The sequence below is a fragment of the Dreissena polymorpha genome, chromosome 12 (assembly GCF_020536995.1).
Source record: "Dreissena polymorpha isolate Duluth1 chromosome 12, UMN_Dpol_1.0, whole genome shotgun sequence".
Classification (NCBI taxonomy): Eukaryota; Metazoa; Mollusca; class Bivalvia; order Myida; family Dreissenidae; genus Dreissena; species Dreissena polymorpha.
The window spans coordinates 76,190,079-76,251,026 of record NC_068366.1 but is presented as its reverse complement, the minus strand read 5'-3'; the positions used below and the strand labels follow the sequence as shown (position 1 = coordinate 76,251,026).

Sequence of the window (60,948 nt, the reverse complement as noted above, 5' to 3'; positions counted from 1 at the left end):
CTAAGCCCAAAAAGTGCGTCAATGTCGAGATATTAAGAATATACAAACATACATGTTGGATAAATTTAGTATTAAGATCTTCACATATTCGTCTATTATACATTTATGAATATAATCACATTTTGATTTCTTATTTTCATTTTACTCGGCGCATTTAAACTAAAACTCTAGACAATTGTTAAATTAAATGCGTAAGTACGCCTTAGCGTATCTGTTGCTCTGTATCAAAACAATCCAAAGCACAGTTATGTTGAATAATTTTTAATCCGATCGTTGGTTTCTGAAAAGAAGCGTTCATTAACATTCATGTCATATATCGACAACTTCCATACTCACATGGACACTTTTTTTAATACTTTTTGTGTTGTTTTTTAATTAGGAATTTGATACATGGTCGCAGAAGGTATATTGTTGAGCTTGTTTTGAAGGCCGATGATCAAACTCTTAGAAGCTTATCAAACATTTCTGTATTAAATTATGTTGAGAAATTTCAGAGGGTCAATCTAGGGCCATTTCTTTGTAATATTTTGAAATTCAGCAATTGTTCCTGAATTCTGCTTTTTAAATTATTGAATTGCCATATCATTAGATATTACCTTGAATCCAGGAAATGTGGAAATAAATCACAACATGAATGTGTTGGTATTGTCACGTTTGGTATATATCCGCTAGGGGCTTCAGAAAATAATGTATTTTACAATGTTGACTAGGAACGCCGTGAAGTCCCGATGCCGACAAAAGCTCCCTCGAGCGCTTACAAGAAGATAAAATGCTGGTACGTGTACTGTTTATCTTACAAGGACTGTCACATCATCCCTTAAAGCACAATCAGGCATCTATCTGATCTATAAGAATGTGTCATTAAATATGATAAAGAACTTGATCGACGTGTTGCTTTAATAATTTCAGTCAGATAGCATCGTCAAAACCAGGTGAAATTAAATTGCAGAATCTCTTCACTAATTTACACACCGACGAGGAACTGAAAAAATAATACTAATTTGAGTGGTTATAAATGTGTTGAATGAACCGAACATGGTGTAGTTCTACACCCAGTCTTCGGGGAATACAAAAATATGTTCAGATTCCCTTGCCAAATGTATAACATATGTGAATAAGATAACAAATATATGAATCTTTTTATGGATTACAGGTAATATAAAGTTAACAATCCAAATATTTAAAGAATTCAACGTCTGAAGATTCATTTTTCTAGAATAGATCTATTGTAAATTTCGACATTTTATTTCCAAAAATAACCATTCGTCCGTTGAAGATTTGTGCAACTGTACTATGATATATTTTACATAACTTGATTCTCTTCTTTGCAGATTTACTTGTAAATGATCAGAATTCAGTTCGACTTTTAACTCTCCTCGGAATATTTATCGGTAATCCATGTATATCATACTGTGCAGTACGTATGACGTTATATGAACACACGCTTTCCAGAATGATATGTTCATGGTGCCTTTATATTTTCTTTCAGTGAACGACTTAATAAGTAACAATACGACATGATCTTAATATTCTAGACGCATCAAGGCGTTAAAATAAATACATTTTATTACCGATCAATAATACACATTTATATCCAAAACAATATTCTCGAATAATTACATGTGCCGATACATTTGTGATAGCAACCAACCGCAGACTCGGGCAGTCACATTGCATGTCATTAACAATGCTACGACAAAACAAACACATGGAATTCAAAAGACAAAGATTTTAAGACATAATATCCCATACATAGATGTTCAGTACCTCACTTATAACAACGGTAACCAAAATGTTTCATATAAACATTGTGGATTAATTTGTTTTACAAATTACAGGTTTTACGTAGAATACTTAAAACCTGTGATATGCAATGCGTTAAAAATATCTTTTTAAGTGATTTTCAATCTAGTGCTTCAACGGTTTGTAAACATGGAATAAACAGCAGAAAAATGACAATACTGCTCACAGGGATGATTTACGCATATAGAAATTACATTAAAATGGCAGAACTTAGTTTTTCTGAAAAAAAGAGACAACATTTTTAAAAATACATATCAAGCCTCCAAAATTACACAGAAATATACAAACTCAAAATGCCACTTTTATGATCTCATATGAAATATATGAACATGATTGACTATTTTTTTAACAATTTAATTTGCATTAAGAACATCTCTCTTGCTAGCGCATTTGAACAAGATGAAACTTAATTTTACACATACTTTATGCTTTGATTTGTTTTTGCTTTACTCCAGTCTCCTTGGTATAATACATTGGGAGTTGTGACAACAACTAAATTATTGAAGAATTAATACCAAGCAAAACATGTTAAACAGAAAATAGCATAATATCATGCATTAGAAATGCACAGAATAAATGAAGTTAAATTTTGATCCATAGAACACAATTAAATTAAAAAGTAAACGCATTAAACGCAACAGGTGAAGAACTAAAGTGGAATGCAAAATTAAAAAGCTCTTGTGCTGAAATAAATATGCACTTCTGCATGTCAAAACAGAAAAAAAATATTTAAGAAAAAATCCCACCATAAACACCACCTATTTAGCAAAATAGAAAGAAAGTTTGCATTTGACAGCAGAAACATCTATTTAGGCAAAATAGATACACATAATTAAACCCTACAATACTAAAAATTGCAGGATTAAAAGATTGTCAGGCATCCACTTTGCCAAAACAATTTACACCCACTGGTAGCCAGGCATTTCAAAGGTATTAACTTTAACTAAAAATGTGTCGATAACACACAAGGTTGCCTCAACATTTCACTTCATACGGATAACAGATCTTAAGTCGAAACAAAAAACTAACCTGGACATTTCAGGAATGCTCGTTTTCGCATATAGCATGACAATTATTTTCATTAGTTAAGTGAGGACTAGCCTGTTTATATGTACTACTGTTAAGTTTAATCAAATACAAAAGCGGTAAACTTGAGAACAGATCATCTACATGACTATCACAATATTTAGCGTGTTTTACTTTGTTCGACTATCTACACACTCCATCACTTTAAAAGAAAAACAAGGGACAAAATTGTCACAAAACCAGGTTTTCATTGTGAAAAAAAAATCTGATAAAGGGAGAAAACTCAAACTGAACTTTTGAAATGACCAAAAAAAATTAACCCCCTTTGTAAGTTTTTTTTTTTTTTTAAATCTATTTTTAGTCGTGGCGACCTTGACATTGGAGATATTGACGTGATTCTTTCGTGGGACACACCGTCCCATGATGGTGAACAAATGTGCCAAATGATTTTAAAATCTCACAATGAATGACATAGTTATGGCCAGGACAAGCTCATTTATGGCCATTTTTGACCTTTGAACTCAAAGTGTGACCTTGACCTTGGAGATATCGACGTAATTATTTCGCGCGACACACCGTCCAATGATGGTGAACAAATGTGCCAAATGATTTTAAAATCTGACGATGAACGACATAGTTATGGCTCGGACAAGCTCATTTATGGCCATTTTTGACCTTTGAACTCAAAGTGTGACCTTGACCTTGGAGATATCGACGTAATTATTTCGCGCGACACACCGTCCAATGATGGTGAACAAATGTGCCAAATGATTTTAAAATCTGACAATGAACGACATAGTTATGGCCCGGACAAGCTTATTCCGCCAGCCCGCCCGCCAGCCAGCCAGCCAGCCAGCCCGCCCGCATTCGCCAATCTAATAACCAGTTTTTTCCTTCGGAAAACCTGGTTAACAAAGTATCTACAAGGCTATGTGAATATAAATAAGTTATTAACATATATAAGGGTGTGCTTATGGCAACTGTGATGACATTAGTGCATTGAGTACAAAATTACAAATGCAGTCATTGTGCTTTAAAAAAAAAATTTTAATTTATATTATGTTTGTTTATTAAGAAATGTCATTTGCCTATTCGTTAAATTATAACCATAATAATAATAATAACAATATTTCTGAAACAATCATGAGATATGATTTAAACAGTAACAAGCAAAGACTATACAATCATAAGCAATGATTTCAACACTAACTATCTTAGAAGTAGAGTCACAGCTCTCCAATCTGAACCATCTTAGCTACAATCAGCCTCGCATTGAACAAAATGCACTTCCAAGACACAGTACACTAAGACTGCTGCATACAATCTGGGTAGCTATAGAGATATACTGGTGATTACCATAGCAATAAGCTGGTGGTTTAGTTACCATAGCAATATGCTGGTAACGCAACCAAATTGGTGATAGAAATTATTACCCACTTATATATTACATTGAATACTTCTAATTAAGAAAAAAATGTCACCCACATCATAAATGTCAAATTCCAACACATTTCTATCACAGGAAAGCCATCAATCTATCTTGATAGCACTGTAGATTTTCCTTATGAACCAGTAGGCAGCAAAGAAGCCAATGGTGCCTGTTAGAATCCAGAAGGTGGTCACCATTAGTAGGGTGTAGCCGAAGTAAAGCAGTGTTGATACAAATGCTGTGATTTCCAGCTGCAAATGACAAGCGCAAATGTCAGTAACCTAGTTAGGAAAGTTAACACTGTTTTTGAACAAATAATGAAATCTTGTATGGACTTCTTTCAGGATTCTCATAGATTAAAATAAGGTAATAGGTTGGTACCAATTGTATTAAGTTTCAAAAACTGAAGAACTAGTAAGATGATTTCACAAATGAAAATTTGCTAAGACTACTGAATACCATTTTGACAAAGAATATAGAATAGTCTATAGAGCTACACTATTGTAATCATTTGGCACCAACTTAAATTGTTGAATTCAGTTTCAAGAACTGAAGACTAGTATTATGATTTTACAAAGGTAACATCGCCAAAACTATGGAATACCTTTGTGACAAAGTAGAATATAGAATAGGCAAAGATGTAGACAGCCGAACCTCCCGACACGAGGAAAGATCTCCACCACCAATGGTAGTCCTGAAATAAACACAGACAAACTAAGCCAACAGGGATACTTATAGAGACTAGCATATTTTATCTTAACATTATATTATTATTTTAAATTGATAGCCTTTGGAGAAAGCATCTCCCCCCCCCTCGCAGACCACGTTTTTAAGAATCAGAACCATTTTTAAACTTGGAAAAAAGCTATTATAAGAACAAGACTATTGCCAAGCAATATATGTCCCCTACAGGCTCCACCATTGTCAGATTTTTTTTTTTTATTTGTTGCCATAGCAAACAGAATTTTTGACGTATGAAGAAAAATGAAATGACATGCATAATGTCCATATTGCCATCTATCCATATTTCAAGTTTAATGAAAAAATATGAAGAAATTAAAAAGTTATCGTAGGATTCAGAAAAGTGTGCAGGATCAACCATTTTCAGCAGTTTTTCTAGTCTATTTGTTGCCATAGCAACCAGAATTCTCGACGTAGGAACAAAGTGAAATGACGTGCATAATCTGCATATTGCCATCTATCCATGTTTGAAGTTTCATGAAAAATATGAAGAACTATTAAGGTTATCGCAGGATCCAGAAAAGTGTGACAGACTGACGAACACACAGAGGGCAAACCATAAGTTCCCTTCTGGTAGGGAACAATAAATAATAATAAATAAGCTTTTCCTTAAATTCAACTTAGTGACCTAGTTTTTTACTGTACATTTCGTTATTTTTCGAATTCTGTTGAGATATTACTGGGAAAAATATTCTGACCCAGTTTCATGAAAATTGAGAAATTTAGCCTCTATATTCCCCATGTAAATGTTGAAGACGGACAGTGAACAACAAACGACAGACACAAAATTATTTAAAAAGCTTCTCATATGCATGTTGTGCTCAGGCAAGCTTCAAAAGGTGTTATTAACACTGTGCCTGGTGCCATTAACACAGTGGAAGATGTAGCTTACCTCTCCACACAGTTGGAAGTAGACCATGACAACAGATATCTGGGACACTGAGATGATGAGGATGATAAACACAAGGAAGAGGAAGCCAAACAGGTAGTAGAACTGATTCTCCCAGATGGCCTAGAAAATACATCAATGGAAATACTGACACACATAGGATAGTGTGAACAAATACTGTAAATGTATGGAAATGCGTCGGTATGAAATTTTGTGGTTTAATAAAAAAACAACTAATTCGTTGACACGTAATTTCATGGATTTCAAATAAAAAACAACTAATTCGTTGACACGTAATTTCGTGAATTTAAAGTTTTCGGGGAAGACTGACCGTCAAAATAATAAATTTAATTAAATTATATAAACACACTACTTGTTATTAGTACTAAGTAATCATTTACATCGTAGTTTTTATTATACTAAGTAATCATAAACATCTTAGTTCAAACATATATAATTTACGTCAAATTGGTGGAAAATAACAACATTCGCAATTCGGTAATATTTTAATTAGTCAAGATGAAGTGTAACGTGACCTACTGAAGTGAAGTTACTATTACAAAAAAAACAAATATCTTGGATAACAGACAACAAAATAAAATGTCGGAAATGACATTCGGATATGACCTATTTTGGATTAAAAATGTATAAATAATCGTTGGTACTTGAATTCGTGGTTCAGCGGACCAACAAAATCCACGAAAATTCGTACCACACGAAATTTAATGGTTTTACAGTACATCAATGAAAACACTGAAAGCTATATGAAAACTTGAAATTAAGTATGTAAACCAATGAAAACACTTATAGCTATATGACAGCCTGAACACATACATCTATGAAAACACTGAAAGGTAAATGGAAACCAGAAAAAACAATCGATGAAAACACTGAAATGTGTTTAACAGCAACAAAAAATACATTTCAACAATAGGAATGTATAAAATTGTTAAGTTTGTTTAACTTTATGATACCAAGATCATGATGGATCCGCTTAAGCATAGTGTGCAAATAAGGCCACAACAAATGTATCCGTTGGTCAACAGAATTAGGACCAGCACAATTGGTGCAAGCGAATGCAATTTTTTAAATAAATTATTTAGTTTTCAAGTAAATCAGAGGTTGGCTAAAAACGCATAAGAAAAAGAAAGAAATAGGTCCATGGTGCACGGATTCTCCAGCAAACTTCCATTAAATATAATAGATTCCATTGTGAAATAAAAAATATATAATTGTAATAGAGTTAACTTACCGTAAAAATGAAGAATAATTCGATGAACATGGCTCCAAAGGGCAAAATACCAGCCATAAGTATACTGAAACAAAAAGAAAGGAAACATAAATAAACCACTGCGGTAATTTTAACAGTATTAGTCAAATTGGGAAAAATAGCATAATTTTCTGCATTATAAAGACATATTTCACTTTCTTCAAAGATGTACAAACTCTATATGCAGCTTAAACAATAAGATGATTTTTATTATTTACATGTTAAATGTCAAAAAAAAAATGAAAGGTAATTTCTCTCAGATTTTACTACATGTACCAGCTGGGGCACGTGGCAGACGTGGCTGGTGAGATAGAAGACACTGCTTACATACCTCAGGAAAGTGTTCATGTACCAGGCTTGTTCAGGCACCTGTCGTGGTATCTGATTGGTCCTCACTGGGTGCTGATACGCCTGAAGGGGAAGAGAGAAATGGCTAGTTAGACATAAGCCGAGTTTTTGGAAACTGGGCAGAATGCATGCGTGAAAAGTCAACCCGGATTAGCCTATGAAGTCCTCACAGGCTAATATTAGAAGACACTTTCTGCATAATGTAGATTTTTGGTTTTAAGAGACTCTGTCCTTGATTAACCTGTATGGACTGCACAGCATTTAGCCCAGTTTTCTGTCCTTGATTAATCTGTGTGGACTGCACAGCATTTAGCCCAGTTTTCTGTCCTTGATTAACCTGTGTGGACTGCACAGCATTTAGCCCAGTTTTCTGTCCTTGATTAACCTGTGTGGACTGCACAGCATTTAGCCCAGTTTTCCCAGAATGGGGCTCTTATAAAAAGCATCAAGCCAGTGTTGCACTAATCTCTGTAACCAAAACATACTAGTTTCTGGTACTTACCTAAAACGCAGCAAACATTTAGATGTGGAGCAGATTTTTGATAAAAATTTATTTTGTGCTTTTTGATTTTATTTTTCATGATACAAAAACAAATTATGTCAAAATGTTGAAGCTACAGCCTGCAAAACAGTCTGTTATCTACAAGCATAACACTCTCATTGCTTGCCTCCTTTCTAAACACATGGCAGCCGCACTATTTGATTGAAATCTACATTAGAACCTGACAGTCACACTGATTGCTGTTTTTTGTTACATACATAATCGCCACTAACCCTAGTGATTTCTATAATTAAACATGACCCTCACACAATACTTGCCTGTTTTCTGAAGCCGAAGTAATAGCCAAGGAATACGAGAGGCAGAGAGATTCCAAACCACATACAGAGAAGGGCCAGCATGGTGGTGAAGGGGACAGCCCCTGATGAGTGCTTGCCCCAGATGAAGAAGTTGAGCACGAAGCAGGAGCCAAATATGAACGCTGGGTACAGGGTTGCAGTCTGAAATAATTGTTGTTGTTTTTTTAAAGTAAAAATTTCAATAAAATGAAAGGAAACAGTCCTTGCCTAAGTATGCTCCTAAAAACTGTGTGTTTTCTTTTTAAACAGACAAAAAAATAAACTCTACATTTGATGAAAACATGGTCATTGGAGATAAATTCTACTAAAATTTTATTGGTGTGACATCGTATGGTGCTGACTCTTTCGTTCTGCCATGTCCTTAAAAAGTCTGTTAAAAATAGGCAGTAAATGAAAATGCTCAAACTATATATGCACACATGTTTAATAAAATAATATTCCTAACCTTGGTATTCCATAGAATACACAGTGCAGAATGTAATTAGTAAGTATTGTCACTAGTATGGATGATATCATGTGGCTATCACTCACCTGAAATGCAGACTTCTTCCATTGGGTCCCCTTCATTGTCTTGTAGATTCTCGCAGCATAATAACCAGCAATCAGACTGAAAGGCAAGAGAAACCAGCTTCATGCTTGTATATTTTTTTTTACTGACTGTCTACCCTGTTTAAGCAGCCAGCAAAGGGAAGTGGTCAAAGTGACCGCTAACACAGGTGACTGCTTAAGTCAGGCCGCACATTGTAACCCTTTCCTACTTAGATACGTATTTTTACGCATTTGTGGTCCCTTAGAAAATTAAATTTAATTAAATACCTTTCTTACTAGAATCATTTTTAAAGGCTTCATTTCCAACCCTAAAATACTGATGAGCAGCAAACAGCATAAAAACCTGAACAGTCTGCGTGTTACTCGCAGGCTGTTCTGGTTTTATGCTGATTGCAAAAGCCATTTTCACATTGCTTCTTATGGGGGAAAGGTTTATTATGGTTGGTTAGCTGACAGTATCATCCTGATTCAACAAACACTAAGTCACAAAGTCTTTGAATGTCTAACTTAATAAACATGTCAATTGTACATTATACCCGCTTGCAGGGCTTCCTCAAAAATTTCTTTAGCCAAATGCGCCTTGCTATGGCAAAATTCTTCTATTTTTGGCTATTTTAAAAGTCTTAATGAAGAAAAAATTGTAGTTAAATAAAATTTTCTGTAGCCAAATAGGTGAATTTGCAGCAATTGGATAAATTGGCGAATGGCAGAGTAAGCCCTGGGCATGTACATTTAAGTAATAAACTAGCAAATTAAAATGGTCTTTGCACTAACCGACCACTCAACCATTCAACAGACAGACAGGTTCAAAGCAACATACCCTTTCTTTTTGGAAGTGTGTTTGGATGGAGGCAGCGTTAATACAGACCAAAACAAAACTTGCTGCATAACAGCATTGAAGCCCATCGGCTTATTATACAGGTAAAGACTTAGATTACAAGTCTAAGAAATGGTCATAAACCATTTTATGAAGCTTCCTAAGCAAGGTATGACTCATAAGCCAGTTGCAAAGGTCAAAACTTGTCATTTGGGTTTCAAAAAATCAATGAGACTTTCAAACCATTTTGTTATGTACTTACAAGTAATTATTCTCGTACATACCCCATGAACATGAAGAGGAAGACTGCTGCTGTCATCAGGGCCCCCCTGGAGGCAGGGGACAGCATACCCAACATGGCAAACACTGCAACACAAACATCAGGATTTCATTCATAGAAGATGTGGACATGCATTAAGTGTCCGATTGTTGCATATGATTGAACAGTTGGTGTTGTAAAAATATTTGTACACTTTCAAACACCTGGGGCCGACCTTATCATAGATAGTAAAAAAACACATTGCATAGCAGCGGACACACCCACCCACAGGCTTTTGGGAATATTTTCACATAAAAAGTCATCTTATTTCGGAAAAACTATTTAAATCAAACTCCTTAAAACAATTCAAATTATACAAACAAAATTGTATAAATTACAGTTACTTTTTTCACAAGTAATTAAAATAAGGATAAGATATATTAATCATAAGACAATTTTTTTAATAAAATTGAAATATTTTTTTACCATTTGCTTCGGGAATGGGTCCTTTTAACGGACTTGTAGATACGACTGAAATAAGCCTGTGATATCTACTAACAAAGAACGCCCCCCCCACACACACTCACCGATAGTGATGAGGGCCATACAGAAGATCTGGATGCCAGCACCAAGGAGGGATGCAAGCAGCTTGTTGGCCCTGGGGGGTCTAAACACGTCCCCATGAACCAGCTTCCAGCCGGACTCCTCCAGGGTCTCTTCCTGTCAACAGAAATAATGCTTGGAGGGTTTGTGGTTAAGGTGAGAAATGATACTGAGAATGTGTGGTCAGTTCTCTAAAAGTTTGTCATTTTAAATATTCCTCCAATAAATACAAATATGTTTCAACCAAGCATTCAACACTGAAAACTTACCAGGTCATCGTCTCTGTTGTATTTAGCAATGTCCTTCCTCAGTGTCCGCACCATGATCATTGTCAATATACCTGACAGAGAGGAATACACTGAAAACACTGTTTCACAAATTAAGTATTATCCACTTGAAATGAAAATGCACACAAACTTGATACATAATTGTTCTAACTTTTTGTCTGAAACAAGAGCTGTCACCATAGGATGACTTATGCACCCTATAAACGCTTGATAGAAGTTATGAGCTTTTTTCGAAACCTAAACACAGATTTCGAAACCTAAAGTCGGACCCTAAGTTCAAGGTCAAGGTCACAGGGGTCAAAATTTGTGTGCGTATGGAAAGGCCTTGTCCGTATACACATGCATACCAAATATGAAGGTTATATCTCAAGGGACATAGAAGTTATGAGCCTTTTTCAAAACCTAAACGAAGATTTTGAAACCTTAACGCGGACCCTAACTTCAAGGACACAGGGGTAAATATTTTTGTGTGTATGGAAAGGCCTTGTCCATATACACATGCATACCAAATATGAAGGTTATATCTCAAGGGACATAGAAGTTATGAGCATCTTTCGAAACCTAAACACAGATATTGAAACCTAAACGCGGACCCTAAGTTCAAGGTCAAGGTCACAGGGGTAAAAAATTTTGTGCGTATGGAAAGGCCTTGTCCATATTCACATGCATACCAAATATAAAGGTTATATCTCAAGGGACATAGAAGTTATGAGCATTTTTCAAAACCTAAACGCAGATTTCGAAACCTAAACGCGGACCCTAAGTTCAAGGTCAAGGTCACAGGGGTAAAATTTTTTGTGCGTATGGAAAGGCCTTGTCCATATACACATGCATACCAAATATGAAGGTTATATCTCAAGGGACATAAACGTTGTGAGCATTTTTCGAAACCTAAACGCAGATTTCGAAACCTAAACGCGCACCCTAAGTCCAAGGTCAAGGTCACAGGTGTAAAAAATTTGTGCGTATGTTAAGGCCTTGTCCATATACACATGCATACCAAATATGAAGGTTATATCTCAAGGGACATAGAAGTTATGAGCATTTTTCGAAACCTAAACGCAAAGTGTGACCGAAAGACAGACAGACGGACAGACAGACAGTCCAAACACTATATGCCACCTTTTCTTCGAAAAGGGGGGATAAAAAAATACCCCGGAAATATCTCTACTGTAAGCTTTTCCTAAACAGAATGAACAAAATAAAGGACAGTTGGCAAAGTATAATTTTCCTACGCAGAAAATAACAAACAAGAAGCAAGAATAAAACTAAGAAGTTTCATATATGTTAAGACAACAACAAAAATAACATAACTTCATTGACCTAAAGAACATATAACACACATAAACCTCAGTCTGACTACATCTGGTAAGATGATACCTTTAAACGCTCCCACTAACAGTAGCCATGGCATAGTGTATATGGTTTGCTCCCAACTGAAGTAGCATTCTTTAAATATCTCCCCAACACACCAAGTACTAGTTCGATCCAGGAAATGGACTTGAGAGCATGTCAATAAGCCTTAGGCTTTGTATGCCATTTGAGCTCAAATAAATAGGTATAAACTACACGCTCCAACTCACCAGACAAGAAGAACACAACGACCACAGAGTTGACAATGGAGAACCAGTGGATCTGCACGTCGCTCATGGTGAGATACAGGTCCCAGCGCGAGGCCCACTTCATGGGGCTCTCATGCCAGCTCACCTCGTATGTGAACAGCACCTCCTGGTCCTCTAGAACAGGGAACACATTATAGTCATTTGGAAAACAGGACTAAATGCATGTTCATCACCTCTTAGCGTATGGAGACACCACTAATCATGACTTTCTTTAAGAACTTACTTTAAACAAAAATACCATAAAAGCTGAAATTGTTGTACCTGATAACCCTGTGCAGACTGCATGTGAATTAAGCCCACTTTTCCCAAAACAGAGGACAGATTATAGTCAGGAATTTCAATTAAAGCAGAATTTTAATGCAAGCATTTTGCAAATTTCTCACTTTTGACACCTGCACATTATCTGTCTCGGATCAGTTTGATGGAGGTGTTACTGGAAAGCTATATCAATATTAAATTTTATATAACAAAAATTGTGTTAAATCATATGGAAATTTATATTTAGCAACATTTCAAGAAAATTACAAGCACAAACAATATAACTCTGTTCTTCAGTATTTGACCACTGAAAATTATATCTGACCTCTGACAATTTCAAGCACTGGGTCATTTGACTCCTGGTTTTCAAAATCTATTGATATCTCTGTTAAGGCCCTTGAGCAAACAGGACTAAATGCATAACATTCCAGCTAAGCATATGCAGATGACTCTTACCTCTTTTATGGTATTTTCTGTTTCAAGGATTTTTCGTTTGAACATACGTCGACTTATTTTCAAAAGTTAAAGTGTAATATGTCATTCTGGACAATCACTATGGACTTTACAGGCTAATAATATGGGATGACATGTATGTTTGTACACAAGGACAGACAGATAGACAGACCTCCGTAATGATTCCACGATACATATCCCTCTCTAATAACAAAATTCTCAGAAAAGGTACAAGTATACCACAAACTGTATGCTGCATTCGGGCAAAAATGGTATTAATGCATGTGTATACCAGATTAGCTTGCACAGTTCTAACAGGCCAATCAGGGATGAAACTTTCCTCCAAGAGTGGATTTCACTAAGAAAAGAATTCTTCCAAAAATTTCCCGAAAGAGTGGATGTTGCTTATAAAAGACTTCCTTCAAACGAAAAATTCTATAAAAGCAGAAACTGTCTTCCCGGAAAAGTGTGTGCTTATCTGGGATGACACTTTACACATGCATAAGGTCCAGTTTTCCCAGAACAAGGCTCACTGTGTACCTTTTGCCTCGATCATCATGGGCTCAGGGTTGCCTTTGACCAGGTCAGTTTTCCTGGCACACTGTTCATCCTTTAGTTCATAGTCCTTTATTGCTCTGCTTTCTGGCTTCACCTCAAACCCTACCACACGGTAGGTGTTGCTAAAACAATTTTTTTAAATAAAATTCATTTTAATTATTAAATACTTACCTGTTATCTCATTCTTCTCCTTTCCAAGGGGAATTAACTCATCCTGAATTTTAACTGGGAATCCGCCACCTCAATACCGTAATACAGGCCAGGTTAAACATAGTGCAATGCAACCTAGCCAAAAATCGGTAACCAACCCTCAATATTCTTTCAATATATATACAAAAATATTAATCGAATAGCGGGGTGGGAGGTGGGACTTACCGATAACAGGTAAGTATTTAATAATTAAAATGAATTTTATTTTAAAAATTTGTTTTAATGTCATAAATACTGACCTGTTATCTCATGCTGATTTTGCAGCTGTGTTGGGAAGGTTCGTATATATTTTCCCAACACAGTAGAACCCATAAACAGGGTTATCAGCTACTGATAGCAAAACCCTAAACAAGGGTTATCAAGTAATCTTCGTTAAAACGGTATTAATTATGACTTCTCGGACAAAGTAATATGTCTATGTCGTAAAGAAGACACTCCCGTTAGTGAAACCACAACAAGCCCAAACATATACAAATTGTATTGTTGGCACTTCAGAAAACGAAGATAAAAAGATGACAAAGGTGGTCGGATTCCTCCAGAAAATAGCTTAGAGCACGTCAAAAAGTGGGGTGTGATTAATATATGCCCACAAAACAGACAGAGCTCTTAATTCATGCGGTCAGATACTAAAAAGGAATGAATCCTTAGATAGAGATAAGAGTAACTTTCCATAGTCGAGGTCTAACCCCGAGAAATAGAAGCCGCAGACACATCTCCCCCCCCCCTTTTTAGGGAAATGAAGAGTGTCTTTTGAGAACCTCGAATGGACTTCCGATTAACACTGCTGAGATAGAACTTCAAAGCCCTGATTGCACATAGAAGTTTATCCTCATCTTCATGACTACCAGTTTAAGAAAAACTTGGAAACTTGAAGGTAGAAGCCATATAAAGGACTTGATATTAAGCAAGGAATCCTGGCTGACACAACAAAGTGAAGACGACATTAGATCCAACTGGAATTGGTCGTATTCAACAGAAAAAGCATGAATTTCACTTCTCCGTATGGTAAAAGCCATAATAAGAAGGAAAACCGTCTTAAAATTATATTTGAACTGTTAATAAGCCTGATGAAAAAGGTTCATAGGAAGCTCATTAAGCATTCCAACATGTAACAAAGTCAAAACCGCTTAAGAAGGTAAAGGAACGAAAAACAAAGTGTTGACGTTCCATAGTTTGGATCAGTTCCAAAATAGGTAAGACAGCACAGAGTTGCGCTGACTTACACAAAACAAGGTATATGAAAGCATAACCTCTATCCTTTGATGAAGACAAAAACAAATTTCTTATCATCAAGAAAAAGATGAGAAAAACCTCTATGTATCTAGCAGAGTGATTAAGGTAATAACTATGCTTTTGAATACCCAGTCAAAAAAGAATTTCCATAGAACCTTTATACAGTTCTGATGGAATTATCCTTGCACAAGTAACAAGGATTGAAAACTCTAACAAAAAAACGTTCTTCTGTAGAGATAACTAAAAGTAAATAATGGCCAGACATGAAGTGGCACATGTTTGGATCAGTAAAAATATGTCTCTCTGAGATATGATATTTGACCTGTGAAAAAGTTTGCTGAAAATAATTGTACAGGAGACTTAAAAGATCGTAGAACCATAATCCCATGGTTCATTAAGTATATTGCATGAAATTATGGCAAAAACTCAGTTATTGCAAAAACTCACCAAGAAGGCAAGATATTCCAGTTTATGTCAATGGACGAATGTATAACAATCGCACACCCTGCTGGATCGATTTCTGTGAACTGCATTATTGACGTTGTTCAGCATACCAATATATACTGCGATCTACGATCGCATAACGCTAATTACTAGCGTTTGATGATAAACAACATTCTTCGATATACTATGCATCAATTTTTGTACGCCATGCAAATTCACTGCCGCGCATGCGCAATTACATTATTTGAACCAAACGGAAAAATAATTCGACAGAAAGAACTGCAGGACAAAACGTCCAACAGGGAGTTGAGACGACCTGGTATGAGTAAGACGATAGAGAAAATGTGTTGTTCTTGCAAAGAACGAATAAGTTCCTGATTTCCAGATACAAGGAGTGATAATATGATCACCTCCGTGTCTGTAAGTAAACCACGACGGATGTGTGATAGTTGAAACCATCACAAAGGAATCGTGAATTTTTTTGTGTTGTAAATGAAAAGCTAAAAAGAATTTTCGCTTTTCAAGATGTAGATGTGCAGGTGATATTCATTAGGATACCACATAATTGAGAAAATCAAGATACGTTGTTCTATGTGATCGTCCATAACCTTCTCTGCTCACATCTGTATAAGATGTAAGGAAGGTTGTGGTAGAATAAACTATATTCTTGCCAAGGTAATCTTCTAGTCTTGACACCACTGAATAGTGGTAAATAATGACAAAAAGATGGAAATCTGTGTCATTGAATAATCCAGAGATTAATACAATTAACTTAAAAATAAAGCTGAAACGGACGTAAGAAAAGACGTCTCAGCAGAAAGACCGGTGACCGGACCGGTAAATACCGACCGGTGACCGGAACCATTTGTCAAGGATGGGTGGGCAAAGAATTCACGGCAAGCCGAACTTTCCCACTCCAAACACACTTGGAAATTGGTAGAATAGGACAGTGTTTAACACTTATAAGTTTATGACCTATCTACAGAATATAGCCTCAGGTCGTGAAGTCATCGATTTGCGAAGTACGGAAATATGATTGACAGTGGTACCTTCGGAATCGGAGGTGTGATGGCAGAAAAAGGTGAAAACCCTAAAAGTAACCTTAAGGGGGTCCACGCTTGCCGGTAGAATGCATGGAAGTCTTAAATTCTGACTTGATTAATCCATTTACTTCAAGACTCCTAACCGGGACGAATTCCGTAAGGAATACGACCAGTTATAGGAAGACGGCCTGTTATGGCCAGAAGTGTAATAGAAGAATAACTTTAAGATGAGGTCCCTCCAGATCCTAGCATCTAAGATCCGAGTTCAATAGCTCCGAAGCCATCTACAAGACTGTAGCCGCTATGCGGTCAATCTGATAGGCAATCCTATGTATCAAAACTCTTGTTGATTCCAGTAGCTTGAAAATATGCACTGTCGTAGGAGCAATAGAAAAGCAGAAGTCGATACGAAATGTCGTCTTGCTAATCCTGCTAGCGTCATTAATGTGTCCCAACTGTTCCGTGACACTGACTGCAAAGTCTGTAGCCGACAGGTAAAGGCGGTTAAAACAATTCATCCTTCGGGTCTCGAACATAAATTAATAGAGGTCAAATAGTAATGTTCAACCTCAATGCTAGTCTCCGAGCCCACTTCAGCCGATCTATCTGCAAGACCAGTAGTCTGCATGTAGCCGGTTGAGATAGAAGTAGAAATAACAGATATAGGTATTTCATAATCTTCTAGTGTTAGTAGGTCATAACCAGCACCAGAATGGATGGTCAGGAAAATCAACCATAGACCAAGTCAGCGGAGATGATTTGGTAACCCTCGCCCGTAGAACATAAGTATTGAAAAACACAAAAAGTCATGTAGATTGTTGAATCCATAAAATATAGTATTCAATACAATCATAGCCAGGGGTATACACCTAGGTAATGTAGACGATACCCGTGATACTAAAAATTGACCGATAAAACAAAGTGGAATACCGGTAATTGGTAACTGGTGACCGAACCGGACCAGTCAGAAGAATAGTCCGATGATGATAACGAAGAAGAGGAGGAAAAATAATCCGCTGATGATGAACGACTACTTATCTGACCAGTGACCAGTGATGGGTGATATGACCGATGAATGGTGACCGATGTCCGGTGATCGGGACCGGTATAATATAACTGCGTCAGAATGGAAATATCTGGTGCAGAAGAATGACCATCCACGAAGTCATCTGATAATGTTAACCGGAAAACAACGGTAGATTATCAGTATTAATAGGCATAAGTGTCCTTGTAGTCGTAGTGGAGAAAAGAACAGCTTATCCCGAAGCCTGAAAGTTAATCGAACTAGTGTTCGTATACAAATACGGCTCGGTGACTGCAGCATGTGTGGATGCCATAAGAAAAACCATCATACATGGAATGGAGACATGATATTCCTAAAGGAATAAAATGGAGAACGTCGATATGACCAGTAGGTTCATTAACGCCTACGTGAGAAGTGGGGACATCCATATAACTGCGATGCCGAAATATTGTTCGGCTACGCTGAAAATATTGTCTTCTACAATATTGTCTCCGTGAGCATTGACGTGATCGCTTACGAGCTTATCAACGCCGAGAACTGCTCAATGAAGGAGAGGTATGTTCGATAACTATCCTGTTGTGCTCAATGAAGTCCGATGATGTCTACGTGAAGGTTGACGACGTCCTCGTTTCCTGCGATGTCGAGATCTGGATCGGCTGGGCTGTAGAGATGTGGATCGGCTGCGATGAGACCGAGATCTTCTAGAATACCGTCTCCATGAGTGACGACGTAATCGCTTACGAGAGCCGCGACGATGAAAACTGCTCGACGAAGAAGAGCGTGTCCGATGTCTACTCCTTGATGAAGACTATGTATTCGACGACGAATAGGAGAATAATCAAATGATGAAGACAGAGTTCTTCTTATTGACAGGTGACTGGTGTTATCGGTGGCAGGCTTAACTGATGACTGTTGACCGGTGACCGGACCGATGATCAATGACCGGACCGGGGACATGACCGGTGACCGGACCGGTGATCAATGACCGGACCGGTGACAGGACCTGTGACCGGACCGGTGATCAATGACCGGACCGGTGACATGACCGGTGACCGGACTGGACCGGTGACCGGACCGGCCGGTCAGATGTCGATCAAAGGTCCGTGATCAACGTCCCCGGTGACGTACCGGTCATATCATGACCAGTGTTTTCACCGAATAATGACCGTATGGCGGATGCCAAATGGTCCGGCATTGGTCGATGTCCTTGACCAATGCCATCGGGCAAAGACCGGCTGATGGGTGTCGCCATATGGTCTGATGTTGACCGACTGTCTAAAAGACTTAGCATAGTATGGTCGTTATCGTGCCCGATACCCGGTGACTGATGCTGCAACTATCATCCATGGTCTGCGAAGTCACCGGGTATTTATCCACTCTTGTTTCCGCGACATTCATGTAGTCGAATATATGAAAAACAAGAGCAAAACATATTTTATCCCATTTTCACCGCGACATTGACGGTATAACACGTTGTGGAATATACTTGCTTGTATTCAACACTGTGGAATATACCTGTCGCGTGCACGGACTACTTTTTAAATGACGCCATGCGATATGCGCTAAAATTAGGTCGATATTGTTTGGTTCATTGATCGAATTTTAAGGTCACCCATTAGAAGAAAATGTGCATATTTTGCAGAAAAATATATATATGACATATTCACCAAAAGAAATGTTGAAATTACATATAAAATTACACGATTTTTGTTTTGTTATTTTTTATTTTTACTTTACCACTGAATGATTTTTCATAGAAACAAAGTTGACAAAACTTAAGCTTCAAAATTATTCGACCTTCAACCTTTAAATCTAGTCATATGACATAATTTTTCCCCATCCTTATAATGAATCAGCCGATTGATGGCGTCATAAAATCACATACTTATTGCGTCATTTTCCCCATTTGTTTTGACGATTTATTATAAACGCGACTTATTTCACATGTGTTCTACATGTACTGTATATCGACACATCTGAACTGTCAATTGATCACATTTTCCTTATTTCGTGTAATGTGCATTGTTTATAACCAAAGCATATACTTTTGACATTTAACTTAAATATTAAGAATGTACAACAAGCCATACACATATCGCACAGTTCATGAATAATCTGCTATGTTTGCTTTCCTATTTAATTCACGTTAGGCATAGAACTGTGTAAAGTATAAGATGGTAAAAATAGCACCACACTGGAATTGGGAACGTCCCATTTTGTACACGGGTATTTTCTACTCATTTATCTGTTGTGTACTGGAATGTTTTCCATTCTTTGTGTATTTATATATTAAATTATTTTCTCGTACAATAAGTGTATTTACCATAGATAAATAAAACATTGTGCAAGTTTAAACATAATTATGTTTGTATGCAGAAATCTGCAAATACAACCGAGTTTACCAACGGCTATTATTAGATAAACTGCTCCGGTTCATTTGAACAGAAAAAATGTAGAGTAAATGACGTAGCTTGTGACGAAGAAGAAAGTTTATCGCGTTCATAAACTCATTTGAATAAAGTGATAGAATGGCATAAGGGTCTTTATTTAACTATGCTAAAATAATTATTAATGACCCTAGATGCAAAATCGTCAATTATTGAGTTAAATGGATTATTAGATGGATTTTAAAGGATAACTAAAGGTAAGATACTAGTTCTTACGTGTTTTGATTTTTGTTTGTACTTTTGTCGTTCCCTGTTCTCGGGGAAATGATTTTAACATGGGCGCCATTGATGCATCGGATCACACACGGCATACCCATAACATTATATAAAAAACACGTTCTGCGCGTCCTTAAATTAATCGTCCGAAGTCGGAAAACGTATTGCCCTGTATATTTTGTCAAATAAAGTGTCAGTCGCTGCAATTGTCTGTTTACTCGTCAAAATTGACAAGGTCTTCGATAGCTAAAGAAACTTCAGCGTACAGTTTATTTAGTATTGACAGACCTGTACAAAGTCGCGCCAGTCAAAAATCATAAAAAGCGACATTTAAAGTTATGGTAGCCAGAACTAGGTCGTCGATGGTGTACATGTATGTTGACATCGACAGCATTTTGTCAGGAGCAATCGCCGCTATATTGGAACTTGATCATTTTCTTTCGAAAATAAAATAAATTATAGTAAAGTAAAATCTTCTTTTCGCGGTCGTAATGTGTTAAAATTTGCATACTGCGTAAAATTGAATGTAGGCATATGGTGATATTTTTACTTGTTTTACAGTTTGTGTGTGAATTTTTTAAAGACTATTTTGCGTACCAGAACAAATACATGTATATCACTACGCATGGTTACATTTGTTAGATTTTAAGCGCTTTTATGACTGAATTAAAATTATTGTTAGGGTTATTAGATCTATTTATGTTAAATGTCACGTTGAAAAAATCAAATGGGATAAATAGAATACTAGGATTAGCGTTGAATACAGAGAAGTTTATGTTGCTCGGCTCGAACACCGAAAGCGCTCCCCAAGGCTCGCGCTTCCGGCGTTCTAAGCCTCGCAACATAAACTTCTCTGTATTCAACGCTAACCTAGTATTCTCTATCAACCATAAACTGGTCACAGACCAGATTATCATACGGCACATAAAATCATTATTTGACCATAATGAAAATTATAATAATACTGCCGTAGATCATAAATTAAACAAGGGCTGTTTGTAAAACATGCATGCCCCCCTATATGGGCTATAAGTTGTAGTAGCAGCCATTGTGTGAATACGTTTTTTGTCACTGTGGTGGTGGTGGTGGTGGTGGTGGTGGTGGTGGTGGTGGTGGCGGCGGCGGTGTAGTAGTAGTAGTAGTAGTAGTAGTAGTAGTAGTAGTAGCAGCAGCAGCAGCAGCAGTAGTAGTAGTAGTAGTAGAAGTAGTATGCATTACAAAAATGCAGTTAGCCTAACATTTGGTAAAATTTAAATATATTACAAGAGAGGCAAATGCTGTAACAATAAATTTAAACTTATTGCATTTGTTTCCCCTGTATATAAGAAAGATATAATAGTGTATTACCTCCCCTGTCCTGCTTATATGTATATTAATCAACAAAATTAAACATTAACACAATATTTAATATACAAAATATACAAAAAATCTCATATTCTGATAATATTTTCACTGATCCACTGTATTTTTACTAAAAGGATGATGTTTCATTGGACTGATAATTATAGATTTAGGATTACAGACCAGTTGCTTCAGTAATATTGTTCAGAGTGTGCCCTGTTGGCCGCATATGCATTCTTGAGTTATCATTCAAAAACCATTTTACTATTTCCAGTCACCGTGACCTTGACCTTTGACCTAGTGACCTCAAAATCAATAGGGGTCATCTGCGAGTCATGATCAATGTACCTATGAAGTTTCATGATCCTAGGCCCAAGCGTTGTTGAGTTATCGTATGACAACCACCTGGTGGACGGACCGACCGACCGACTGACCGACAGACAGACCGACATGAGCAAAGCAATATACCCCCTCTTCTTTGAAGGGGGGCATAACAAAAGTTTAATTCAAAACAGATGAAAAATAAAATGACGATCAATAAGATTGTCATACGGAACGTTAAAATCATTATTGCACACAATGGCAAATGATAAACAATCTGTCAATAGAAGAACACGCTTTGCACGATCTCGTAACACATTAGAAGAACATGCTTTGCACATTCTAGCAATTTATTAGAAGAGCACATTTTGCACGTGGTCGTTCACGCCTGAAAACACCCAGCATGGTAGAAATAAACCATTGTTTGATAAAAACAAGCATGGCTTACCTTTTACAAATGAAACAAAATCCATTAAATCCACACAAATTAATCCGAATGAGAAATAAAAAGATAAATAACACAATTTATCTATTCAAAACCCCAATCAACCAAGTGAAATAAATCGAAAAACAATATTTTAATTCAGAGCCGTAAAAGACACGTATACACCTGGTCGATCCGGAAAGAGTATTGAGGGTTGGTTACCGATTTTTGGCTAGGTTGCATTGCACTATGTTTAACCTGGCCTGTATATGTATTACGGTATTGAGGTGGCGGATTCCCAGTTAAAATTCCGTATGAGTTAATTCCCCTTGGAAAGGAGAAGCATGAGATAACAGGTCAGTATTTATGACATTAAAACTGAATAGCACATTATGAATCAGGAATGGTTCCAGGTCACTTTTTGGGAAAGAAAAGTGTTTTTGTTATTTTGCTAACAAATGCTTTAAAATTGAGAATTAAAGTGTTTTCAATGTTATATTGACTAAGGTTCAGCTTATAGAGCTGGATAGGAGATAAACTAAATGTTGATGTCAATTTTTTTTTTGGGGGGGGGGATATCTTCAATTGGGAATTTTAAGGTCACATTTAAGAAATATATTCACTTTTATATATACTTCTATTTGGGATGGGGCAGAAAAAAAACAACACTGTTATACATTGTACCAAATTTATAAAGAAACTCCAGACTCTTTGAAAATGGTAAGACTAGATGGTCTGGCAGATTAAATGATTCTACGCTAAAATTAAGTGAAGGTCAAACAGAGATCTGGTTGTATGGCAGACTTAAAGAATAAACAATAAGGACAAGGTCTGTCTATTGTTGGAAGAAAAGCTGGATATTTTTAGCATAAAGTAAACATAAAGTCAACTTACCCGCCTTCCTCAACGGTGTGATATTTGAGAACAATTGCCAAGTGATTGTTCAGGTAATACTGAAAAAAAAAGTTCATTGGTTCATACACAAGGTCTTAATCATTTAATTAGTTGGCATGCAGTTTATTCTCATCCTTTCTGTGTAATGACTACTATTAACACAAAAATATCTGTCATGAAAAACTCTTGTTAGTATTATTATATTTGATTAAGTTCTTTGTAATACTAGGTCAAAACACACAATTTTATACCACCCCTACACAGTTCCGGCCCCCTGTGCTCTAAACCTGCTGACAAGTCATAACAAGGGACAAAATTGTCACAAAACCAGGTTTTCATTGTGAAAAAAAATCTGATAAAGGGAGACAACTCAAACTGAACTTTTGAAATGAACAAACAAAATTAACCCCCTTTGTAAGTTTGTTTTAAAATAAATATATTTTTAGTCGTGGCGACCTTGACATTGGAGATATTGACGTGATTCTTTCGTGCGACACACCGTCCCATGATGGTGAACAAATGTGCCAAATGATTTTAAAATCTCATAATGAATGACATAGTTATAGCCCAGACAAGCTCATTTATGGCTATTTTTTACCTTTGAACTCAAAGTGTGACCTTGACCTTGGAGATATTGACGTACTTTTTTCGCGCGACACACCGTCTAATGATGGCTAACAAATGTGCCAAATGATTTTAAAATGTCACAATGAACGACAAAGTTATGGCCCGGACAAGCTTGTTCTGCCCGCCCGCCAGCCAGCCAGCCCGCCTGCATTCGCCAATCTAATAACCAGTTTTTTCCTTCGGAAAACCTGGTTAAAAAGTGATGAAGCTTATCAAACTGGTCTCATGGCTCATAGCCTCTCACTATAAATAATATGAGGCTTTGGGGAAACAGGGTTTATTGCATGTGCCCAAAGTGTCGTCCCAGAGCCTGAGCAACATGATCTGGGACCGTTTTCACCAACAATTCTAAGACTTAAGAATAAAGAATGGATTTAGAGTCTAGAAAAATACTTTCAGCGATTGAATAAATACAGGCTACCACAGTGATTATGACAGTAACAAAATGTTCTACACAAAGAATGCTTTATATGGAGGTGATTATTGCCATATTTGACTCAAAGTTAAAGAAATTCTTTAATATTATAATTTAAAGAATTTTCTTTATTTTTAGACCTAAGTCTCAGAATTGTTTGGTGAATACGTGCCCAGGCTAATCAGGGGCAACAATTTCCGCCTACAGTGCATTTTTGCTAACATGAGACTTCCTTTAAACAAAATATACAATAAAATCTTAACCATTTGCATGCTGGGAAATCTGTCGTCTGCTAAAATGTTGTCTGCTAAATTTCTAAAATTAGCATTTTCTTTGATTTTTTTTCAAACAATACTATCAGAATAGCAAACAGTTTGGATCCTGATGAGACGTCATCTGGATTCAAACTGTTTGCAAAGGACTTCAAAATCCGGTTCCAGCGCTCAAAGGGTTAAAGTGTTGTCTCTGATAAGCATTGAACCCCTTTCCCCTAGAGTCAGGCTCATATCAAGAATACTTTGCCATCTTTCTCGAAGCCCAGCTTGTAGCCATGTTCGTACTGTTCTGTGTTTGAATCCAGCATCATAAACTTCGTTGCAGCTGGCAGGTTATCTACTAACCTGGAACAAGAGCATAACTGGCATTAATGGAGTTCTCTAACAAGTTCAACAGGTAAAACAGGCAGTAATTTTTAGTTTAAACCTATTTATTTCAGCTTGATTGCATCATAAGCCTTAGGCTTATTTGAAACGCTCGCTAGTCCATTTCCTGGGACTAGAACCAGTAATTGATGTCTATGGTGGAGATCTAAAGAACGCTTCACAATGGGGATTGCAACCATGACCTCCTGATCGCTAGGGGGGCACCATATCCACTACACCACAGCAAACTTAAAGCAGTAAAATGCAGTACTTTTTGATGGTCTGATATGCATCAAACCCTATTATATGAAAACATCTATTAGCTTTGTATTATTCAGGAAGTATGGTAAGGTAAAGATTTTTTACTGTAAGAATATATTGATTCTTTCATTAATACAAAATATTTAAGCAGATGGTTTTGAGGAACAAATGGACAATTAATATAATGGGATTCTAAGTTTACCCATTCAGATTTTCATTTTCCCATTGTCTTGTTAATTATGAACAGACTTATAAAGTCATCATACACAAAATGGCAGAAGTTCTTACCATTTTATTCCCCAAAACTTATAACATTATTTTTACATATTTATAGTAGCTTAAAAATAATTCATCCTTGAAATTATTCAGTATTAATGTACATCGTTCACACATATACATTTTTCTTTCAAGTTGATGATTTTAGGTGACATGTTCAAGATATTAAACATATCCTTTAAAATTATTACCAATTTTGTAAAGCACTCTCCACTTTAAAAATTGAGGAAAACAGCTGACAGAAGAAAAATCACACCCCAATTGATATTAACAAAAATTAAAATCAAAGCAGCTTACAGATTAACGTAGTAATCGTTCTTGATGAGGTCTACCAGGATTCTAGACTCTTTCTGCGTTAGTTTCTTGGCCGGTTTGTTCCCACACAGGAGTGTACAGGTCTTGTCCACCAGGGTACGAATCTGGAATTATTTTACTCTTACAATTATTCCGATATAAGAGGTTGAAGTTCTTCACATTAAATATAGGGGTGTAATTTTAAAAACACCCCATGGGACTGAATATGCGCTTCCTTACCTATCCAGTCACCAAATCATGAAATGTTAAAAAAAACATTATTATTTTATAGATGAAGTAAAGTTATTAACTGTTATAACGCAATCTTGATGTTCAAATCTGACATTAAAAAGGAAGAAATATTTAACCTCAGTTAAAAGAATTCTTAACAATAAACGGGTCTTCAAAAACATATTGTTTTGAAAGAGGTATTTGATTTACATATCTCCATGCATTCCTGGCAAATAAACAAGAGATGTGTTTGTCAGAAACACAATGCCCCCTATTGCGCCGCTTTGAAATAAAATTTCAATTTATCATTTGTCAGGTTTAGAAATTATCTCCCTTTTAAAGCTTATTACTTCCCTTGGATTGTATTTTTTGACTTTTGTCCTTGAAGGATGACCTTGACCTTTCAACACTCAAAATGTGCAGCTTCATGAGATACAATGTACACATGCATGCCAAATATCAAGTTGCAATCTTCAATATTGCAAAAGTTATGGCCAATGTTAAAGTTTTCGGACGGACGCACAGACTGACAGACAGACAGACGGACAGTTTAACTGATATATGCCACCCTACTGGGGGCATAAAAAAGGACTTAATTACATTATTGACATTTGAATGAAAGGACAATATAAATTTACTAATTGTTTACAAAGTAGTTAATTATGTATTATACCTCATGATTAGGGCTTTGTATGTTATATAAAACTTAAGAACACAATATTTAGTATATACCTGATAAGCAGTTGTCACAATTCTGTCACCACGCAGTACTTCACCTGTCAATTAAATTTTTTGGGAAGTAAAACACACAACTAAACTTCATGCCATACTGTTTTTTTAGCAAGATTTAGGTATCAATAGAAGCTGACCTCATTACACATTTAATTAAACATGGTATTACAGGAATCTCTTGAACGAATAGGTGTTAAAACGTTTTTGTTTTACTATTCTTTTTTCTTCTTTCCTCTTTTTGTAGTGCTTTTTATAAGATCGTAGCAAAAAGTCCCAGGGTATAACACAATTCCAGGGTCTTCCCCAGGCCATTTAAGCGCCCCTTGCCGGGGCGCTTGAATTTCGAAATCAGAGTTCCCGGGGCGCTTGAAATTTTCCGATCAGTGTATTCTTCAGTAAAAGAAAGTGGAGATTGTCCAAAAAAATCAAGGTTTCCCTATCAGTGTATCAATATTCCCTGTTTTAAAAGAGCACTCGGTACCTACTTTCACAAGTAATCGCCATAAACACCACATGGGATAATGGATAATCCACTGATAAGAGAATAGCATGACGCGCGTATCGATTATTCTAGCCACATTACACGGTCATTTAAATGCTGACAAGGATGTATCTGGTAACTTTCCAGTCGTCAAACTGTGAAGTTCATCGTCCAATCGGTTACGCGAATGCTTATGAGGGCGGGGTTAACTATCGACCATTATTTTTGATTGACGTCGGGCATGACGTAATGCGCTTTAACAAATTTTCGTTGAATTAATTACGCACACTTGTAAATGTTTCGTCCGATAATCGATAGTTAGAAGCCTGATGATGGCAACCGGCCGTGATCCTCGTGGACAACGTGAATTTCATGCATATTCCGTCAAAACATTTATTCGACTCGTAAAGTGTGTAAACAAATTATCGTTGAATTTATAACGCAACGGTTAATATTTGTTGAAATCTCAAATGGGAATAATTAAATTTGTAATCCAAAACCCATTACCGTAAGTCGATGTTAACGCGTTTTTAATCCGAAACACACTTCCGAATGTAAATGTTACCGCAACGTTAAATATTTTTGCTTCAAATTAGCAGTGCAAATTTATTTTGTGTCGAATCTTTTTCTCAATTAAAAAGAGCGCGAAAATTATGCAGCATGTACAACGTCGCGTCTATTGCATACAAATGGTGTGTATTGAGCGTTTTAACAAGCACACAACAGGTCAGGGGATTGACGCATATTCAGAGGCAATATTTCATCAAATCTATAAATAGTCACTTAAAAAATGGCAAGGTTTGTGTTAAAGAAATAACTGAAAGCTTTTATCGTAAATATTTACCAGAAAGAGATTGATATAAACGGGATTATCGGGTAATAAATAGAAACTTGAATAATAGTAAGTATACAGTAATAGAGTCGGGTTGAAACGGATGTATTGGGGAATCGTTCGAGTCGGGAGTTTACTATCTGTGCGGAAAAGTTTTAAAACAATTAAACAATATAAAAAAAATATAATTTTTAAATGACTGGGGGATTTTTTTGAAGAGTCATAGCGCACCAAATGACGTCTTTTGACGCTGTTTTTTTAGTTATAACGCACCACAGAACGTGAATTGACACGTTAAATTTTAAAAAAAAATCAACGTCGGGAGGGGACACCCCTCCCGAACCCACCCCCGGGGCGCCTGAACAAATTCCTGGGGAAGGCACTGAATTCTATATAAAGTCTCAAGTTCATTCAGTACAAAAATTTCACTTTGGCAACTATCCCTTTTTAAGTTTTCTTGATTCATTGGAGTATCCACATGCCTTTTAAGCTAAAGCGAAAGTTATATTTAAATAACAATACTAACCGAGGTTTTCTGGTTTGAATTCTGCGCCCCCTTCCGGCTCACAGAACGGTACTCTGTAGTACTCCATGGGCAGCTGAGTCTTCACACTTGTCAGCTTCACACCCTGGAAGCACGCAGTGTTAAAACAGGCATTGAAAATTAACTGGTGCCTACTCGGCACTGGTGACTCACTTGTGAAGAGGTGTTGACTGCTGATTATGTGGTCTGACCCTAAAAGTTGATTCTTAAATATTCTATTGAAACTCAGGTCCCCTGATCAAACAACAATGGCCAGAGATCAGGATAAAGGTGCGCAGTGCGTTCTTTTCCCATTAAAACAAAAAAGTGCGCATCATTTCTGTAATTCGATGCGCACCATTACGCTATGTGAATCGTCCTATTTTATAATAGCACGTGCATAGATCTGCCTTTGAATCTTTTGCAGAGAACAGAGGTTGAATTTAACGGTTAATTGAGCAAGTGTTTACACAAGTTGAGTTCTGATTTGCCGCAATTACTCGGCCATAAGCATTGAAACGACAAATACATTTATCAATGATTTTCCGAGATATACAGATTAGTTCCGATTTACAAACTTATTGTACAGTTCCTAACTATGGCTGAAGCCTGTGCCTACAAAATTCATAAACACATATCCATTTATTATCGTAAATAATGGCAGTGTTTTATTGGATTATTTTTACTAATTAACAAATTACAAGGTAATATTATTTATATCTACTATAATATCGAGTTTTTTCAATATAACTAACATGTTAAACAATATAGTTCCGTCTGACTCATTAATAAATTTGATGGGGTCGCAATTTTACTGATGCTGATTTTCCTTTGGTCTGTAATTTTTACTGGAAATACATCTTGAGAAGTGCCCATTCATTTTTTGCAAAGAGCCCATTCATATTTGTAAGTGCCCATTGGTTTTTTTCATCTATGGGGCAATAATCCCATGAGAGAAAAAAAATATCCCGATCTCTGAATGGCAGCCAATATTATATGTAGTATGCAGATAAGACTGAATAGTTTTTAATAGTTTAATGCACTGACTATTTTGCATCACTAAACACATTAGATGTGGAGATTTATTACAGATGATCTTGTATTTATATTGATTTTGTACGTACATCTTAATTAAGTTAAATATGTCACCACACTGGTGGACTTTCGACACAGGGTCAGCTTCAGCAAACAGATCTAGTCAGAACTATAAAAGAAAGGATATGAAAGATACCTTAACATCCACTAGATCGTCTTTCTTGAAATCATTTGGGGCCACACCAGGTATGTAGAACCCCTGACAGCTTCCACTTAGGACCAACAGCATTAAAAACCCGATCTAAAGGAAAGAAATAACAGTGATAGAGTGATTGAACATACCCCTGAATCCTAATTAGTGGCAGTGCTTTGAGCCCCTACCTCGCCAAAGAGTTCTTACTTTAACATGACGTCAAGTCTATATGGCCTCTAGACGCAGTAAATTATGACTACAGTCGATTGGTGTATAATGGATAGCTAAGGACAGCGATTTTCCTTGTCCAATTGGGAAAAGTACCCGTACCGGTCCGATTGGGAAAAATTGAGTCGTGAAAACCTCAAAATTGGGAAAAATCGAGTCGTGAAATCCTGAAATTGGGAAAATCGCGTCGTGAAGTTTGGGTCTTATTGAATACATCATACAGTTCATACTTAATTGAACATACCCATTTAAATAATCATTTGCAGGCATGCCTTAATGACCATTAAGTTATAAAGTTTATATAAATAACAAAATATTATAAAGAACACACCAAATCAATTACTAGTTGTTTTAATCTCTTTTAAAGCAATGTCTCTCTCTTTCATTTTTGTGAAAATTTCAACAATCTTTGATGTTTGATCATCACTCAGTTGCTTGCATCCCTCCCTGCACAGCATCATTATTGCTGTCAATGTGTCCTGTGATAGATGGTTCCGATTGGTTTTTTGGCATAATATTTGCTATTATGACTCATTTCAAACTACGATAAGGTTACAAACCGACGTAAAACAGTACGCTGGCTGCCTGGCAAAAGAACCGGAAACAGTAACAACTCTATTGATTGAATGCGCTGAATAATAAAACCCGAAATTAATCGAGCGCGTGGTTACACACAACTATACGATTTTCTTTGTTCGCTCGCCGAAAGTTGGTTTTTTACGAAAATTTCTATCGTTTTGAGAAAAAATTCGGACGCTGATTGGGATTTTTCCAGATGCCGATTGGGAATTTGGGAATTTTTGCTCGATTGGGAAAGTACCGTTTTGGGAATTTGGGAATTTTCGTTCGATTGGGAAAGTACCGTTTACCGGTACTTTATAAAGAAGGAGGAAAATCGCTGAAGGACTTCGAGTCTCATTTCAACGTAAACACCATGCATTCAGTAATTAAACCATTAAACCTAGCTAGACACATGTCTTTCCTATTGAAACATGCCAGCGGTTTTAAATTTCCAAAAAAGATTATTTGTTTACAACGCGAATTTCATGGAACACTGCTTCAGCCATTACCGGATCGCTTAGGTCTTTATCGGATTACATGTGTATCGTGTTATTTCTTGAAATTTGATACAGCATTTGTAAAAAATAATTGCAATATATGTACATTTCCAGAAAAGAAATTCATTTCTGCGTTTAATAAGACCAAGTTCATGGAAATCGCTGCACAATTGATGAAGAAATGGCTTTTCAAAGCGATGCACCCTTTATTCGGGTCATTTTGAGTTGAATCTATATATAGATTTGATAGTGGAAAATATGTTTTCATAGAAATCGATTTTTCGTTATAATTTGATTATTTTTCATTAAAAATGATGTTTTCACTTATTAATATCATAGCCACATGCTAACCACATGTGTATTGGACAACTTCAATTGAGTTTATATTTATTTTGAGACAATCCCCACATTCCTGAATATGGGTCACCACATGTCCGTTATTCACTAAATCCCGAGTTGCAGCTTTCATGCTTATTTTATATGGTACGCATCAATCTGGTTTCTGAGCATTCTTACTTTTGTAAAGGACACATAATACTAAAATATTACATCAATGAACATTATGTTTACCAAACAAAATCTGCAAAATTCAAGAAACCATTCGTCTGCACTTTTCCTGTCGTCACAAAAACAATGCGTACATAATGTGACCTTGTTTTGCTTTCGAAAAAAGAAACAGTTGTAAACATTGACACACATCAACAAAAATATGAATCGACTTAACAATGAAATGCTTTTTGTATTCAATTCATAGAAAACTATAAATCTTAAATTAAATAAAAGTATTTTGCAAAAAAAACGTTTAAGCTATCCGTTACTCACTAAAATCCGCTATACACCAATCGACTGTATCAGTGTATGTCGAGATTGCAAGAAGTAGGCCTAAAGATTAATAACAGTGGCATTACATGAAATGTTACCTATAGTAATAAAGAAACGAAAAGATTTATAGGTTCATTACTACTAATGTTCGAGCAATGTAGTAATTTTCAACAAAATATTTATCTGTGAGACACAAAAGAGATAAATACACTAAATATCAGAAAAATAGCAACCTTCGTCGCCATGTTGAATCAAACGTGGAAGTAATGACGTCACTTTTGGAGTGACAGTCCTGTAGTGATACGAACCATAGGCATTATGGTCATATATTATCAGATGAGACATATCTTCCAACACTCTCTTACACTGCGGTTGACTACATTCACTATGTTGAGGCACGAACGACAACTCTGCTAGGAGAATGATCTTCCAAAAGTATATGTATATTTCATTCATTTAATTTTTAACAAATGATGTTGTCAGGCACAGGGGTGGGCACAGGGGCCCGGGCCTCCCCAGCTGGCTGTCGAGTTATGATTTTTTTTTTAATGGGCCTACTGCAACTTTTTCTCTCATGAAAGGGCCCACAATACACTTTCACTCAATAGAAAAAAGCAGGCGTGATTTTTTGCCCGTGTTAAATAAAGGGATTAGCGCTAATTTACTCGGCAGTGGAGATAAGCCCCTAGGCAATGTTTTCTTATCTCCTTTAACACACATCACCGATCAGACCGGTGCCCCTAGTGATCCTGAATGTTTCATCTATCGATGATTGATTTAACAGGTCTTTTGATTGGCAAAGGCAAGAAAAGCAGCGAAAGGAAACAACTGATACCAGAGTTCGTAGGTCTGGAAATTGCTGACGTTAATAATTTGTGCAAAACAAATAATGTTGGAATAAGAGAGGTGATGTGGATAATCGTCTTCCAAGACCCATAACTTCGTCAAAAATAAATGGACCGGAACGAAACTAATACTTCATCTGTAAGTCATGTAGGTATACTCACACACCAAATATCGGGTCAATATCTTAAAGTTATTTGAAAAAAGGCCGGAAAATGAAATGCCGGACGGATAAAAATCAGCTCTATATTTGAAAGAGTTGCGTAAAAAAACTCCTGAAAACGGTAATTGTAGTTCCATTTGTCATTGTCGGCTCGGGTACTCTTGAAATGTACTCCGGGTACTCTTAAGCATACTTTAATGTATCCCGCGGCAAATCGAGCGTTATTATAGAGATTTTGTATCCAGTCCAAGACCCATAACTACGCCAAACATTATTGGACCGGAACGAATTTCACACTTCATCTGTAGGTTATGTAGATCGACTCACATACCAGAAATCTGCTCAATATCTGAAAACGTTGCGTAAAAGAAAACTCCGGAAAACGGTTATTATAGGGAAAATTTCAATCAAATGTCGGAGTTGTAGAGATTGTGATGGTCTATCTTTGTTGATGATAGTTGATGATAAACATTATATTAGGAATTTATTTTGAAACGTTAGAGCAGGTTTGAATTCAAAGAGAAAAAACTATTATGGTTATATGTCAGTCATACTTTATTATACATTTCTTAATTAAGTTGTTTGATTTTCAAAGTTTGCTTTCCTTCTTCATCAAGCATCATACATTTATGAAATCTAAAGCTTTAAACATTGATGTGAATTTCACAACAATCTTTAAAGCTGTAGACGTACGAAAGTTGATGATTAATATGTTATATAATTCCATAAATTTATGTCACAAAATAAGTTTTTTAAAGCATAAGAATTCGCCTAAAACGTGCCACATTCAACAAAAAAATGGGAATGGGAGAGTCTTCCCGCACCCTCCCCACTTGGGCCCCCAGTCAAAATATCCTGCGTACGGCCTTGCATGGTTGTTATTGTGGTTGTTTTTGTTTTCACATTTTGATCGATATGAATCGAATCGAGTTATCTGGTTATTGGCGTCGCACTTAATTGCGGCGACTAGTATGTAATACGTTTTTTTTTCGCTTATGGGAGGAGAAATTATTTTACGGATCAATGTATATATTTTTGTTGTCAGAATATCTTGCATAGTGGTGATTTTTTGTGTAAATTAGTGTAAATAAGTACTGCATTTGTGCCTATAACATTTACTACAACATTTATTGCTACAAAGGAAAGCTAATTCTTTTAATTAATAACTGATCACAGGAACTGGGCAATAATAAAAGACTGGGCAAATACGCGCACCAGTGAAACTTTTTGGTTTTGTATAAAAACAAAACTTCTTTGTTCCACTATCATAGCATCCACCTAGTTACTAATAAAGGCGCTATAGAGCGCGAAGCGTGACACATATTATTAATTGTAATAAATGTACTGTTTGGGCAATCGGTAACTTGCCTTAAATAAAGGACCAACTAATTGTTTATAATGAGAATTCAATACTGCTCCAGCAGCTGGAGTTTCACTTCTTTATATTGATAAAGGAAGCAGTCGCTTATCAATGAGGAGCACCATCACAGCACCCCAGTCTCATAACTATCAAGTCCTCCTACATGTTTTTTTAAGAACCACATATAGAAGACCGCAGGCCTGACCCGTATCTTGACACTGGTATGGACCCTTTGGTATGGACCTTTAACCCCGCTCACTATCCAGCGTTTAAACTTCCGGATTTACATTTAAACCGACTATTAATAGCTTATTTATATCTTAGTTAGAAGATGATTTTTCAAGCGGTTCTGTAGTGTAGTGGTAACACGCTCGCTTCACATGTGTGAGGCCCAAGGTTCGAGCCCCAGTAGAATCAAATTATTTTATTTGTGTTTTATGTTAACTTTTTGTTTTGATGTAGACATTTTAGTTTAAATAAATATGCTGTTTTATTGTAAACATTTTTTGTTTTTATTATGCCCATGAAATATATGTGTGAGAGGGTGTGGGGGGGGGGGGGTTCGTAAACACATTAAAACTTTTACAGTGTTTTCATATCAATGAGTACTCAACCCCTATCGTTAATGTGCATCGTAAGAATAAGTTCAGAATCATCTCCCCTTGATGTTGAGAAAAATATGAAGTTACGCTTATAAGATGAAGCAGATTTTTTAAAACCTACACAGTTCTGTTCCATTAATAAAATCTACACACGGATGCCAGTAAAAAAGGAAACCAATGTAAATAAAATGAACTATGAAATATTTGGGAGTTACAACACAAAATCATAGATAATGGTTATTTTGGGGTTATTACGCAGCATCATAGATAATGGTTATACCAGTATCTTTTTCTATTTTGTTAAAAATAATCGGCCAATATATTAATATTTACAGTAGAAAAAAAACTCGTTCCATGTAACTTCATTGAGAGCCTTTTACACTGACATTCCCAACGCCCTTTGATACTTTGCATCAATACTTATCTTGTACTGTATTCACAAATAGGTCCAATATTTTTCTGCCGAATTGTTCACTTAAGACACATAAGTTTATGCTTTATAAATCGTCGCTATAAATAGCATCTGACATTATTCTCTCTGAGAGATAATGCATTTCGAATAATAACCATCTTAGGGCAGAATTCGACGTATGCACGCCTTTTTTGCATCAACGCGTTCGGCCTTAAATATTTCAAATATTTATATTAGCGCATTCTTTCAACAGTGGTGTTCTTATCTGTTTTACGTTCACTTATATATGTCTCGTGTGTGTATTTATATTATCGTTAATTATTGTTCCATGCTAAATATGTTTATAAAAGGTTTAGCAATTGTGAAATTAACACACATATTTAGCGAAGTGTCTCCTAAATACAGAGTGGCGCGATAAAGTATTTAGCACTTTTATTTAAGTACTGTGTACACGTGTTATCCAGTTAATTGTATTAACATATTATTAAAGATATATGTCCAGCCTCTATTGAAAGGCCAGGGAGCCAACCCCTAATGGTTTGCGCAGTGTACCGTCCACCATGCACAGACCAAGCTCACATGGAAGAAATGTGCCTTAAGATCAGGGATTTACATTCCAACTACGCCAAGTCCACCATCTGGATTGCAGGTGACATGAATCTCCCGAAATTAACTGGGTCAGCTCTACTATAGATGGAAACTCAAACCTGGTCGGCACTAACCAGCTGTTTATTTATACCATCTTTGATACAGGCTCGTAGCAAATAGTAACATTCCCAACAAGAAACAACAATACACTCGACCTCTTAATTACAAACAGACCATCCCTCATAGAAAAGTCAAAACCCCTTCTTGGAATAAATGATCATGACATCGTCCTTATCCAAACAACTGATAGCGTACCAAAACAACGATCAATCAGCCACAAAATCCTTCTCTGGAAACAAGCCAATATCGAAGGCCTCAAACAAATGGCTAGAAATTTCTTATCTGATTTCACCTCAAAATTCAGCGAGAGGACAGATATCGACACGCTTTGGTCCAACTTCAAAAAATTCTGAACGACAGCCATTGACAGCAATGTACCATCAAAAATGACTTCACCAAGATACAGTCAACCTTGGGTAAATAAAAAGATCAGACGTCTCTCGAACAAGAAAAAACGTGCACACATGAAAGCCTGTAAATCCAATGACACACAATACATAGAGTACTACAATCAGCTGCGTAAAAGTTCCAAGTACAAGTGCAAGCGAGCTTACAACTCATATGTAAACAACTTGACAACTGACGATCACGGCAAGAAACTATACTCATTCATAAAGAGCAAGCTTTGACAGTTCTGGTGTCTCCTCACTGAAGAGAGATCGCGTATCAAAGAGTGACCCCAAAGTAAAGGCCACCACTGAGGACCACAGCTACCGCCCAACAATGATTGGTGACCCATCTCCAACAATTCACAATTTCTCTATTGGACTTGAGGGAGTTAAACGGCTCTTAGGGACACTTGACCCCCACAAGGCAACTGGACCTGACGCGATACCGACACGGTTCATGAGGGAGATTGCAGCTGAAATTGCCCCAGCGCTTACGCTTGTCTTTGCTGCTTCCCTACAGCAAGGACGCGCCCCAGCTGAATGGAAGTCGGCATATGTAACCCCAGTTTTCAAGAAAGGGGACAGAAGAAACCCGGCTAACTATCGCTGATATAAATATAGTTTAAAAATTTTAAATGATTAAAAATTATTTATTTAGTGATATAATGTCTGATGTTTATGGACAGATCTTTGTCTTATTGTTACAATATATCAACTATTTTTATATGGAATTCGAAACGACCAAGATTCGGCCGATACCGTCACGTTTACTCGTATTTGTCGCAGAATTGTGTCTTATATAGTCGTATAAAGAATCTGATTTCCCAACAGTGTACATAAATATGTTTTCGACCTCTCATACGAAAAGTATTTGCAATTGTATAAATTCTAATGTCGCGGATACTGTTGCAGATAGTTTTCTGAACTTGCATTCTAGTTTTGTATCTGTTTCAAAATAAAATAGTTTATACTCTACTTAATACTTTTTAAATTCTACGGAAACTAACGTACTACTTTACATGTTGCAATTTTCCAAGTCGCCTTAACTCGCCTCAACTCATGTCGATTAGTGATGATGTAAGTATTGACTCTAGTAGTCGCCTCATTAATAAAGTACATTTATATTTTAACCTTCTAATGTATTTTTTAATCATTCTATACATAGATGGTGACGTCAGTGCGTTATTGTCACCTCTATACTAAGACGCATCACATTCCCCTAGTTTGGGGAATTATGCTTCCGCCAAAGTAGTTCTGCGTAGGAATGAAAATGTTAATAATGAAAGAAAAATCGTTTTGATTGTCTGTTTAAAACGGAAAGTTGTTTAAAGAAATGTTATTTAATTATGTTTAAATGTGATTTTGAATCTCTATTAATATAAAGAAGTGAAACTCCAGCTGCTGGAGCAGTATTGAATTTTCATTAAAAACAATTAGTTGGTCCTTTATTTAAGGCAAGTGACCGATTGCCCAATAAGACTGATAGCGATTATCAGTAGCATGATTACCTGACCTATTTTCGCTTTCACTTTTCACTCGTAAAAGAAGTGCTACCCACAATTCCTTTCGCGTTAGTACACAGGTCAGTAAGACTGGTGTGTACACAATGTTTTTTAATTTGACGTTTAAATATTCTACAAATATGAAAGTGCAACTATGAAAAGGAGCCATCCATAAAGAAAGTCAAGCTCCGTGGGTTTTAGAAAGTGTGACAGTTTTGACAGGGAGAGGTGGGTCAGGACATTTGTGTCTCACATTTATTTATTTTTAATTATGATTGATTTTACACTTTAAGAATTATTTTATGCTATAGTCTGGTTGAGTCGTGGGTAATTTTCATAAAGTTGTTAGCTTTAGGAATGATTTTTCTAAACTTTTGTGAAACATTTGAATTAGTTTTATGTCAAAATAGCATGAAATGCGTATATCCTAAATGTGTTCACGATTCCTCTTGCTAGGAGCGCTATTATGCAGTTACGAAGCCTTGTTTTAGGTATAGACTTGCTTTTCGGAATTGAATTTGTGCATACCATATTAAGAACCATGAAACAAAAGTTTGAAGATTCAAACTTAATATTTATATTATTTAATCATTACTATTATCAAGTTTCGCTGATATACTTCTTATCGTGTGTAAAAAGATTGTATAATCGGACGATTATCACAATTTTGACCTGACCTATTGTAGGCTTAATAAATGGAAAAAACACAACAGAAGATACATAATTTTTTTTTTTTGTAATTGTTTAGTTTAATTTTTGCAATTTATTTAAAAATCCAATCTAGATTGAGTTTCTACCTCAATGAATAATCATGAAAACCGTGGACAATTAATTAGCTATTCTACTATTATGGTCATTTTAATAATGATAGTTCTTTTCAAATGAACTTTTATATTTTACAATTTAATAGCGAAGTTTAAGATTAAATTATGTAATAATTTAAAACAAATGCTCGAAAAGTTTGACGTACTTTGGAGGGGGGGGGGGGCGAGATTTGTGATAATTTGCGACAGGGAGAGGGGATGACAAAATTTTACAAAAATAGTGTGACGTACTTTATGGACGGCCCCTAAACCAAAAAAATAATACCGCTCCGAATAGCATACCTTACTGTTAGGAAAAATGCATAATTTAGAAAGGGCTAATTTCTCTCACTTACTTGTTGTTGCTTTTTTAATTTAAACTATAGTTTTAACGGTTGATGTGCCCCTTATTCTGACCAAATTGCATAGCATAACCGTAATGACTTTGGGCTAGTTTACTAGACGAATTAGCTCCCCTGAGTACGTCCTTCCATTTCAATCATGTCTCTCAGTCGGCATCTATTGCGAGCACCCCGGCTCATTAGTTGTTGTCAGAGGTTAGCTGTGTCACAGAAAAGGAGTTATGCCGCTGAAGCAACTGCTGCTCGGACGGAAATGGAGTTCACATTCGCTTCACCATCCGATGTATGAACTTGCCTACCTTCTCATCCTTTGCAATTTTTGTGGGTGGGGTATCCGATACATTTGTAAGCTAAAAGACTTGTGTATGTTACCTGCCGTCTGCGCCAAACCATATTGGCCGAGCCTGTGCGATAAAAATTCTAGTCGGACTATAACTGTTTGCAATAGTCAAAGTCCTAATGGGTTTTACCAAAAGCAGCTATGCTTATTTTGTACTGTGTTAAGGCAAAGCTGCATGTTGAAACCTTATCAGCCTACCATTTGCAAGTATCAAACCATTTTCCAGTATCAATGCAATGTGGGTTTTAGTAATCGACCCTTATTTAAGTTATCGTAACTCAAGAGTTCTTGCAGACCACATTTCAGCCTTTTATTTAGATCGGACGTAAACACTTGCAATGACATAAGTAAAGTATTGTTGAGTATTGCCCACAATGGTCAATGATGCATGATACTCTGATAGCATGTAGTAAACACAGTTATTTTTACTTCAAAATAATGTGACCAACACAATCACAGCGAATTTATTCAGCAAAAACCAAACAAAAACAATAGGATTGTGATGTGTCTATTACAAAGCTTCGCGCAACAGAGATCTAAACACGCTATCTCAAAATTCATTCGGTCATACCATATGAAACTAGACATGCTTAACCCTCCACGTGGAAGGTTTTACATATTTGTACATGAAACATAAGGAAGTTACAAAGTAAAAAAAAAATCTATCAGTCTGATATGTGTATGACCAGACTTATTGTCCAGTAAATATAGGCGAGGGGCTTGGGCAAATCAAACCAAAGCTTTAAAGTAATGCAATATTTGAGTATCCTATCAGTGATTGCTTTAGCAAGTAAAAGTTGTGCACTACAAACATCCTGATCTTAACTGTACAAATACAGCGCTCTTGATCAGGAACTTGGAAATGAATAAAAGTACTATTAAACAATGACAAAAAGAGTAAGCAGGTAATGTAATGGAATACGTACAGGGCCCTCAATCTATCAAATCTGCCGCCGAATTTCGGCGGCAGTCCCCCACCTGAAAAGTATACTTTTTTCCTCTTTTGGGGGGAAAAATTCCCCCTAAAAAAAAAAAAAAAAAAATTTTGTTTTTTTGTTTTTTGTTTTTTAATAGAAAGATGTGTCTCATGATTATTATATCTCAATTCTATTTCAATTTAATCTTTTCAAACATACAAAATTATGAAAAATGCAATGAATATAGTGCAAACATGTACAAATGAAATAATGAGAGAGTAAGTAAAAAAATCCCCCAAAAAGGGAAACGCCGCGAAAATTCCCCCTCCTAAGGGCTGCGGACCCCTTCCCCCAAAGTAGTGTGAGGACCCTGACGTATTCAAGTGTGCATTTATGATGGTTATGTCTCAATGCACGTGCCGTCACACATTGCAATTTCTGCAGTTTATTAAAACACTTAGTGTTAGTAATTAATATTTCATGTCTTAACTCATAATGTTTGTTTGCGCAAAATAATTTTACAATAATCAAATGTGCATTTTAGTCAATACTTTAATAACATTGTCTAACATTATTAAAATTAGAACATGCGTTTAAGTTCTATATTAAATAATTAAATATAAAATTGTATAGCATGAATAATTAAAATACTTTTGAAGTATTTTGTTAAAGACGCTATTTCTTTAGTTACCATCTATGAAATATTAAGTATATCATGAAATGCATATGGTACTTACCCGTTTCGGATGTTCTGTGTTGCCATTTTTGGCAACTATCGCATTCAATAGCTAGTTGCCTTGGACCTACACTCCTTGAACACAATATACATGGATAATCCATCACAAAAAAAAATATGCATGTATTCACTTATACGCATGTATAAATAGCACAGATATGTGGATAATGATAACCTATTCTTAACTCAGTCGTTAGTATAACCTTAATTGATTAATTTTAATTATTGTTCGTTGTTTATAACACCTTTCACACCTCTTACACACAGACATATAATCTGTGAAAAACACCGACCTCAAGTGTAAAAGAGGCATTGATTGTGACAACCGTATATTCAGATAATTATAAAAAGACATCATATATATGATTTTTACTTATAAACTACTTATAAAATACTGATCATATTATATCCTACATCTATATCTGAATATTTTTGGGGGGGTGCAAGTTGACTTCAAAAAGTGCGAGTTGACCAAAAAAGAAGTTCGAGTTGACCAAAAAATGTGCGAGTTTACTACCGTGCGAGTTGACTTAGGTACGAGTTGACCGGCACCCGTAGTGACTGATTAGTGTGTATTTAATATAGTTTACTGTTAATAAACTTAACAGCACATTTTTCATTTAGTACTCGTAGTGATACAACCTATTTTCTTGCCGGTGTTTATCAAAGTGTTTTCTAAAACTATTCAGGGTTTCTGCATACACAACATGTTGGGGTAAACTGTTCCATACATTAATAACTCTGTAGGATAATTGGTTCAGTGTAAAGGAAAGTGCTCATGTTGGTTTTTCAAGTTTCAAGGAGTGTCCTCTTCTGATGAATTTTTAAGTAGTAAAAAAATTGTCAACAGGGCAATTGTCAAGATCCTTCACAAGCTTCAATGTCTGAATCTTATCATCTCAAAGTCTTCTTTGTGTTTGTAGCTTCAGTTCTATAAGTCTAGTCTTGTATGGTAGATCTCTTTAAGTTTGGAACAAGTTTTGTTGCCCTCATCTGGACGCGTTCAATGCAGTCATGAAAGAGTTATCAAGGTAACCAAAAGACTCTTTTATAAGTGCTAGTATACTGTTGGCTCAATTTATCTTCTAGTTTATGTGTTGACTAAATTTAAGATCTCTGGTGAAGGTTTCTCCAAGGTCTGTGTCTTCTTTTACAGATTCTAAAGTCTTGTTCATGGTATAATCCTGTTAAGGGTTATTACATGTATGTCCAAAATTGGATGACTTTACATTTATCTACATTGAATGAAAGTTCCCATAAATCCGCTCATTTAGTTAGATTGTTTTAATCGTTTTGCAGTATGTCTGTTTGATCTGTTGTAGTAAAGAGTTTTGTGTCATCAGCGAAAATCCATGTGTAACTTTCAGCAATATCGGAAATATCATTTACATATATAATAAAATATATGGGCCCCAGGACACTGCCCTGTGGTACTCCACTCTCAACTGGTTTCCATTGGGAAGAGTTACCTGTAATTGATGCACACTGTTTACGGCCTAATAAAAAGCTACTAATCCAAGACAATAGGGTGCCCTTATTCCATAGGAGGATATCTTCTTCAGATTGTTGGTGAGCCACTTTGTCAAAGGCCTCGGCCAGTCTAAATATATTGTATTCCAACTTTGATGATGTTCAACATTTGGGAATGGGTCGTAGCTTTTTGAATTGGAAAAGCATTTGTTTTGAGAACAAATTGGGATATTGGTGGTGGTGTTATATTTTAATATAAATACTTACAAATTAAGAAAAAAAATGTTTTCTATATCATAGCTATTAGGTTGAGCTTATAGAGCTTGATAGAGAAATGAACTAAATGTTGAAATGTGTTATTTGTAATTTGTTTAAATATATTTTGTTGGATACTTTGTAGAGGACATTGTAAGCTGTCATTTGAGAAAAAAAGTTTTTGGAGATTTTACCAGACCTCATTAAAAACTAATGATATAGATTATTTACTTTATATTTGTTTACAGTTTTTCACATTAGTTTTGGAGTTAGAATTTGCAAACAGTAAAATTTCTAATAATTTCAATAATATATGAAGACTTTTTGATAAGAGTTAATTGACTAATTCATTTTTTACTGGACAGATCTGTAATGGTGGATATTTTATTAAGCCTCAAACATTTTTTAGCTCATCTGTCACGAAGTGACATGGTGAGCTTATATGACCGTGTGATGTCCGGCGTCCGTATTGCGTGTGTGTGTGTCCGTCAACAATTTGTTTGTGTAGACAGTAGAGGTCACAGTTTTCATCCAATCTTTATGAAATTTGGTCAGAATGTTTATATTGATGAAATCTGGGTTGGGATTGTATTTGGGTCATCTGGGGTCAAAAACTAGGTCACTAGGTCAAAAACTAGGTCACATGATAGGTCAAATAATAGAAAAATCTTGTGTAGACAATAGAGGTCGCAGTTTTCATCCAATCTTTATAAAATTTGGTCAGAATGTTTATCTTGATGAAATCTGGGTTGGGATTGTATTTGGGTCATCTGGGGTCAAAAACTAGGTCGCATGATAGGTCAAATAATAGAAAAATCTTGTGTAGACAGTAGAGGTCACAGTTTTCATCCAATCTTTATGAAATTTGGTCAGAATGTTTATCTTGATGAAATCTGGGTTGGGATTGTATTTGGGTCATCTGGGGTCAAAAACTAGGTCACTAGGTCAAAAACTAGGTCAAATAATGGAAAAACCTTGTGTACATGTAGACAGTAGAGGTCACAGTTTTCATCCAATCTTTATGAAATTTGGTCAGAATGTTTATCTTGATGAAATCTGGGTTGGGATTGTATTTGGGTCATCTGGGGTCAAAAACTAGGTCGCATGATAGGTCAAATAATAGAAAAATCTTGTGTAGACAGTAGAGGTCACAATTTTCATCCAATCTTTATGAAATTTGGTCAGAATGTTTATCTTGATGAAATCTGGGTTGGGATTGTATTTGGGTCATCTGGGGTCAAAAACTAGGTCAAAAACTAGGTCAAATAATGGAAAAACCTTGTGTACATGTAGACAGTAGAGGTCACAGTTTTCATCCAATCTTTATGAAATTTGGTCAGAATGTTTATCTTGATAAAATCTGGTTTGGGATTGTATTTGGGTCATCTGGGGTCAAAAACTAGGTCACTAGGTCAAAAACTAGGTCAAATAATAGAAAAACCTTGTGTAGACGATAGAGGTTGCAGTTTTCATCCAATCTTTATGAAATTTGGTCAGAATGTTTATCTTGATGAAATCTGGGTTGTGATTGTATTTGGGTCATCTAAGGTCAAAAACTAGGTCACTAGGTCAAATAATAGAAAAAACTGTCAACAATTTGTTTGTGTAGACAGTAGAGGTCAAGTTTTCATCCAATCTTTATGAAATTTGGTCAGAATGTTTATGTTGATGAAACCTGGGTTGGGGATGTATTTGGGTCACCTGGGTTCAAAAACTAGGTCACTAGGTCAAATAATAGAAAAACCTTGTGTAGACAATAGAGGTCGCAGTTTTCATTCAATCTTTATAAAATTTGATCAGAATGTTTATCTTGATGAAATCTGGGTCGGGATTGTATTTTGGTCACCTGGGGTAAAAAACTAGGTCAAATAATAGAAAAACCTTGTGTAGACAATAGAGGTCACAGCTTTCATCTTATCTTTATGAAATTTGGTCAGAATGTGTATCTTGATGAAATCTGGGTTGGGATTGTATTTGGTTAGTCAGGTTAGCAATTCAGGGCCATCATGGCCCTCTTGTATATTATTTGTCCCAAAGCCAAATGTATTTTGCATGGATCGCTAAAGCAATACATTTAAGTTGAATGACTTTTTCCAATTTCTTTATCATTAATTTACAGAGTCACGATGAGAAACAATGAAACAATATTGCATACACAAGTTTGTACAGGGAACACATTTTTACAGAACTTTGCTTGCAGGTGTATTATCAGGCAGCCCAAGTGAAGCAGGTGGATGTACAGGGTCTATCAGGCTCCTTTGGTGTGTGCTTCAACCATGTACCAACCATCGCAGCCCTCATGCCTGGAGTGGTCACTGTCCATGAGTTGGATGGGACACAGAAGAGAATATTTGGTAAGAAACCATCATTAACCCTTTCCACTTTAAAGCAAAGTGAAAATGGCTATGTGCAAACAGCATAAAACCAGGACAGTCTGCAAGTACCGTAACTTGCAGGCTGTTCAGGTTTTATGCTGTTTGCTGCTCATCAGTATCTAAGGGTTGGAACTGAAATCTTTTAAACTTTTATCTAGTACTGTAAGGAAGGCCTTTATTTAAGTTTAACTTTCAAAGGGACTACAAATGCGTCAAAATATGTATCTATGTGGTGAAGGGTTTAAAAAACAATATCGAAAATGTGAAAATGATTGCAGAACTTGTTTCATTTTACAGTGTAATGCCTCTAGTGTTATTTAGATGTAATCTTCTTTGAATAGCAGATGATTTAGTGAATGACACCATACAGGTTAATTCCTTATTTTATAAAATTTGATAAACCTGATGATTCCCCAGCATGACGTTTTTGGGGTCAGGACCCTTCTCTTTGCGGTACACGTACTTTTCAATAGTACTCCCCACCCACTATTTCCCACAGCCAGAGCAATATCAAGTCTGTATTTCATTAATTCATGCGATTGATTACTCACAGCTTAGATGACTTGACACCAGTGCTGTACTTCATATCATTTGTCTTTGTTTTGATCCAATTATCACTTAGTTCACCAGTTCAATTCAATGTTGCTTTATATGTCAACACACCACACCCATGAATCCAATCTGGGATGACAATTAACGCACATACATTAAGTCCAATTTTCCCAAAGCATCACTTATTTACATGTGTTTTAGTGAGCAGTGGGGCCATCACAGTGAACAACGACTCGACTGTACAGCTCCTAGCAGAGGAGGCTCATCCGCTTGAAAGGTTTGACAAACAGGTACGTTCTACTTAGCGTCTTCACTTTTCCATATTTTCACACAAGTTTATTTTATGTTTTGGGCTAGTTGCTTGGAAAAATATTGTCTTGCCTTAAAATGAGTTGCTCAATCACATTATTTTAGTACTGCTTTTAATGAAAGAACTAGTACTTCAACTGAGGCAAATTTTGTCAATTGCACCATCGTATGTGTACTTTGTTTACTGAACTTGTCGCTCATATTCTGCTTATCAAAATGAAACTTTTTAGATGTTTTGTTTTTGCTATGTCGAGGTGCTATGCATAATTTCTGTATATGTCACATGTATTGTTGCTTAGTTATGTACCCCTTATCTCAGGCAATTGATTCAATAAATCAACATGAAGCTTTTTGTTTGTGTTTCTGAATTTAAAAAAGTGAACAACAACATTTTAAGATGAATGTTACTAATACTCCAGTTTTTGCACTGGCTTTAAATGACTTATTGCAGGGATATTTGTCATCTTCAATGACTGTTCTTATTGAATAATGTTGCACATGCTTAACATGATATTGAAAATGAAGCTGATTTCAGACACTGCCAAACCCTTTCAGACAGTCACACAAATCAGACACATAAATTACAGTGTCTGACAATGTGTCTGAGAGGCCCTTCTAACATGGCTGAGTCTGGATCTGTGATGCAATATTTATTGCCATGTATTGCAGACAGTGGCATCAAATCTCAGTGAAGCTACCAGCGCCGTATCTGCAGCCAGGGACGAGAAGGAGCGTGCCGAGGCTCAGATCAGGGTTGACTGCCTGCAGACCCTACAGAATGCCCTCACAGCTGCGGCCCTTTAATATGAACATAGCCATTATGTAATTACTATGTAGCCTTGAGACATTGTTTGAAATTTATACAGTGTTGTGTTTTTTTCTTTGAAAAAAAAGCGAACAGTGTTTCAGGATTAATTATCTCAGTTTGTCTGGATTTTAGTACTAAGACGAAATCTGTTTATGTTCGGTCACAATGGTTTAAATTGAAATGGCAAAAGAGTGTATATTGTGTGGATTGCTGGATCTAAATTTTGATTTAAGAATTTGATGGATATGTTGTAAAAACATGTTATTCCACTGTTGTGTAAAATCCATGTGGTATTTGATAGAATTAATAAAATTATTATAAAGCGAAACAACAGAGTTTTATGTTCACAATCACAGTACAGAAGACTTATTGTTGTTCCCACATGACAGATGTTTTTTTGTCAGGACCAGTTTTAATTGTTTGGGCTGAAGGGCAGTTTTCATGATAAATTTTGTATGAGAAAGACAACTCTTGCAGATAATGTTCCTGAATTGCTTCTGAGAGCTGTCTTGCTTTACCAGGCCCTTTCATTTCATTAGCCAGAGGCCAGCGGGGCTATGTCATGATCCTGTGTCCGTCGTGCGTGTGTTAACTTTTCTTTAAACATCTCTTCTCCTAAACTACAAGTCCAATTCTGATAAAACTTCTCACAAATGTTCCTTGGGTGAACCTCTTTCAAATGTGTTCAAATTATGCCCCTTGGGTCAAATTTGACCCCGCCCTGAGGGTCAATAAATTAAACATATGCTTATATAAAGCCTATTTTGTGCAAACTTTAAAAATCTTGTCCATAACCATTGGGCCTAGTGCTACCACATTTGGTATGTAGTGACATTTAATAGTTCTCTACTTTATTTGTTCAAATTATGCCCCTGGGTCAAATTTGACCCTGCCCCGGGGGTCACAAAAATGAACATATGCTTATATAAAGCCTATTTTGTGCAAACTTTAACAAGATGTGTTTGTGAAACACAATGTCCCCCTATATGACGTTTGACCTTGAAGGATGACCTTGACCTTGACCCTTCACCACTCGAAATGTGCAGCTCCATTAGTGTATTATACAGGAAGGAAAAAGGGCGTGGTACAAAATTTCAAAAAAGGGCACTTTAGCGCGTGACATCCATAAAAAGGGCACAAATATATTTTTATAGTGACTTAATAACAAGCTTTGTTACACACAAACATTGTATGTATAGTTTTGAGATTTATTGTTGAATAATTAAACCAACAAAATCCAGAATGTATATTTTATTGTGTGTTTTATATTTTCATGTAGTAACAAAAAACAAGATTAAACACCATAGGATATATATCTTATACAAACTATAGCTTTTCAAAGAAGTCTTAGAATACTGTTAAATGAGTTACCCTCTTAAACAATTATTTATATTTAAAACGTTACACACATTGCACAAACAAGTCCTTTATATGCATCTTAAATGGAGATTCACAAACACTAACACTTTATTGAATAGTCAGAAAGTTCTGCGTAATGACATTGTTTTCATGACCACGTGTTGTATTGTGTACATTTTATTTCGCAAAAAGTGTAACTAGGAACGGCGCCGTACTGTCTTTAATTCATTGTCAATTAATTCAATATACGTTAATTGGTCTCCGATATAAACTTGTTTTGCTTACAAATCAATTTGCATCAATTTCTAATTTACGTTTCGTCGAAAGTGGAATGCCAAAATCGGAAAGCGTACGTTGCGACATTCTAAACACGAATGATAAGTGGTACAAGTTCAATATTTTTGTAAAATTCATATCTGTGTTTGCCAATTAACATATTTTGACAAGTTACAAACGGGTCATAATGTTCTTAATTGAACCAATGGTGCAGGCCTACTTCTGTTACAACAAACATGTTAAGATTGTCGTCTGCTACAATTCATCAACACACATCTACTGTGAGCCTGCGCCAATTGTATTGGATAGGAGGCGGAGCGTTATTTTAATCGACAGCTTTAATATGAGCCTGCGCCAATTGTATTGGATAGGAGGCGGAGCGTTATTTTAATCGACAGCTTTAATAATGTCACGGGTTGCTATTTTCGGCGAATGGCCAATTTTCAGGAAGTACAGTGGACGTCATGGGGTTTTGTAATCGGCGTATGGAAACAATTATCGGGCGTAATATACGGCCGTACGCCGCTTAGTGCAAGCCCTGTAAATTAATTTTTATTAACTTAAAACTGTTTTGCATTAAATTGAAATCAAATCAATATTGTACAGATACAACTGGTGTTTTTTTAATTTAATTACGCGTAAAAATAAATGTTTTGATATAACTGAATTATGCATGAAATGCACAATTTTCACGTGAATAACATGGAGGTTTTCATCAAGTCTCCTAAGTAACTGTGAACGATTGTATCCGGACCGATTAGTGTTACAAAGCCACTGAAATTATCGATTGATATTGACACATGGTTATTCACGCATGACGTATTCACAACCGCGCGAATCTTCGCTGATAATAGTCGGCTTAGAAGCTTGGTTAAGAGGCAATTAAGATGTTATCAATAAGGTCGCGCACGGTGGAAAACAGGGCGGTGGCCTTTGAAAAGGGCAGCGTGGCGCTGATTTGCTTTGAAAGGGGCAGCGAGGCGCTTCAAAAAAGCGGCGTGGCGCCGCGCCACGCTAAAACGGCCTGGATAAAACACTATCCATGAGATACACATGCATTTCAAATATAAAATTGCTAGCTTCAATATTGCAGAAGTGACATTACATGAGCAATTTTGACCCATATATTTGACCTTAAAGGGTGACCTTGACCTTTCATCACTCAAAATGTGCAGCTCCATAAGATACACATGCATGCCAAATATCAAGTTGCTATCTTCAATATTGCAAAAGTATTCATAAAAGAAGCGATTTGGGCCACATATATTTGACCTCTGACCTTGAAGGATGACCTTGACCTTTCACCACTCCAAATGTGCAGCTCCATGAGATAAACATGCATGCCAAATATCAAGTTGCTATCTTCAATATTGCAAAAGTATTCATAAAATAAGCGATTTGGGCCACATATATTTGACCTCTGACCTTGACTTTTCACCACTCAAAATGTGCAGCTCCATGAGATACACATGCATGCCAAATATCAAGTTGCTATCTTCAATATAGCAAAAGTTATTGCAAAATGTTAAAGTTGGCGCAAACAGACCAACCAACAGACCAACCAACCAACAGACAGGGCAAAAACAATATGTCCCCCACTACAATAGTGGGGGACATAAAAATCTGTTTGTCCATAACCGTAGGGCCTAAGCCTACCAAATTCGGTATGTAGTGACATCTAATAGTTCTCTACTTAGTTTGTTCAAATTATAACCCTGGGGTCAAATTTGAACCTGCCCCGGGGGTCACAAAAATGAACATCCGCTTAAATAAGGCCAATTTTGTGCAAACTTTAAAAATCTTGTCCATAACCGTATGGCATAGGGCTACCAAATTTGGTATGTAGTGACATCTAATAGTCCTCTTCCAAGTATGTTCAAATTGAACCCCTAGGATCAAATTTGAGCGTTCCCCTTGTGTCACAAAATATGCTTATATTGGGCCTATTTTGTGCAAACTTTAAAAATCTTTCTGTCCATAACCATTGGGACTATTTCTACCATATTTGGAATGTATTAAAATCTTAAAGTTCTCTACCTAGTTTTTTCAAATTATGCCCCTGGGGTCAAATTTGACCCTGCCCTGGGGGTCACAAAAATGAACATATTCTTAAATAAGGCCTATTTTGTGCAAACTTAAAAAAAAATCTTGTTCATTATTAGAGAGCCTAGGGCTACTAAATTTGGTATGTAGTGACATCTAATACTCCTCTACCAAATTTGTTCAAATGATTCCCCTGGGCTCAAATTTGACCCTGCCCCGGGGGTCACAAAACTGAACATATGCTTATATAAGGCCTATTTGTGCAAACTTTAAAAAGCTTCCTGTCCATAACCATTGGGCTTAGAGCTACCAAATTTGGTATGTAGTGACATCTTATAGTTCTCTACCAAATTTGTTCAAATTATGCCCCTGGGGCCAAATTTATCCTTTGAAGGCTCCCATTAAAAAGTTGTTCAAGAAAATTTGGAATTATAATTCAATTTTTTGTCTCATAAACATTTACTTTGTTTAACAAACAACCTTTACAAAGTTATCATTCCTACTGCCTTTCGTCATCTCATGAACCTGAAAAACTCGTAACTTTATGTTTCCTCAGGCAAATATCTTCTTTGTACAATAAACAATTTATTCACCACGTTAACAATCCTGCTACACTCACTAATGTCTCAAGAATGAAGTAAGTTCAGGTGATCTACGTCATTAGGTATTTTGCATATGTCATGAACTATATAACTAACAGAAACTTTGAAACCTACAAACACTTTTTGGAAATGATGAAAAAGATTCATGATTGAATGAAGGAACTTTCATTAATCTTGTAAAAGATGCGTAGATTTGATCTTCAGCATCTAAAAGTATGTGAAATAGAAAGAACAAGAGTTCCGCGGTCGGAGATGACCGCATTGAAGCCGGATTTTTGATTTAAATGACAGGAAAGTACCTTTCGTGTTTTTGTCAATGCAATACTTAAATTACTGAAATATTGTTCAAAGGTCAAAATGAAATGTAAGTACTTTTCAAGGCATGAGCAAACCTTGTGTTATGTTTTGAATGCATGCATATACATGAACAACAATAACATTGAAGGTCACAGTGACCTTGACCTTCAAATGAATGACATTGAAATGAGCAGTGGTGATCTTCTAGTACTGGCCAACCTTTATGTCAAGTTTGAAGACTCTAGGTACAAGCATACCAAAGTTATAACATGGAATAAGAACTTTAACATTTTTACCTACCAAAGTTATAAGAACTTTAACATTTTTACATTCAAGGTCACAGTGACCTTGACCTTAGAATGAATGACCTTGAAATGACCAGTGGTCATCTAAGTGTGCTTGCAAACCTTCATGTCAAGTTTGAAGACTCTATGTCCAAGCATACCAAAGTTATAACAATTTTAACATTTTAACATTTAAGGTCACAGTGACCTTGACCTTCAAATGAATGACATTGAAATGACCAGTGGTCATCTTCTAGTACTGGCCAATCTTTATTTCAAGTTTGAAGACTCTAGGTACAAGCATACCAAAGTTATAACATGAAATAAGAACTTTAACATTTTTACATTCAAGGTCACAGTGACCTTGACCTTCAAATGAATGACCTTGAAATGTCCAGTGGTTACTTACTAGTTCTGGCCAACCTTCATGTCAAGTTTCAAGACTCTAGGTCCAAGCATACCAAAGTTATAACAACTTTAACATTTTTACATTCAAGGTCACAGTGACCTTGACCTTCAAATGAATGACCTTGAAATGTCCAGTGGTTACTTACTAGTTCTGGCCAACCTTCATGTCAAGTTTCAAGACTCTAGGTCCAAGCATACCAAAGTTATAACAACTTTAACATTTTTATATTGAAGGTCACAGTGACCTTCACCTTCAAATGAATGACCTTGAAATGACCAGTGGTCATCTGTTAATCCTGGCCAACCTTCATGTCAAGTTTGAAGACTCTAGGTCCAAGCATACCAAAGTTATACCATGAAATAAGAACTTTAACATTTTTACATTCAAGGTCACAGTGACCTTGACCTTCAAATGAATGACCTTGAAATGACCAGTGGTTACTAACTAGTTATGGCCAACCTTCATGTCAAGTTTCAAGACTCTAGGTCCAAGCATACCAAAGTTATAACAACTTTAACATTTTTTATATTGAAGGTCACAGTGACCTTGACCTTCAAATGAATGACCTTGAAATGACCAGTGGTCATCTGTTAATCCTGGCCAACCTTCATGTCAAGTTTGAAGACTCTAGGTCCAAGCATACCAAAGTTATACCATGAAATAAGAACTTTAACATTTTCGAGCACGCCGCCACCCCGCCCGCCCGCCCCCCCCCGCCCGCCCGACAACATCAATCTATAAGCCGAGATTTTTTCGAAAAAAATCCGGCTAACAACAATATCTTTTGGAGAGATAAATGTACCTACGTTATAAGCAAAGGACCTGTGCGACAATTTCTGGGCTTTTTTAATTCTGTTTAGTTAACACCGTAGTAACGTTTTCCATATATAAAAATGCTCACCCTTCCAACTTTAAGCGCCCAGTGGGATGAGGGATAGAAAGAGAGAGTCACATGCTTGAGTAGATTTCAACCCATGAGCATTGCACGCTTTTCTCGAATAAAAAAACAACAGTGGAGCGATACAGGGCCATCATGGCCTTCTTGTTTCAAATTATGCCCCTGGGGTCAATTTGCCCCTGCCCCGGGGGTCACAAAAATGAACATATGCTTAAATAAGGCCTATTTTGTGCAAACTTTAAAAATCTTCTTGTTCATAATTATAGAGCCTAGGGCTACTAAATTTGGTATGTAGTGACATCTTATAGTCCTCTACCAAATTTGTTCAAATTATTCCCCTGGGCTACACTTTGACCCTGCCCGGGGGTCACAAAACCGAACATATGCTTATATAAAGCCTCTTTTGTGCAAACTTTAAAAATCTACCTGTCCATAACCATTGGGCCTAGGGCTACCAAATTTGGTATGTAGTGACATCTTATAGTTCTCTACCATGTTTGTTCAAATTATGCCCCTGAGGCCAAATTAATCCCTTGAAGGCTCCCATTAAAAAGTTGTTCAAGAAAATTTGATTTGTCAAAAAACATGGCCACAGGAAGTCGTTGAACTTTGCATGTTTATGCATTTTTGCTATTTATTCATTATGGGATGAATAAACTAATTTCTTCTCAAACTAAAAGTTTATAAAAATACACTTGGAATAACTTTTTAAATATTAATTAGATAAATGCATACATGTTGAGCGAGAAAGGTAGACCAACATGTTAACTATCCATAAATATTAACCCTTTACCAAACAACACATTTTGGACATCCCCAAATTGAAAGAGATTGCAGACGAGAAATAATATTGTGAAGGACTATTTATAAATTTGCTGGGTTGGGTAGAAATTGTGATAATAGGAGAAATTGCTCATCTTTTTGAAACTGGAAGTCCTGTTTTCAAAACGAAAACAAACTCTTCAGAAGGAGGTATGGTTTATTGGATCGTCAGATGGAAAATGTAAAGGAAAGTTAGGTCAAGCTAATTGTTTGTCATGATATCTCTTTAAACCTCACGCCATATGCAAGTAGTGTTGCCATGATCGCAACATCTTGATGAATTATAATTCAATTTTTTGTCTCATAAACATTTACTTTGTTTAAAAAACAACCTCTACAAAGTTATCATTCCTACTGCCTTTCGGCACCTCATGAACCTTAAAAACTCGTAACTTTGTTTCCTCAAGCAAAATATCTTCGTTGTACAATAAACAATTTCTTCACCACGTTAACAATCCTGCTACACTCACTAATGCCTCAAGAATGAAGTAAAGTTCAGGTGATCTACGTCGTTAGGTATTTTGCATATGTCATGAACTATATAAGTAACATCATGGCCCTCTTGTTTGTTATAGTCGACCTGTCTCTTATAACACAGCTAATGCAATGTGATTTGAAACAAAATTGGCGACCTTAACTTGCTTTGACAATACTCTTACTGAAAAATGATGACATTGACTTGGAGGAACAAGATGTGTTTGTGAAACACAATGTCCCCCTATATGACGTTTGACTTTGAAGGATGACCTTGACCTTGTGAAGGATGACCTTGACCTTTCACCACTCAAAATGTGCAGCTCCACGAGATACACATGCATGCCAAATATCAAGTTGCTATCTTAAATATTGCAAAAGTATTCATAAAATAAGCGATTTGGGCCACATATATTTGACCTCTGACCTTGAAGGATGACCTTGACCTTTCACCACTCAAAATGTGCAGCTCCATGAGATGCACATGCATGCCAAATATCAAGTTGCTATCTTCAATATTGCAAAAGTATTTACAAAATAAGCGATTTGGGCCACATATATTTGACCTCTGACCTTGAAGGATGACCTTGACCTTTCACCACTCAAAATGTGCAGCTCCATGAGATGCACATGCATGCCAAATATCAAATTGCTATCTTCAATATTGCAAAAGTATTCATAAAATGAGCGATTTTGGCCACATATATTTGACCTCTGACCTTGAAGGATGACCTTGACCTTTCACCACTCAAAATGTGCAGCTTCATGAGATACACATGCATGCCAAATATGAAGTCGCTATCTTCAATATAGCAAAAGTTATTGCAAAATGTTAAAGTTGGCGCAAACAGACCAACAGACCAACAGACAGACAGGGCAAAAACAATATGTCCCCCACTACTATAGTGGGGGACATAAAAATAAATTGACTACCAAGACTAGACACTGAACTTTAAAAAAGTCTTGATGTACACTAATGAGTGGGTTTTAAATAAAAGCTCCCTTAATTAAAAGTACACAACAGTTTCATCAGTGTTCATGTCTATAAAAGTTTATAACAGTTTAATCAGTTTTAATGGATATTTTGATAGGTCGTTAAAGATATGAAGTTTATGAGTGCTTATTGTGTCCTAGTAGGCTACAATTAACGAAAACAAGTAGTCTTACCAGATATATTTCTTCATTTTTCCTTGTAAAGCTTTATATCTGCAACTTTGGATCGAGACGGGCAGTTTTTGTTAATTTCCAGACGACATGACTGGCATAATTGATCCACTTTCCAGAAAACTGTATTCAGACTGATGTTTATATTTTTTAGTAAGGCTTAGATACCATTTAAACATGTTCTGACCAAATTTCATGATGATTGGGCAAATAATGTGACATTTAGAATGTTGATAGGCTTTCACTATAATAATATATAACTGTTTAGCCGCCCTAGTGGCCTTTTTTTCAATGGACTGGCATTATTGAAATTGGCTGAGATATTGTGGTTGTGCTCATTTGAGATAAAATGTCATTGTCTTTGGTTTTATATTTAATTTAATGAACAAATACTAGAAAATTAAAATTGATTTAAAAAATGACACATTTTTTTTTATCAGGCGCATAATGCGGCGGGGATTGCCTACATGCTCAATAATATGCTATTACGTGGGTATTCTGAAAAAAATCTAGTAAGTATGCTACGTATGTATAAAAGTACTGTTACATATCAATTCCGTTCATACCAATCACTTTTGAAATATGCACAATTTAAAATTGTGCAAGTCAAAAAAAATAGTTTTCGATGAAATAAAAAAAAAATCATTAGAAATGATGCCATTTGAGCATGTCGTTCCTTGGACAGACCCTGAATATTGACTATAGACTGTAATGACTTTAAAAACATGCAAAATAATACTTTGATTAAAATTTTATTAATCATTACAAAATATAGTTTACATTTATCACAATTACATACATTGAATGACTGATTAAAATAATAACTACATGTATAATAGCACCACATTTGCATAATAAAGTCGAAACACCTGACTAAAAAAACAAACTGGAAGAGACAAATTTCTTGATACTTGCATACAAAAGTATCTGCCGTGTCAATAACATATATCACAGCCTACTGAGCAATTTTCAAAGCTAAAATATTAAAAATGCACGATGAAATATAACAATTAATAAAAATAACCAACACCTTAACATTCAAATGGGCCGTGCTCTGTGAAAAGAGGGTTTAATGCATGTGCCTAAAGTGTCATCCCAGGTTAGCCGGCACAGTCTAATCAGGGACGACACTTTGCCCTATTATGATATTTTTCATTTCAAGAAAATCTTTTCTTAGCAGAAATCCAGTTTAGGCAGATATTGTCGTCCCGGATTAGCTTGTGCAGACTGCACAGGCTAATTTGAGCCATTACTTTATGCACATGCATTGAACCCCCTTGTCACAGAGCACGGCTCACATATACATGTAGTTGTATATACTCTATGACTAGCATGACAGACTAGAGTTAAATTGCAACACTACCGCAGGATCCATTGTGCACATTAGATGATACAGCTTATAAAAGATACATTTGTCAGGTCGACTTACCAACATTATCCTGCTATTAGCTAACTCTCAAAATATAACAAATGCAACTGAATTGTGCCCTGCATTTTTACTTGGTTTGTGCATTTGTTTCACACAAAAAAAATCTATTCATGACAATTGCTGTTGAATATGTTAATACTTCAAGGTCAGTGTTTGTCTCATGCTGGCAAGCTATACACTCATTAACAAACACAAATAGATAATTATACAAGTAATCACTTAACTGAAATAAAACAATTGATACATGTGAATGTAAATGAAAAATTAATGTCATGGACTAAATTGAAGACAATTTGTACTGGTATATAAACAAACTAACTTGTAAGAAATCACAATATTTAAATTCATACCCTAAGGCAAATTATAATCACAAACAAGACAAACTTTGATTCAATCTATCCCTGAATACATGTAATAAAACATTTAAATTGACATTACCTTATTCAAAATACCCCATTCATATTACAATAAACTTATAATTATATATTGTAAAAGAAAAATTCTGATTAAATATCCTTGTAAACAAATAATGAAATGGCACAACCTTACTTAAAATACTTATGTGCATAATCATCAACTTATTTTCATTCAAACCATCACATTTCACAAAATTGCTTCTTTCCCACTCTTTTCCAATCAAACTTCCACAGCGCGTGTGAACTGTGCTCTGTGACGAATACTGTGCTGGTGCCTGGCAGGAACTGAAGGTTGCTTAGGCGACTGAAGGGACATTTGATTCGCACTATTGGGTCGCCCCCGGTGGATTGAAACACCTCGATGTGCCCTGAACCCCAATTGGCGACCAGCAAGTTGTCGTCTGCATCAAAGTCCATGCCGTCTGGGCCACCCTCATGGTCTCCTGTAATATTAGTTTAACACTTTACCACTTAGATACATATTTTCAAGCATTTGTAGTCCCTATGAAAGTTATATTTATTTTAAGACCTTTCTTACTAGATTCAAGTTTTTAAGGCTTCATTTCCAACCCTTAGATAAAGTTACTCGCAGGCTGTTCTGGTTTTATGCGGTTTGCAACTACATGTAGCTATTTTCACTTGGCTTCTTATGGGGGCAAGGGTTAAACCAATTTATTTTAACTCAAATCAGAAGGCTTATTGAAATGATACTGAGTCCATTTCACTGAGTCCGATCACTAGGACACCCTATCCACAACGCCATGGTGACCTTGAAGGAAGTTTTAAATGTGCAGAATGGGATATCGGTAGTCTGATGTGTATGCGTAACTCAGACCAATAAAAATGACCATAATTTAATAATACACCATAATTTAAGTAAATCAACAGTGCTAAAAATAGATATTTAACTAATCTACTAAACATTGATAAGGTTCAAGAATGATATTATCAAAGATTGTTCTATCCATACAAGAATTTCTGCAGTTTTATTGCTTGCTGTATTAAATAATTAAACAGGTTTTATTTGTGATGTGTGGATCAAGTACAACTTATCTTTAATGTTGTCATATTTCAGTCTTCAATTTGTGTGTGCAATAGAGAGTTTGTTACATGGATGAAACATATTTACAATCTTTCTTACACATTGTTTGTTTGACAATTTTCTGTAGATACATCAATATCTTGTTAGTTTATTATCTTTGTAAATGGACCATATTACTTTGTTAATTAATGACTTTAAAACATATTCCCCTACCCTTTCAATTAAAAATTACTTTAAAGTGGAACGTACTCGTGTCCCTGATTATCCTGTGTAGACTGCACAGACTAATCTGGGACAACACTTTACACAATTTGCATTAAGCTCAAAATTTCCCCCAAACGCCGTTACACAAATGTATTCATACCTGGAATTTTCCCCCATACACTTCTCTTGCCAACTTGACCAGGCCCAAGAATATCATACTGCCACAACAGCTTGGCAGGGGTTTCAGCAACGATGAGTTTACATGGACGTCCATCTGATGAGTGAAGCACAGCAATGCCGTTTGGAAATCTAAGCTCACTGTCAATGCGCACCAGGATTTTGTCTTTGGTCATGCAGTAAATGGACCCAAATGGCTCCTGTAATATATATTCAAATAATGATAGTACACACTTTTGTTGTATTTAAGTGCATGCTTGATTAATATTTTGTCTTTTTCTAATAATTGAGAATAAAATAAAACTAAAATTCTTCTATTTGGAATTACAGTGATTGTCTTAATAGTGTTTTTCTCAGGCCCATTTTGCGTGGCGCTGCGCCTTGCCGCCACTCTGAAGGGCCCCTTTTCAATACCATCTTACTTGCCTTGTGACCAGACTTGTTAGCGTTCATGTCTGCAATATCAGCGTCATTTTCTGTAAAGCTTTGATTTTGCTTGATTTACTCCACATATGTGCATGTCTAAGCGAGTATTTAAATCAACTACCAGTAAATCTAGTTTGGGCTGGATTTTCTGTTTAACCATCATACAGTACAATAACTGGTGCATTTCAGACTTAGTTAAGACTGTAACAATAACACTTTGCGAGTTTGCTTTGAAACAGGCTGCACAGGCTAATCAGGGTCAACACTTTCCGCCTTTAATTGATTTTTGCAAAGAAGAGACTTTCTTTAAATGAAAAATATCATAAACGCGGAAAAAGTTGCTCATGATTAGCCTGTGGGAACTGCACAAGCTCATCTGGGATGACACTTTACGCAAATGCAATCAACCCCCTTTCCCATATTCATTTCACCTCAAAAGACCTCGCATAGGGTGCTGGGGCAATATTTCCTGCTGGAGCAGTAATCCACAGATTGCCATCATAGTCAAAGATACAGTCATTGCATCCCTGCATGATTCGACCTGCACTGTCATACCTAAACATCTGAAAAGAACATAATGAATAGTTAAACAAACAAAACATATCAGCTGTGCTTTGTGAAAATTGGGTTTGAATGCATATGCGTAAAGTGACGTCCCAGATTAGCCTGTGAAGTCTGCACAGGCTAATCAGGGGCGACACTTTCCGCTTTTATGATATTTTCTGTTTTAAGAAAGTCTCTTATGAGCAAAAATCCAGTTTAGACTGAAAGTATCAACCCTGATAAGCCTGTGCAGACTGCATAGGCTAATCTGGAACAACACTTTACGTATAAGCATTAAACCCCCTTGTCACGAGCACAGCCCATATATTAGCTGGGCTCAAGGACAACAGGGCTTTATGCATGTTTGTAAAGTGTAGTTCATGATAAGCCTGTGTTGTCTTCACAGGCTAATCAGGGACGACACCTTCCTTACAAACTGAATTTTTGCTAAGAAGAGACTTTCTTTAAACTAAAATTATCATAAAAGCAGTATGGATGTCCCTAATTATCCCGTGTGAACTGCACAAGCTTATCTGTGACAATACTTTATGCACATGAATTAAGCCATGTTTTCATACTAGTGCACATCTCATGTGTTTTATAACTAGGAATTACACATTGGTCTGAAAGGGTGAGACATCTTTTAAAAGGGTGGATATTAAACATGAGATGGGGACCTCATCTTTTAAAAGGGTGGATCATAAAAATGGAATGGGGGAGCTTTTTGCTTCATTCTGCTTTTATTGTTCATGCTTTGGCAATAGTTCAACTCAAATTAAATCAGGGTGTTTTCAACGCTAGTTTAATCTGTCTTTATCTAAAACCCACCCCAAAAAAGTTTATGTATTCAAAATCTGTGCAATGTTACCCTGCGTTGACCCTTATCAGCAATGACCCATAAACAGATGCAGATGAAACATCTTACAATGCAATAAACCATTGATAAATCAGCTGAGAGTAAAGGGAACAATAAGTTAACTGATACAATTTTGATAGAAAGCCTACATTTAAAGATTAACTCTGCCTATGACTAATTAAAGTTGAAAGTTATACAACTTTAACGCTCTGATTGAACAGATTTTTTTTGGCATGTCAATTTATTAAAAGCCACGAGGTCAAGCCTTTTTTCCAAAACTATTTACCTGCCTAAATATCAATAAA

The 60,948-nt window shown here is 36.1% G+C and overlaps 3 protein-coding genes and 1 long non-coding RNA gene across 5 annotated transcripts in view; 2 read left to right on the top strand and 2 right to left on the bottom strand.

The window, feature by feature from the left end:
• Positions 1-1,548: 1,548 nt before the first annotated feature.
• Positions 1,549-32,311, bottom strand: LOC127853727 (transmembrane 9 superfamily member 4-like). The gene is made up of 19 exons (XM_052388470.1): positions 32,250-32,311; positions 29,912-30,016; positions 28,684-28,786; positions 26,845-26,888; positions 25,885-26,006; positions 24,927-25,029; positions 23,368-23,426; positions 13,753-13,892; positions 12,463-12,615; positions 10,862-10,932; positions 10,577-10,709; positions 10,015-10,096; positions 8,896-8,971; positions 8,326-8,505; positions 7,490-7,569; positions 7,141-7,204; positions 5,892-6,011; positions 4,863-4,952; positions 1,549-4,509 (listed from the first exon to the last, which is right to left on the bottom strand). The coding sequence occupies exons 1-19, from the start codon at positions 32,259-32,261 to the stop codon at positions 4,360-4,362; spliced, it is 1,887 nt and encodes a 628-aa protein (XP_052244430.1). The 5' UTR covers positions 32,262-32,311; the 3' UTR covers positions 1,549-4,359.
• A 6,936-nt stretch (positions 32,312-39,247) lies between these two features.
• LOC127853731 (ATP synthase subunit delta, mitochondrial-like) lies at positions 39,248-47,253 on the top strand. The gene is made up of 4 exons (XM_052388473.1): positions 39,248-39,443; positions 45,079-45,232; positions 46,007-46,095; positions 46,784-47,253. The coding sequence occupies exons 1-4, from the start codon at positions 39,300-39,302 to the stop codon at positions 46,916-46,918; spliced, it is 522 nt and encodes a 173-aa protein (XP_052244433.1). The 5' UTR covers positions 39,248-39,299; the 3' UTR covers positions 46,919-47,253.
• On the top strand, positions 43,209-44,338 carry LOC127853734 (uncharacterized). 2 transcript variants are annotated; one of them, XR_008036729.1, is made up of 3 exons: positions 43,209-43,516; positions 43,678-43,834; positions 44,302-44,338. It is a non-coding gene; the product is annotated as an uncharacterized LOC127853734 (long non-coding RNA). The 2 variants fall into 2 exon arrangements; XR_008036728.1 differs by lacking the exon at positions 44,302-44,338 and adding an exon at positions 43,990-44,121.
• Positions 47,254-56,286: 9,033 nt separating the features above from the next.
• The window catches only part of LOC127853730 (diisopropyl-fluorophosphatase-like), a 10,056-nt gene continuing 5,394 nt past the window's right edge, over positions 56,287-60,948 (bottom strand). The window contains exons 3-5 of the mRNA XM_052388472.1: positions 59,676-59,807; positions 58,802-59,018; positions 56,287-57,838 (exon numbers count right to left, since the gene is read on the bottom strand). Coding sequence (XP_052244432.1) covers positions 57,576-57,838; positions 58,802-59,018; positions 59,676-59,807 — 612 coding nt within the window. The 3' untranslated portion in view covers positions 56,287-57,575. The remainder of the gene's footprint in view (positions 57,839-58,801; positions 59,019-59,675; positions 59,808-60,948) is intronic.

Bases quoted from the DNA above. Each gene is read 5' to 3' on its own strand.
- LOC127853727 (XM_052388470.1), bottom strand. The intron at 23,427-24,926 runs GTATTCTTGATA...TTTTTTTTTCAG, and splicing joins GCTTCGAGAAAGATGGCAAA to TATTACCTGAACAATCACTT. The intron at 8,972-10,014 runs GTATGTACGAGA...CTTGCCTTTCAG, and splicing joins TTCCTCTTCATGTTCATGGG to TCTGATTGCTGGTTATTATG.
- LOC127853731 (XM_052388473.1), top strand. From the start codon at position 39,300: ATGTCTCTCAGTCGGCATCTATTGCGAGCACCCCGGCTCATTAGTTGT. The intron at 39,444-45,078 runs GTATGAACTTGC...CTTTGCTTGCAG, and splicing joins CATTCGCTTCACCATCCGAT to GTGTATTATCAGGCAGCCCA. The intron at 45,233-46,006 runs GTAAGAAACCAT...CATGTGTTTTAG, and splicing joins GACACAGAAGAGAATATTTG to TGAGCAGTGGGGCCATCACA.